This window comes from Castor canadensis, chromosome 3 (genome assembly GCF_047511655.1).
Source record: "Castor canadensis chromosome 3, mCasCan1.hap1v2, whole genome shotgun sequence".
Classification (NCBI taxonomy): domain Eukaryota; kingdom Metazoa; phylum Chordata; class Mammalia; order Rodentia; family Castoridae; genus Castor; species Castor canadensis.
The window spans coordinates 45,153,292-45,225,380 of record NC_133388.1 but is presented as its reverse complement, the minus strand read 5'-3'; the positions used below and the strand labels follow the sequence as shown (position 1 = coordinate 45,225,380).

The 72,089-nt window shown below is 37.7% G+C and overlaps 1 protein-coding gene across 2 annotated transcripts; it reads left to right on the top strand.

The window, feature by feature from the left end:
* The first annotated feature begins 20,495 nt into the window (after positions 1-20,495).
* Positions 20,496-57,033, top strand: Ppm1a (protein phosphatase, Mg2+/Mn2+ dependent 1A). Of its 2 annotated transcripts, XM_020187057.2 has the most exons (7): positions 20,496-20,896; positions 21,598-21,666; positions 45,030-45,883; positions 48,137-48,254; positions 52,349-52,457; positions 54,087-54,144; positions 55,076-57,033. In XM_020187057.2, exons 3-7 carry the CDS (start codon positions 45,050-45,052, stop codon positions 55,103-55,105), a joined length of 1,149 nt encoding a protein of 382 aa, XP_020042646.1. In that variant the 5' UTR covers positions 20,496-20,896; positions 21,598-21,666; positions 45,030-45,049; the 3' UTR covers positions 55,106-57,033. The 2 variants fall into 2 exon arrangements, with proteins under 2 accessions (XP_020042646.1, XP_020042644.1); XM_020187055.2 differs by lacking the exon at positions 21,598-21,666.
* The last annotated feature ends 15,056 nt before the right edge of the window (positions 57,034-72,089 follow it).

Here is a 72,089-nt window from a genome sequence, read left to right as displayed (position 1 = left end):
TACATTTCTTGGGTCACCTCTCCCCCCTCACACACACACCTAGGGTCAGAACCTGTTCTACCCTTTTGTTCTATGATTTTGTTGAAGAAAAAACATAAGAGATAAGAAAAACATGGCATTTTTGCCAGTCCGAGATAAAGATAGCTCTACAGAGAGACTCCTAGTGTGACTTTCATGCACATGTGTATTACAACCCAGTTGGTTCATCTCTACCAGACCTCTTCACTGCTTCCTGGTCCCCTTCCCACAGTGACCTCTGTCAGTTTAAGATTACTTTATTCACTCCTCTACTGTGAGCACATCAACCACATTCAAGTTTTAGGTTTCCTTCCCTTTCCCTATTCCTCCTGTACACGTTCTCCCTGACCTATGACCAATAATATTACTGCGTTTGTTTTGGGTCTATAATCCACATATGAGGGAGAACATGCGATTTTTGGTCTTTTGGGCCAGGCTAACCTCACTCAGAATGATGTTCTCCAATTCCATCCATTTACCAGCGAATGATAACATTTCGTTCTTCTTCATGGCTGCATAAAATTCCATTGTGTATAGATACCACATTTTCTTAATCCATTCGTCAGTAGTGGGGCATCTTGGCTGTTTCCATAACTTGGCTATTGTGAATAGTGCTACAATAAACATGGGTGAGCAGGTGCCTCTGGAGTAACCTGGGTTGCATTCCTTTGGGTATATCCCCAAGAGTGGTATTGCTGGATCATATGGCAGGTCTATGTTTAGTTTTTTAAGGAAACTCCATATTGTTTTCCAGAGTAGTTGTGATTGACCTTTAATTTAATTCTGTACTGCCTTCTTTCATGCTAAGTAGGTATTTTTTAGTGCGCCATTTTAATTCCCTTGTCATTTCTTTTACTACATACACTATTTGAGTTATTTTCTTGTAGGTCATCCCAGGGGTTACAATTAGCATCTTAATTTATAACAACTTAACACAGATTAATACCAATTCCCTTTCAGTTGTATACAAATACATTGCTTCTGTGGAGTTCCATTCCCTTCTCTCTCCTCTGTACTATTAAGTCATCCAAATCACACCCTTATTTACACATTGTACACCCATGAACACCCTATTACATTATGCAATTTTCATTCAAATCAGATAGGAGGGGGTAAAAGAGTTGCAAACAAAAAAACACATTTATATGTTTTTAATATTTACTAAGCAGCTATCTTTACTGATGATTTTTATTCCTCCATATGGACTTGTTACTGTCTAGTGTTTCTCTGTTTCAGCCTGAAGGATTCCTTTTAGTATTTCTTGTTCAACAGGTTTTCTAGCAACAAATTCTGTGGGCTTTGTGAATTTTTGCTTGGTTTTTTTGTTTATTTGCTTGTTTGTTTTTGCAATACTGGGGTTTGAACTCAAGGCCACTCCACCAGTCTTTTTTTGTGATGGGTTTTTTGAGATAAGGCCTCATGAACTATTTGTTCAGGCTGGCTTTGAACCACAATCCTCCTGATCTCTGCTTCCTGAGTAGCTAGGATTACAGGCATGAGTCACTGGAGCATGGCTTGTTTTTGTTTTATTTTTGCTGGGTGTGGAACTCTTGGCTGACAGCCTTTTTCTTTCCACACTTTGAATATACTATCCCATTATCTATGGCCTCCAAGTTATCCAATGAGAAGTCAGCTGTTAATTTTTTTTTTTTTTTTTTTTTTTTTTGCGGTACTGAGGCTTGAACTCAGGGCCAACAGTCCTTTTTTTGTGATGAGGGTTTTTTTTCGAGATAGGGTCTCCTGAACTGTTTTGCCTGAGCTGGCTTTGAACCTCGATCCTCCTGATTTCTGCCTCCTGAGTAGCTAGGATTACAAGCGTGAGCCACTGGATTCTTATATGTGAGTTCAAGATTCCTTCTTTGTTTTTTGGCAGTTTGATTAGGTTTTATCGAAGTGTGGATTTGAATTTTTTCTTTCATAGAGTTTTTAATTTTATTAATTGTATACATTAAAGTTTTTCTTCACATTTGGGAAGTTTTAGGCCACTTGTTATCCAAATTTTCTTTCACCCATTTTTCTTATCTTCTATGGAACTTCCATAAGAATCTGTTGGTACAGTTGATGATGTTCTGCACTTCTCTGAGCACATGATCACTTTTCTTTCTTTTTTTAACAGTGCTTGGATTTGAACTCAGGGCTTTGAGCTTGCCAGGCAGGCACTCTACTACTTGAGTCATATCCCCAGCCCTTTTTGCTCTAAGTATTTTTCAAATAGGGTCTTGCATTTATGTCTGGGCCAGCCTGGACCTCGATCTTCCTTTTGATGCTTCCCACATAGCTAGATGACAGGCATATACCACCTTATCCAGATATTGGTGAAATGGAGTCTCATAAACTTTTTGCCCAGGTTGGCCCTGACCCACAATCATTCTGATCTCTGCCTCCTGAGTGGCGAGGATTATAGGTGTTACCCACAGCACCCAGCTCATTTTTCTTCCTTCTGTTCCTTAGATTTGATGTCAGTTGATCTATTTTTGAGCTTCCTGGGTTTGTTTTTTTTTTTTTTAACCTGTTTAACATGCTGTTGAAGACCTCTAGTCAATTTTTCATTTCAGTTATTGAACCTTTATTTATTTATTTGTTTATTTGTGGCATTGGGGTTTGAACTCAGGGTCTCATGCCTGCTAGGTAGGTACTCTACCACTTGAGCCACTCTGCTAGGCTATTTTTGTGTTGGGTATTTTTGAGAGAGGGCTTTGCAAACTATTTTCCTGGGCTGGCATCCAACTGCAGTTCTGATCTCTGCCTCCCAAGTAGCTAGGATTACAGGCATGAGCCATGATCATCCGGCAACTATTGAACCTTTCAATTTCAGGGTTTCTATTCTATCTGGTTCTTTTTTTTTTTTAAACAATTACTGTTTGTTAGTATTCTGTATTTGGTGAGTCATTGTTCTCATATTTTCCTTTAATTATTTAAACATTATTTCTTTTAATTCTTTGAACATATTTAAAATAGATGGTTTAAAGCCTTTGTCAAGTTAAGTCCAATACCTGGGATTCCTCCAGGACAGCATGCATTGACAGTTCTTTGCTTATTTATTTGCTTTTTAATGGTGTTTGGAACATACATTCTCATTTCTTTACTTATATGATAGCTAATTTTATATGTCACTCTGACTAGGTCACAGGGTACCCACATATTTCTTGCTGTGTTTGTGAGGGTGTTTTTGGAAGAGAGTAGCACCTTGAATATGTAGACTGAGTGAAGAATATTGCTTCCTTGATGAAGGTGGGCATCATTCAATCCATTCAGGGTCTGAATAAAACAAAAAGGCAGATGAAGATAAATTTCATATCTGCTTGGCTGCTTGAGCTGGGAATTCTGCCCTCAGAGTGGAACTTACACTATCAGTACTACTGATTCTCAGGCCTGAAGACTCACACTTGAACTGTATTACCATCTTTCCTGAGTTTCCAGCTTACTCAAATCAGATTGTGGAACTTCTCAACCTACATAATAATATGAGCTAATTTCTTAGGATAATATGCACACGTGTCTGTGTGTATGTGTGTGTGTGTGTGTGTGTGTGTCTGTGTGTTCCTCTTTCCAGTAGTTTGTTGTTGCTGCTGTTTATTGTTTTATCTTTAGTAACTTCTCTTAACAAATTCTGTAAAGTCTATATTTTTGTCATGTTTGGCCACTGAAGTGTCTGCTTATTTAGTTTAGTAGTCAGCTAACTATTAGACAGAAATTCCTTACATGACTGGAATAAGTCTCCCCAGGTTTGTCAAGGATCTCTCCACGCACATTGGGGTACCCTCAGCCCCCAATTGACTACCTGTCAATGTAGACCCTGAAAGTTAGCCAAAGGAGACAGCAGGGGACCTTCTCAGGTCCTTCATGAGCATGCATACAGCTCTTGGCTGGCTAAGAGCTTTACACATGCAAATAACCACCAGGAAGGTCAAATAATGACAATTTGGGGAGGGGGAGGATGGGATTTGAAAGAACACCAGCACTGTTCTACCTCCTCCAGTGGTTGTCAGGGTTCAGTTTTACCAATTACAAGCTGTTGGTTTTCATGGCTACCAGGGAGCTGGAAAGGTGTGGAAATAAGGCAGGTTAAAACACCACAAAACTCACTGTTCTTACCAACATTCAATCATTTTTCTTGAATAAGTGCTCCTGCAATAGATGCAAGCCTTTAGCTAATTTCCAGAAATCTAAAAAATAATATTGATTTGGGCAATTTTACCAGTGTTCCCATTGGATTTGTGGAGAAGAGCATTTTTCAGAGGTCTTTAGTCCACATTTTCACTTCTAGCAGCTTCTAAAGCCTGACCTCAAGTGTCCTGTAGTGTCACTTCTACTGTATTCAATGATTAGTAGAGATAAAAGAGTTCACCTCATTTCAAGAGAAATGAACAAAGATTGCAGTTCTTGATAGGGGAATGATGAAATTCTAGAAGAGAACATGGAACCACAAATATTATTGTGACCATTTTGGGAAAAGACAATATGCCACAATCAGCTATCTAACCATAACAATTTATAACTCTCCCACATGTAAAATCCCTGACTTCTTTCTCAAAAACCTCTTAAATCTTTAATATATTTTTATTTTAAATTGATACAAGTAATCATGTACTGTATGACATTTTAATACATACATACAAAGTGTGATCTGACCGGGATAATTGGAATATCTCTCACCTCAGATACTTGTCATTTCTTTGTGAAGAACCTCCCAAATCTCATTCCACTGAAGCATCACAGTCGTGCTTAAGTTCAGAATTTCATCATTTAAATCACATCCAGGTATGAATGAGGTTCCTTGCACCTCAGCTCTCTGAGTATCTTTGAGCCTTTGCTCTAAAGACTTATAAGCTGGAGCCAATAAATCTGCCCCTACTAACCCCAAATACATCACAATAACTGATATAGACATTTCCTCTCAACATAAGATCATGGAAGGCACAAAGTAGTCACTGACCCATAGCAATTCTAAAATCCAACTGGGCACATGTTGCTAATTATTTCATTATGGGTTAGTCCATTTATCTAGGAATGATCTTTGCACAGCTCTTGGCTTCATCCCCTAAGCTCTTGGTTCCACCCTTTGAATTATTTCTTTTTTCAAAATTATTTTGTTTGCAGATTAATAATTTTTTCAGCCTGCTTCCTGCCTACAGAAGTTCACTATCTCTGTCCCTTTTAGTAGAAGCTGATAAAATTCCATTGAAAATGTGCTTATTTTATATCAGTTTATATTCCATTTCATTGAACTAAGCCCTTCCCACCTTGGGGTCCCTGTAAGGATATGAGAAACTCCCTTAAGCACCTTGGAAGCTCTGTTAGTTAATAGAGAGGATCTGTGAGGCATACCATTAAAATCATTAGGGGGGCTTTTGCCTGTTTGAGTCTATGAGGCAGCATCTTAAAGATTTCTGAAGCCTTAACACTTTTTCTTTTTTTAGACTATGCTTTTCCTATAGAACCCTCAATTTGACTTTCTTAATTTTAAGCCTATTTGCTGTCTGGACAGACAGGCAATGAGGAAGTTTTGGTTTTGAATTCTGCAAGTCCTGAGTCTTTGTTATTTGACAGATCTTTCTTTAGCTTATCTCTTCTCTCACATTTCACTCAAACAGAAGCCTTGAGACATATTCAACACTCTGCCTGGAAGTTTTCTTAGCCAGTCATCAAGTTGATAGGGTATTTTGTTCTACTTTACTGCAGGCAACAGTGTTTGTAAACTTTCTGCTGTGACATTGATCTATTTTCCTCCAGGTTCAAGCTCTCTACCACTGAACCACATCCATAGCCCTCCTCACTTTCTTTTAAACCCTCAAGTTATCTTGATTCATGAGTATGACTCACAGAATTGAGTAAAGTGCTACAATTGTGATTTCAGTTAAAGAATCCAAATCAGAAGCAGGCAAAGGGAACAACACATAGGATAAGGTCTGAGAGTGTTGCAAATGTGAAGTATCCATTGTCCTCCCTGTGGATCCCAGCACATTGGAGTGTACCAACATGCAGAGTATTGCTAACCAGGGAAGCTCACCCAACTTCAGTATCCAGAGGTTCATTTCATTAAGGCTTAATTGCATAGACATAATTTATTAAATCATTAGCCATGTGATTCAATTTCCAACTTTCTTTCCCTCCCCAGATGTTGGGCTAATCACACTCAACTAGAAACCTCAACCCATTAATCACATGGTTGACTTGTTTGTTTGTTTGTTTGAGAGATTTTTTGAGACAGTCTTTCTGTGTAGCCCAGGGTGGCCTCAAACTCAAGATCTTCCTGTCTCAGCCTCTTGAGTGCTGAGGTTACAGGAGTATGCCACCATGCCTAGCTACATGGTTGGTCTGTTTGACATGATCAGCCTCTTTTTGCTATACTGGGATTTGAACTCAGGGCCTCACGCTTGCTAGGCAAGATACTCTACCACTTGAGCCATGCCCATAGTCCTTAGTCTCCATCTTGTGTCATCTCATTCTTTTAAACTATTTAGGGGCCTACCTTTATCAGGGAGCCGGAGTACTGCCAAAAATAACAAATAAATAAATAAACAAACAAACAAGTTCTCAGACCACGTTATGACAGATAACAAAGATACCTGGATCACTCAGTAAATTACAATATTTTTAGAGGCAACCTCCTAAGAACTAGCAAGAAAGTCAAATTCTTTATTCCTAAGGTGTAGAGGTTACCTCTCAAGAACCAGGAGAAAAGGCCAGCCAAACTCTCTATTACACGGGCTTCTAACCAGAATACCAGGTCTCTTCATACCACCTGGGCTTCCTCACAATGTGGTAATGCAGTTCCAAGGGTCAATGTTCTGAAAGACAGAAATTGTATTAACTTTGTTGTTTGTGTGTATGGTTCTAGGGATCCATAGAACCCAGGGTCTCATGCATCCTAGGCAAGAGTTTACCACAGATCTATATTCCCAGCTTCTGTATTGCCTTTGTGACCTCATCTTGGAGTTGATGCATCGTCACTTCAATCATATTCTATACATGAGTCAGTTCCAAAGGCTTGCCAAATACCTATGGAAGAAGATACAGGGTCTACTTCTTGGTAAAAGGATGGCAAACTTTGAAAGACAAGAGGTAGAATTAGGAATCAAAGAGTCTTTTTTGAAAAATCAAAATCTAGCATACCTGAAAAGTCTAAGGTCCTCCCAGAGACTTTCAAAATCTTTGACAATTAGGCCTCATATTCTTTCTCCTTCCTGATACCTAATTGTCTCCTCACACACTGCTTCCAATCTGGTTGAGGGGGTCAATCCCTACCCAAAAATTCTGAGGATTGCCTTCCCTGTCCTGGAAATTCCCTTCCCAAGATAAATCTACCCATCCTACAAAGATTGAAATGCCTATGAACCAGCAGACAGAAACCCTAACATAAACAGACCCAAAAAAGCAGAGAAATTGTTGCCTCAAGTAACTGAATACTCCATAGTTTTGGGCATGCCCTCACATGCTCCATCTTCTTCTCTTCCTCCTCATTGCCAGACATACAAAGAGAACAGGGTAACTTTTCTCCATGACTGACAAACAATTCCTGGGATTTACTCTAATTGTTCCACTTAAGTTATGAGCCCAACCTTACACTGGATTCTGGAATCAGAGCAAGGAATTACATTAAAAGAGGAAGGTTTGATTCTCCCCAAAGGAATGTGGATTACTATTACCACAATATGGGAAAAATAGGTGTTCATTTTGAGGATCAGGGTTTTGTCTTTTCTAGCATAGAATGTTGAAGCTGGAAGGGACCATAAAGATGAACTGACCCAATAGCTGTATTTCATGTATGTGGAAACTTGAAGTTCAAAAGATGAAATAAGCCAAGCATGGTGGTGCATGACTATAATCTCAACTATACAAGAGGTGTAGGTAGGAGAATTATGGTTCAAGGCAAGTCCTGAGCAAAACTCAGGACCATATTTGAAAAATAACTGAAGCAAAAAAGGGGTGGGGGTATAGCTCAAGTGGTGGAGCACCTGCCCAGTACCACAAAAGAGAAAAAAGAAAAAGAGATGAAATGAATTTCCTAAGTTACACATAATGGCCTAATATATATAACCTAAAGTAAAATGTGTTCTGACTCCTGAGGTCAGAGACTCCTTATGGCCTGATGTCTTAATAAACACCAAAATTGTATTTTAGACCTCAGCTTTATGCTACTAAAAAAAGACAGTACAAATTTGAGTTAGAAAGAATTCAAATTCTGTCCACTCACTTTCTCCACAATTTGGGCAAATGGCTTAACCTCACTGACCCTACATTTCTCATCTGTAAAATATGGGTAATAGCACCTACCTTCAATACGCATTGATAAGATTAAATTAGATAATGTGGAAATAAAGACCTAGCAAAAAAAAATGGTCAATAAATGGTAGATATTACTTATATCTTTGGCAATGTTTAATAGGGTTTGACACATACCATATTTTTATTGCATACATGGTGTTTGACTAAATTCTTTTCAGAGGTGAGGGGTTACTGTTTACATCATCTAGAACATTTTATAGAGATGTCATTGAAAATTTTTGCCATTAACAGCCTTTGGAATAATATTAAACAGGCAAAAAAAGATCTACCCAAATTAGGTAAGATTGCAAGGACCATTTCCTGGGCTTTTTTTTTTTTTTTTAATTGTCATGCTGGGAGTACATTGTGTATTTACAAAATTTCTTATAATATATCAAATATATCATACTTGAATTCACCTCCTCCATCATTCTCCTTTATCTCCCCCACCCCCCACCATTTCCTGGGTTTTTAAACAATTTTTTGTAACATTGACTTTGGGAATTTAAGTGTAAGACAGCAGAAATTGTATATGTTGTCAATTTTGTTACTGTATTGTAGTTTTTGCTTTTGAATTCTGGCAGACCTGACATGTGATGATGATGTTAGTGATGACAGTCTAAATAGTCTGCCTGTCCTCAAGCCAATGTTTATGGGTACATAACCCAGATATGATACACATGACTCACCAGGCCATATAAATCACTGGTATTTTTTATCAAGCCAAGATTTTTCTTTTGGCATTACATGTTTCAAGTACTGACATTGTTCCTTTTAACCTTTCCATGCTTTTGTTGTGATTGATAACACAAAAGAGTTCTGTGTGTCTTGGACAAAGGTTATACTTTTGCTCTCCTCACAAGGGATATACATATGGTTCTTTTAAAGTTCAGAGGCATATATTTTGTGAAATATTCCTTCCAAGAACTTGGAATTTTCATTAAGTATAATTTAAATAAATGATTTCTCATAGATGATTAGTAATAGCACTGCTATGATATATGAGTCTGATAAGTATGAAACTTGTGATATATTATTTCCATTCCCTTCCATGATTGATGGTGTTTGACATGTGATAGTCCTTACTCAATACTCGGCTTAAATGATAAATTATTCTTTCCACTGGTGAGCACTTGTAATTTATACCACCTAAGGTGTGGGTGAAATTGTTGTCTCTTTTGATTCATCAGTGTCGAGAGATTCTACAGTTGTGCTATCACAGTCATAATAATTTTTATTATGAAATGTTTCTTGGGTGACTATAATATACTAACTACAAGATTAAGCATAAAATTAGTCACAGTCCCTTTCCAAAAGCTTATTCTAGATTTATTTTGAAGACTTACTATATAAATCATTAAATTAAGTGAAGAAAATCCAGTAGTAGTAAGAAGACAGAATATGTGAAGTGTATGCATTTCTTTCAAAAGCTCATGAGTAGGAACAAATCTAAACACCGTTATGGAAAAAGTAGAATTGGTCTCTAGTGTTATTAAGTGTCCACTAAATCCTTTCTCAGTTTCTTTTCATGGATATCACCAATACATGTTATACTTCCTAGGCATTAAAACTTGTCTCTGAAAAGGATCTCAAGACTTTCATCAAGATGTATATATCTGCCTTGAGCTTGCCTGAGACACCATGCCCAGATCTTCACTTCCTACTGGATAGTACAAGGTCTAAATAACCAGCAGAGGACTGGGTATGGTAGTACACACCTGTAGTCACAGCTATATGGAAAGCAAAGGTAGGAAGGTTGTCCAAGACTGGCCAAAAAGCATGACACCATATCCAAAAAAATAACTAAAGCATAAAGGGATGGGTATATGGCTCAAGTGGTAGAGCATCTGCCTAGCAAATAAGAAAGCCCTGAGTTCCAACCTCAATACCACAAAAAAATTAATAAATAAATTGCCACAATATTGTCTTCAGCCTTAAGAGAAATTTATATATACATAATATATATAATTATATATAATTATAATAATATAATTAATTATATATATTATATATAATATATAATTTATATATATATATATATATATATATATATATACACACACACACAGACATATATGGAGAGTAGTGAATGAAAAAAGAGAAAGTAATGAGGTTACTGGGCAATATTTTTTAGGGCAACAGGTATTCTCCTGAAATTGAACTGCTTTAAATGGTCTTCTATCCTTACCTACAATGACCCTGATCTTTTTCACAGGTAATATTTGCTACATTTATCTAAACTTACCTGATGAGTCATTTGCAAAAATATCCAAATATACTTCCTGGAAATGAAAACATGAGTCGCAGTAAAAAGAGCTTTCAAAAAGCCACATTCTTACCACCAAAATGTAATCACTTAAGCTGGAAGCTAATTTTACTTTCTCTTTAATGACAAAGAAAACTTACATGAAGGATTTTTCTGCTTCCACTTTTGCTTTCTATTCTCTATACTCAACAAGACCAAAACACAAATCAGATCATGTCTCCCTGAATAAAAATCTCCAGTATTTATCAAGCACACTGAAAATAAAATCCAAAAACATCCTTACTGCTATCTGCCCCACTATCTCGGTCACATTCTCCATCCCTCAGCATGCCCCCAGACATCCCAGAGTTCTGTCTGTTCTTGGACATGCCAGATTCTCTTCTACCACAGGGCCTTTGATCTGCCTGGAATCCCACCCCAGGTCTTCATCTGACAGCCTCCTGCTGTCATTCAGGCCTGCCCAGCTTCCACCTCCTCTAACAGGCTTACTTTGACCAGCTCATGTAAAGTGACCAGTTGCTTGCTCCCTCTCCCATCTTGCCTGCCCATGGCAAACTTTGCTCTACTTCCTCTACAGTGCGTATCTCTCTCTGCAATGACCTTGTTTGCTTCTATTGAACCCAGGTAAAGTTGAAAACCACCTCTCCTCACCACAATATCTCTAGCATCTGGACCTTTGTCTGGTATAACCCAGGGGCTTAACACATGGTGACTCAAGTTCTAGGTTATAAAATTTTAAATGCTATAGCATTTAGAACATGGAAATGGAGCTGGGTGGGGGAGTCCTTCCTGTGAAGTACTATAAGAAGAGTAATCTAGAGTTTAGATTTAAAACCAAAAACCAGGACTCTTGTCTCCCCTAGACTCTTTCTTTGTTTGCAGTACTGGAGTTTGAACTCAGGGCCTTGTGCTTGCTAGGCAGGCACTTAACCACTTGAGCCATGCCTCCAGCCCTCCCCTGGACTCTTGATAAGTCATACAAACCCTCCCATGTGTCCTCACTAAACTGAAGAACTAGAAGTTACAACACGTCATGGAAAGAATGATTTCAGCCCTATACCTGGCAACTCTAGTAGAAACTTCTAAGTCTATATAAAGCATTGAATGGATGATGTTTACTTATTTACAATGTGTTATTGTTAAAAATATAAGATTATATGCTTAGAAATAAATTATATTTTCTTGAATATTGACACTATTGTGGCAGGGGCAATGTGTGGAATCTCATCTGTTTATTGCAAGGCAGGTGATTATTCCCTGTTCCAGCTAAGGAAACAAAGTTTGAGAGAGGTTAAATAACTTGTCTACAGCCTAGATAGAGCAGAGATGGCCTTTGTTTTTTTTTATTCATATGTGCATACAATGTTTGGGTCATTTCTCCCCCCTTCCCCCACCCCTCCCTTCCCCCACCCCACCCCCCGCCCCCTCACTCTCCTCCCACCCCCTCGCTACCTAGCAGAACTTATCTCTAATTTTGTTGAAGAGAGAGTATAAGCAATAATAGGAAGGAACAAGGGTTTTTGCTAGTTGAGATAAAGATAGCTATACAGGGAGTTGACTGGCATTGATTTCCTGTGCATGTGTGTTAACTTCTAGGTTAATTCTTCTTGATCTAACCTTTTCAGAGATGGCCTTTGAACTCAAATCCATTGCAGTGGTCAAGGTCCTCTTTCACTGCAATATGTTTTGAAATTATTGTTTTGAATGTCTTTAAATATGCTGTACCTCCCACAGTTGCCACCATTCCCTATTACATTTTACTCACTCTGATGTATCATTTATATTACCAGCCTGACTTCTACCATAAAAGCTTAAGTTTTCAGGGTTTATTTTTCAGTGTTGGGAGTTGAACCCAGGGCTTCACCCATGCTAGGCAAGCACTCTATCATTGAGTTACACCTCTAGCCTCTGCATTTTGAGTTTCTGATACTAACCTGAATTTTTATTATTATTTTTCCTCTCTACAAAGAAGTCTCTGCTATGTTTGTATCAGTAGCTGGAGACCTTGAGGCTCTTCATGCACATGAATGGGGGGGAAGGTATCTATGGGTATTCTATTAGCTTTTGTTTTATTGAGGTTTTTTTTTAATGAGTGTATGGATAAGAAAGGAGTGTGATTAGCAGAAGGCAAGAGGAAAAAAAAGTCTTGCTTGTGTGGAGAGAGCCGGAGAAAGGAGTAAGAGACAGCTGAAGGCAAAAGTCTAGGAAAAGTGATGGTAATTTTACATGGAGCTTAAGAAAGATTTTATTCCTCTCTCCTCCCCAAGACATCATTACTAAAGATACCATTGTAGGGCTTGTTCTTTTTTGTTATTGTGTTTGGTTTTTGGTGTGGGTGGGACAATGAACTGTAAAGGAGACAAGTCATTTCAAAAAGGCCCAGTTAGGCTCTGCAACAGAAAAAGCAGGGATATGAGGATCAGATGGTTCCAAATTTGCAAAAGAGCTCTTTTTCTTTGTCTTAGTCTCCTCTTTTGTTTAAAAAAAATGCAATAACTTCTTGGCAAAGTTGTTGTGAGATTAAATAAGATAACAGATATAAAGGGCCTAGGATGGAGCTTGGCACACTCTAGGTTAAGTTCTTTTTCCCTTTCCTTATATTGAACTAAAATTGTCTTCTTTGTAATTTCCATGAATTGAATCTAAATCACATTAAGTGATTCTGTGAACTTTTTCATCAAATGGCATGCTTTGTCTCAATCTTTCAAGAGAAAATGCATATTAATGTTGCTAATTGCGCTCAAGCTTTAAATAATTTTGTTTTTCAATTATTGCTTTACCATCCAATAAATAACACTTTAAGTTGGGCATGGTGGTACATACCTGTATTCCCAGAACTTGGGATCTTGAGTTCAAGGCTACCATGGGCTACACAGTAAGATCCTGTCTCAAAAGACCAAAAAGAGGGGTTGGGGGGAGGACTTTCAGAAGAGAATCAATATAAATATTAAAAGTGAAGCTAATTACTGAACAAGTTCCTCAAATACTTAAGGAATAAGATCAGTACACATCTGACAGTGGACAGTTTTTCAAAGGATGATCTACTCTGGTGATCCACTAATCTTGGTGAGCATTCACCAGATGCCAGGGATTTACTTGGCACATGGATGCTTTTAGCCATGGAAAATCAAATGTGAAAGTAAAAGTGGTTTTAACAGTGTGGGCCACTGGTAAATATAAGTTCCCAAGGTAGGCAATTGCAGGGTTGGCTTAAGGGCTCAATAGTGTGAGAGATTCAGCCTCTTGCTATCATTCCTTTTCTCTACATTACTGTGGGTCTTTGCAAAATGGCCAAGAAATTCCAGGCTCGCACACAGACATAACACTATATGGCTACAGAAGGCATTCTTTTTTTCTCATGTGACTCTTTTTATTATGGAGAAAAACCTTCCTCAGATTCATCTCCCAAAGACTTCTCAGATCCCATTGGCCGGAACTGGGTCACATATCCATGCCCAAAGTCCATACTTCCTACATTTTCACAGCATGATACAAACGCATCATGTTTTTATGACACAGAGGGGCACTTAGACGAGGTTACTTCTGTCTAGATAAGACCATCCCGGGACTTCAGCATCACTGTCTTACTCTAATGTCCCAAGGGCTTAAAGGATCAAGACTTTGTGACATCTATGACCCATTTGATATATACCTGCATATGTTGGCACATAGATTAGCATACAACATTCATCTCATGATGATGTTTCAATCAATGACAGACCACATATCCAATGGTAGTCCCATAAGATCATAATGGAGATGAAAAATTCCTGTCACCTAGTAGCATCACAGCTGTGATAAAATTCTAGCTGTGATGCTCTAGCAGCCATATACAAATATAGTACAGTACATACAATTATGTACAGTACATAATACTTGATAATAAACAATGATATTACTGGTTTATATACTTTTTTATCATTATCCTATCCTATTTATAAAACAAGTTTATTATACAAGTAACAATATGCCTATTACTCTGGAAGTAGCTTCATGCATCTTGTGTTTACCTCATTCCTGGATTGCATCAGGAGTCCATGTCAAGTGTTTAACCTCTACCATCTAGGTTTGTGAAAGTGCATTCTAGGATGTTCACACAATGACAAATTGCCCATGAATGAGTTCTCAAAACATGTTCCATCATTAAGTAACACCTTATTGGACTGTGCTCTAGCTACAAAGGAGAGTGACAGAGCATGTATCCATATACAAATACTAGTGAGAAGAAGATCTGCCAATGAGGAGGTAGTAGGTGGTGGTAGGTGAAAGCAATGGTGTTAACCATATTTTCTAAAGTACCCGATCTATACTGTAAATCACAATACATCCTGGGAGGAAGCACTTTTTGTGGAGGAAGAAACTGAGGCTAATAACTTAAATGACTTTAACTTAAGGTCGCAGAACCGGTAAGGGACACATCTGGCACAGAGGATGCAGATCCAGTGGTGTGCTGACAAATGTTTAACAAGCAGTTCTTCAAATAAAGTTCTGACATGCCTGTTGGTGAACATATTCATGAAGATAAAAGCACAACAACAAAGAAGTGTGTCAGAACTTGTCAATGATATGAGTGACTTCATTGCTGAACTGGATGTCTGTGTGCTGTTCACCAGTTACGAGTACAACATGCCTTTTAAGTTTAATCTGCATAAAACTTTCTCTGTCATTTTCTTAAATTCTGACAATCAACAAAGCAGTAAGTCCAGTTCTGCTCTGTGGTATTTGTTCATTTCCACGGTGTAAATGGAAATTTCAAGCTACCAAAGCGAAGTCACTGAATGTGACATTGGAAAGAAATGTGCAGTAACACATTACAGAGAATCTCCACCATGCAGACACATACACATAAATTACCTGAAGTATAGCTAATAGAGCCAAGTGCCAGTGGCTCACATCTGTAATCCTAGCTACACAGGAGGCAGAAATTAGGAGGATCGCAGTTCGAAGCCAGCCTGGATAAATAGTTCATGAAACACTATCTCAAAAAAACTCATCACAGAAAAAGGCTCACGGAGTGGCTTAAGGTGTAGACCATAGTTCAAACCCCAATACTGCAAAAAAAAAAAAAAAAGAAAGAAAAGTATAGATAATAGGACTGGAGGTGTGGCTGAAGCTGAAGAGTGCCTGCTTTGCAAGTGTGAAGTCCTAAATTCAAACCCCAGTCCCACCAAAAAAAAAATTAAAATTTAGAAGAGATGTTTATATCATGTAGCCTTATTTAAGTGCATTTAATCACAAGTTTGTATAGTTTAATTTTTTAATGATAGCTGGCAAAATTCCTGAAAATTTAACAATCTGCTCTCAGGAGCCCACAGACTAGCTCTTCACAACAGTTCCTGATGCTAAGTTCAATGCTCTTCCCCATCCTCACTCTCCCTGCTGCTTTTTTACTGGTATGTGAAAGCTAGTTGTGGTCAGTACCCAGGAAAAACACCTGAACACCTGTGACCCTGTGTAGTTGCTACCACTTTGACACTGCTTTTTTCTTCTGTAAAGGATGAGAATAACCATCCTTGGCCTGCCTACCCACAACGGTTATTGAGAGGGTTAAACTGGTTGGTCTATGTGATAGTGCTTTGTAAACTGCAGGGCCAGGTACTGATAAAAGGTTTTATTATGATGGCCATTTATTTCATCACTGGTTTTCAACCAGGCCACCATTATTAAGGATGCAAGCATGTTGTGTGGTTTAGCTGTATTATGCCTGGAGTTGATAGTAGACACCAGGGGAGTTATTCTCAAGGAGCCTGCTCCAAATGTTTGCTAGTCTCCCGTAAGAATATTTACTTATAGGACTGGGGATGCAGCTCAGAGAGTGGAAAAGCTCTTGCCCAGGGTACGTAAAAACCCTGGGTTCAACCACCAGCTGTGAAAACAAAAAGAATAGTTACCTACATTAGGAGAAAAACTCTTTTTCAAAGCTTATCATTTACCGTTTTCTGGCTGCTGTTGGATTGTGTAAAGGGACTCCTCCCTAGGATTGGAACATTTCTCAATTTCAATAGTTATTCTTTTTTTGATTTTTCAAAGCTGCTTTGCTTAGGAGGATCAGCTCACCAGGTTATTTTGTGGGGACTTTCTCCCTCTGCTTCAGATGGTTTCCTACCTGCTAATTGGAGTACATGTCCTCAGAGGCTATATTTGCCTTGAGTTTACTGAACTCTCTGAGCTGCACACAGCCCTTTCCTGCCAAGCTCTTGTCTTGGACCCTTGCTGCTGGAAAGCACTCCCCTGATTAAGCTGACTCCTCGTCCATCCTTTAGCTCACATGCTACCTTCTCAAAGAGATCTGCCCTGAACACCTCTGTCATCACCTCCCCTATTTCCCTGTTTGTTGCCTTCACAGGGCTGATCACAATCTGCACTCTTTTGGAGACACCCCTCATTATAAGGTCAGTTCCGTGAGGGCAGGAGATTTTTGGTATCATCACCCTTAGCATACAGCACTGTGCCTGCCACACAGTATCTACCTGTTGAACAGATGAACTTAGCTGACAAGATCCAGTGTTAAAAGGCCATGGCCATGTGCAGTTATCCTAAGATGAAAGCCTACTCTAAAGACACCCAGGACTGGACTGTGGGGCTCCCAGTCTCCCACATTTCTTCAGCAACCAGAAGGAGACACCAGGGTAGTATAAGACTGCTGGCTCCCTCCTGCCCCACCCTAGCAAGACTCTCCCTGTGATGTCACACAGGGCAGGATTCTCTAATCCTTTTCATTCTGTAACAGTCTGTAAACAGCTAAGTTTTTCATAACATGATATGGTGGGGGGGGAGGGAGGGCAAGGACTCAGGGTGGGGGTATACCCCCTCCCTTAGACAAAATTAGTTTAGGGATACTTTCTGCTCACATGTTCAACTCCAGGAGACAACGGGTAGCAGAAGCTGTGTTCTGGACTAAGCTAATGAAAACGAGGAAGAGAAGAATGAAGAAAAGAAAGGCTAAGGGGGTAAAAAGAGAACAGAAGAAAGGAAGAGAGAACAGGAGAAGAAAGAGAAGAGGTGGAGATATGAAGTGTCTGTGGAAGAGAAAAAAACACAAACCAGGTAGTGAAGGAGACAGAGAAAGGAAGAGTTGGACCTGCGTGCTGCTTAGCTTTGTAACTGGTGGGTAGTTCGGGGCTTCAGTGTAGAGTGCAGGGTGATGGCTCGGGGACAGGGAATCTCAAGAGCCCTACTGAGAGATCACTTAAAGTTTCAGAGGCCCAGTAAGGCCATCTTGATAGTGACTCTCCTGGATGCATTTATAATAGTAATTTGGGAACACAGAATGTAAAATCTTCTCTTTAAATCAGGATTGTGGAGGAAAAGGAGGGGGTTATTAAGTAGACTAAACTTTATACTCCTCACAACAGCCCTTGTCCTCACCCCAAGCCTCAATTACTAGGCCATTAGCCCACAGTAAATTCGAAACTTAAAGGCCAATCGTCCAATAATCTCCTTCCTCTGTCTTTACTGAAATACAAAAACAGATTTCCAAAGCAGAATATGATAGTTTTATGATAAACCTATAAAATTCTTGATCTACAACCATAGCCAATATATTCCCTATGGTGTTTCACAAATCTTACTGTGAACCCGAATATGCCTTGGAGCCTTATAGTTCAAAAAAGAGGAAAAATTTAACCTTTTTTGCAACGTTCTTTCCCCCTCTTCTACATATTTAGTCCCTGTGCCTTTTGTATAAGTTTTAAGAAAGGGAATGTCAAAATATCAAGTATATTTAATCAGACAAAATTAAGGAATCTTTACTCTAAATTTTGAAATGTTAATTTTATAGCTCATGAGTTTCCCAATTCATATCCAAATGTCCCTGCAAGCTGTATCTAGAAATAATAGTGGGGTAGGCACAGCTTGAGTGGAGGTCAGTGGTACACTGTACCTTTAAAATCTCTTTAAGTTCATATTTTCTATCTTTTCTGCTACAGTAGAACAGAGATGGAAGGTATGAAGGCCTAAAGGAAGGAAGCTGAAAGACAGGCAAGACCTTCCAATTTTCTGTAGTCCACGCTGCCACTGCTGACCCCACATCTGCTTTCTGAATACAAAAATTTGGTTTTTAAGAGCACTCCAAATGGTGATTGCCACATGGGCTTTTGTATCTCAGAATGTTAATGAGTCCACTAGCGTGCTAATCATGCTGTTACTTGTCTGAAGTATTAAGGATTCCAATATGGTTTCAAGGATCTTTCATTTAATTTTTTTGGGGTGGGGCTGGTGTGTAGAGACCAAATGCATAATTTTATCTTTACTTTGTATACCTGGAAATGATCCATCTTCATCTTACTTTAAGAAATGCTAACACCCCCTCACCCCCCCTTTCACACCCTACCTCCCCCACCCCTGCCAAGAGATTTGGTAGAGTGATTTTGGGGGGTTTCTTGAAGAGTTGGCCTGCCAATGACTGGTGATTACATTTGATATTATGTTAGGATCTGCAAGTGAACAGAATCTTTCCCAGAAAGTCATTAAAAAAAAACTGGAGGTGGCTTTTACAACTTTAAAAGCAGCTAAATAATGTTTGCTGAATGACAAAAAGAAAAATGTAGGCTGTTTTTGATCTAAGAGTTTTAACAACAAAGAGGTTTTAGGAGATACAGTAACAAGGTGTGAATTGCTACAGAAAACTGAGAGAAAACCGAGAGGCTTCCTCACAATTTACCTTTTTTTGTTGTCCAAATTCAATTTAGTTAACATTTTTAGGTGTTCTTTTTAAAGTACTAGCCTCCTACAATGAAGTGTTTGGTTTTTCTTTGTACATGCCAGACATCTTTTAAACTTCTGTTGTTGCAAATATGGTGTAAGGGTTAAGCCACTAACCGAGAAGAGGGGAGGGCACCCCAACCAATCGGAACCTGTGCTGGTGATGTACTGCTTTCCAGCTTTGATTCATTGGCTGCCTAGGGTTTGTCTTTCTATCCCCAGCGTCTGCAAGCAGCGTGGGTCGGGTTTTCTGTGGTCTAGCTAGCTAAACTGGATTTTGGCCTCCTGCACGTGCAGTTTCAATTAACTTCAGCTCATCTCTAGCTCTTAATAGAAGCAGCTGTTACGTTTCTGACTCTCCTCCAGATTTTGAAAAACCCTTGGTTTCATTAACCCCATTGGAGGTCGTGGAAGGCTCCCTGTGACTGAATCACATGACTGTCTAACATGTGCAAATAAATACAATGTGGAATCCCATGAGCTACAGAGGGAAAACCTGCCAGAACATGTGCCCCATGCATGAATCAGTTGCACTCGCTCGTGGGTGGCAGGGTGCGTGTATTTTCCGCTGTTCGGGACGCTCCGTGTGTGGCCACGGACCCCGCATGGGGATAGTGGGGGCACTGGTGGAAGCTGGCGCCGGAGGCATGGGCTCTGAGGGAGGGGGTCTGGTGGCTGCCTGGGGCCAATCGCTCGTCTTTAAGGCAGCGGCCAGTCCGTGACCTAGGCTGCTAGGAGTCTTCCCCTGGAGTAGGGTGTATTTTTGCTGGCAGGTGGAAGAACCGGGCAGGAGGCGCGGAAGCCCTAGGGGTAGCTTGCGAGTCCTGGCTTGGTCAGTGGCCGAGTTTGAAGGGGTTCTCAACCCAAGAAGCTCTAATCAGTCGCACACTTGTCCAGCTTCCGGCGCGGAAGCAAGAAGGCGCCGGTCCAGGCTCCGGATCCGGGATTCGGATGCTCCCACCGGGCTTAGCTTGAGGCGCCGGCCGCGAAGCGGCGAAAAAAGCTGGGTAGGGCAGTGACGTCATCCGCGGCCGCCCCTCCCCCGTCGCCGGTTCTCGCCGCAGTTCCTGCCCTACGACATCCGGGTCTCTCCAGCTGCTTCGCCGCGCCGCAGCTGTAGCGGCCGCGGAGCCGGCGGGGCGGGGCGGGGCGGGGCGGGGCGGGCCAGGGGTGGGGGAGGGGCAGCGCGGCGCCGTCGTGAGCGCGCCTGCGCGGGGGCGCGCTAGAGGCGGCGGCGGCGGCGCTAGGGACGGGAGCGCGCGCGGGAGCTAGAGAGCAGTGGTCTCGGCACCGGCCGGGTCCGCAGCTTGGGGGTGCTCCGACCGCTGCAGCTCCCCAGCGGGTAGTAGGGGAGGGGGGAGGGGGGACGCCTGGCAGGTGGGGCGCGAAAGCGATGAGTCCTCGGCTCTTCCTCCTCCTCCTCCGGGACCCGCTCTCTGCCTCCCGCTCCAACGCCCGGATGATCTGAGCCGCGAGGGCGCCGAGAGCCGGGGGCCCGGACGCAGCCCGGCTCCACCCCTCCTCCTCCGCCCCCTCCCCGGCCGGTCGCCGCCGCGGTGACCCCCCCACTTCGTCACCTCCCCGGCCGCTGTCGCCGCTGCCTCGGCCGACCAGGGACCTGCCTGCCCGCGGCTCCTCCGGGTAAGCGCGGCGCTCGGGCCGAGGGCGGGCGGGCGGCGCGGGCCTGCGCGGCGGCGGCGACGGACAGGCCTAGGGCCTGTAAACAAGCCGGGCGTCTGCCTGGGCGCTCCCGGGAGGAGACGCGACAACTCCACCCCCTGGTCCGGCCTCCTCCCCGGAGCCGGGCGGCGGGCGGCGAGGGGTTAACGCTCCGCGAGGGCGGCGGCGGGAGGCGGGGGCGGAGTGCTGGCGGCGACCCAGCGAGGAGGGGGCGCGACCCTCCGGCGGTCAGTGCCGGGCGGGTGCTGGTGGCGGCGACGCGGGCGCGGGCGCGGGCCGGCTGGGCCCCGAGCCGCGGCGGAACTTTTCCCGAGTGGGGAGCGAGGAGGGGGCGTCGTGGCGGCCGGCGCCGCCCGGGCTGACCCTGGCCCCGGTCCGGGCGGGGGAGACTGGGAGGGAGAAGCGAGGACGCGTGCTTTGAACCCGACTCAGCCTGGAAACCCCATATTTTAGGGAGAATTTGCTCTGGCTTTACAGGGGGCAGGGCTGAGAGTGAGGCTCCTTCCGAACTCGGCAGTGATGCCTCAGTTCATTCATTATTAAGACATCGAACGGGTCCCTGGAAGTACCTTCTATGATTTCTCATCCCTGTGGCCGAGTTGATTGCGTACAAGTTCTTTATGTTGGAGTTTAACTGAGGCGTGGTTCTGTTCTGCTTGTAGATTTTAAGTAAACTTGGCGTCTTGAAAGACAGCTGACTGTGGAGAACCTTCTACTAACCGCAGTTTTAGGTGCGTTTTGAAAATTTGGTGAAGCACCACATGGTACTTAAAAATCCACAAAGGGCATACTTTACTTGTCCAAGAAATCTGTGTGCCTGCCACCTCTCCCCCAAGTTACCTGATAATTGGAATAATGAACCGAATGTATTTTTTAAAAAGTGCTTAGAAGAGTATGGGAGGCAGGTACTGTTTGACGTTATTGAAATTAGGAATTTAATTGTTTTCCCCCTGAGGAAAAAGGCATAATCTTTTCATACTTGCACGTTGGGATTTTAAACACCACCATTTTTTGTATGCAGAGAGAAGGCTTTGAAGAGTCATGGAGTTTATTTAGGAGTTCCAGCAGGGTTTGCTCCAGAACTCCCTTTAACTAGGAACACTACAAAGAGGCCTTCTCAAAATACTGTATTTCTGTAATTCCTTTTTTTTTTTTTTTTTAACAGATGAGAGAACTGAGACTAAGATGGTAAAGCATCTCTTTTCTAATCTTAGATGTTACTTTTATTAATGTTTCCTTTGCCAATAAATAACTTGAAGTACAAAGTAAGGTTTTCTTCCAAATGTTATAGTCCTGGTTTTTTGTTTTGTTTTACATTGCTGGGGATCGAACCCAGGACCTCACACCTGCTAGGCTAGTACTGTGTCACTGAGCTACATTTGTGAACCTTGTGTATATCTTAAACATTCAATCATGTAAGGATGGTTACTTTTAACCTGGAAGTTTGCAGCCATAACACACTATTGAAATTTTAATGAACTGCATTTGGAAATTAAGACATTTTTAGTTGATAGTAAACATTTTTACATCAGTGAATTATGGGAGTATAAATTAAGACAGATAACATTTAAAGTTGATTATGGCTTGTAATATTTTTAAGCATTCTTCCATGGATTGAACCATTTTATGTTTTAATGTGAAAAGCTGAAGCAATGACCATAATTACAGAATAACCTATTGAAAGAAACACTGCATCGAGAGACAAGAATTGTTTAGTCATGGCTGTGCTCCAAAATATCTGTGTCCACGGGCAAGTCCTTTAACCTTTTGAGTCTCAGCTTCCAAATCAGTAAAGCCAAAAAGGTTGTGTTATCACATGCACTCTCCAGTTATTAAGTTTTTGTCAGCCTTGTGTGATTGAATGAATAAATGAATAAATGCTTGTGATATGTGTCAGGCACTTAGAGGTTTCAGAATACTAAAGATGATTTTTCTTTCTGGGTTCTGTTTTATTTAAAGAATTTAAGTTGGTGCTTGTTCTTTAGCAAAGCTGTATGTAGCTCTTACTGGTTTTTCTGCTGGAATTGGGAAGTCTGCAAAAACCTGGGTGAAAGAGAGGATGGAGATTCTAAGGGAGACAAAGTGTGGTTGAGACTCCAGTTTTGAACAAGCCCACGAGCCTTGATAGTTGGGAGAAGGAAATTTAAGTATGCATTTTGAAGGTTTTTCTGTCAGTTCAAGCTGGGTCTTGACGATTTTGTCTTGCTAAAATTTCTGCTTGAAAATTGGTACCTAATATCTCATTTTTTCCCCATAATAATCCTATAGCAGCATCATTTTGTCACATAGTAAATATTCCTGAGCAGTTACTAAGTACCTGTAGTCTGAATTTGATCAGATTACACCTACACTATTTGTTATGATTTTATTTATTCTCTTTGCTAGTAGAATGAATGCATAGCCGATTCTGGTTTAACTATGATTGCTTATTTTATAATTTAAACTAAAGATGGACATGTATCAATTCACAGGGAGCTTGCTATCTCAGCAGTGCTCATCTATGAAAGGTGATGTAAGAATAATTAATTATAAGATGATATTTTGATGTTCACTTAAATGGTTATTGCCTGGGTACAGGACTCTGAGTGGTACTCGTGAATACTTTCTATCCTTAATCAAATAGAAAGAACCTTTTAAGAAAATCAGCCCTAACAAAATTTTGTAAGAGTTATGCAAGAAGAAAAAACAAGGCAAAACAAGTCTTGACCCTGGGAACTATATGGACCTTGGGGAGGGGAGAAGGTAATAAGAGGCAACTAGGTAAAAGCTGCTTTTTTATGCTTGGTCACAATATGTCCTGTCTTCCTTCTCAGATAACAAAAATATTTTAAAATTGACTTACTTCATTTATTATTTTGCTGATGTTAGCCAAGATATATACATTTTCTGGTCTGTGATTATATGAAAGTAGCTTGGGTTACCCTATATTAAAATCAAAAGGTTGATTATAGTTTTTCTTCCTTCACTCTTTCCAGTGCCTAATGTGTTTTCCTATTATATAACAAACAACTTATACTTGCTTCATTATGAGTCTCCAAAACACATTCTTTGATGATTTTGACTTTTACATGTCCTAGCTACATAATTACTACCTAGATAATCACTTAACCTAGCTTTTCTTTTGCTGAGGCAGGTAGGAGGAGCTAGAGAAAGTAAAGGATCTCAAGGGAGGGGAGTTCTATAAACCTTCATCTAAAATGTAATGGACTTCACAATTTTTGTAAGAAACTGAAAAGTACAAATTAATGCATATAAACTGTTGATACTGTGTTTATAATAGAGGTGTTTCAAGTATTCTTTGAGTAAATGTGTAATAAAAGAGGGAGTTTTCATAATCCTTAGTGTATTTTTTTTGGAATCCATTGACCCAAATGTATGTAATATTCACATGTAGGACCTAAATTGAAATTCATTAGATTTTTGTGTGTGTGTGTGGCAGATATGATTGGAAAGTCCTATAAAACTTGAGTAGTCCTAGAAAAAGTAAATAATAAAAATCCTGGTTTATTGGCTGTTTATTTGTGTCAGGCTTTAATTTTTTATCACAGTTCTCTAAAATATATATTGTTACCTTCATTTTACAAATAAACACATAGCAGTCCTTTATCTCTATGGGTTCTCCATCCATGGAGTCAACAAAACTGTACCAAAAATTTTTTTTTAAAACTTTGCATCTGTGCTAAACATGTAGACTTTTCTTGTCATTTCCTAAACTATATAGTATAACTACTACATAGTATTGCCATTATATTAGGTGTTACAAATAATCTAGAGATGACTTAAATTACACAGAAGGGTAAATACAGGATCATGCAACTACGACATCATTTTATATGAAGAACTTGGGAATCCACAGATTTTTGGTACCTATCGGGAGTCCTGGAACCAATCCCTGTGAAGACCAACGGATGACTGTGTAGGTACAGAGAACCTAAGTAGCATACCAGGATTGGATCTAAAGGTATATATATTTTAATATTTCTGAATGGATTTTCCCCAATTATGTGGGACTTCTTGCTCCCAAGAATCAACATTTTAAAGGCTGAATAGTTAACCCTACTGATTTACAGATTTCTAGAATTTAAAATGAGTATAGGTATATATAGTTAAGTCTTCCAGTGCAAAATCCCTTCTAAAACATTGAGAAATTAAGTTCATTTTCTCATTTCCAAAGATTCAGAAATTTGCAAAGTCAAAAATTTTGTTTTAACAACCACTGTTCAGATTGAAGAATGGAATTAAGATTAATTCTCAAATGGTTGATGTCCTAACTGAAGTACCTGGGCAGTTGTTTCTGAGTAGACACAATCAGTACAACCACATCAACGCAGCCCCCATGATTTAGGTGGTAAAACTACTCTCAAAAGTCAGAATTGAGTCAGGATTGTTCTACTTCCTAGTGCGTATCCTTGGGCAAGCTATTTGATTTCGCTAAGCCTTAGTTTTCTTTATCTGTTATGTAGAAATTACTTTCTCTTAAATGTATCTTGAAGATTCAGTGACATAATTACATTGACATTTTCTACCATGAAGAAAGTACCAAGTAAATAGTGGCTGCTATTATTGAGTATGTGAAATCTTGAGATGCTTGGAGGAATAGAGACCTTGAGAAAGTGCCTCTGAATGTAGTTTCAGCAGTAATCCTTGAAGCCAAACTAGGAGACACTGAGTAGAAAAACAGGTTGTAAAGACTATAGGTGTGTAGAGTTTACGTATGACTTGTCTAAAAGTTAAGAGGTAATAGAAGAAAGAGAATGTTGAGCGTGAATAGATTTCTTTGGCTGTCTGAAGTTGGAAGGAAGTTAGGGGTTTGGAGTTAATGATTAGGTGGCAGTACATGGTTAAATTGTGGATAAAGGGTAATAGTAATAAAGCAAAGGTGAATGTTCAGACTAAGATGATCAGTAAGTAGGGAAGAATAAGGGCTGGTAATGTTTTTGTTTGTAGTATTGGGTCTTGACCTCAGAGCCTTATGCATGCTAGGCAGGCACTACCACTTGATCCAGAATCTTTAGAACTATTTGCCTGGGGCTAGATTTGAACCATGATCCTCCTGATCTCTGCCTCCTAAGTAGCTAGGATTACAGACATGAGCCACCAGCACCTGGCTGAGGGTTGGTATTTTATCAAGAGGAGTTACATTTCATGGTTAGAAAGGAGCAAGAAGGTATTACTACAGGAAATGATACGAGAGAGTAAGGAAATGAATTATTCTGATAGCCTCAGTTCTTGGTTTTTGTTTGTTTGTTTCTTGTAGCACTGAGGCTTGAATTCAGGGCTTCACACTTGCTAGGCAAGCCCTCTCCTGCTTGAGCTGATAGACTCAGTTCTGTTTTTCTTTATTTAAATAAAAAAATGAGTGTTCATAAAAGGCATTAAGATTTTATAGGTGGGTTTCTGCGTTATTTAAGGTTGAAAAATTATCTTGGAACAGTTCAAGTCTTCTTACGACAAACCCAAACCAAGATACCAGCACTCCCAACTGATCCGTACCATTAGCATCCTGTACTGCACCCCCAACTTCCCTATAAATCACAATATTCTTCCAAAAATACTGTTGTTGTTTTTTTAAAATACTCTTTCTCTCTATGTGTACTCAGTGACACCCTTTTGCCTCTAGAGTAAAATTCAGATTTCTTGGTTTTGCTTTTGATGCTTTCTATGATTAGATCTCAGGCAAGATCTATCTCAACCAAACTGGTAAATTGCTGTCTCTGGAACATACCTTTATTTTTCTCTCTGTGAGCTTTATTCATGCTAATTTGAAACCTGGAAATCTTTCTTTTCCATCTCCAGTTTTTGGTTTTTTAATCAATGTTTATATCTAATATTTCCTCCTCCAAAAAGTCTTCCCTGAAAAATATTTAGATTTGTATGACTTTAGTCATGTATTTTATTTCTAGATATTTGTGTCTTAATTGTAATTGTGTTCAATTAATCCTGAAAGAAAAAATACAATAACTTTTACCCACAGCCTACCACAGTGCCTTGTGGATGATAGGCATCCAGATATTTGGTAAGTATTAAGCAAAATATTCCTAGCAGTGGGAATCACTACTGTAGGAGGAGGTGGTAGAAGTAGTTAGGAGCTTTCTTTATCAGACATTTTTTACTTTCTCTATGTTTTTGCTTACCCTCGATATTAAGATACTTAATAGAAATAGAAGATTAGGTTGACTGGTTCTGAACCTACAGGATTCACTTTTAATGTCCTATATTTTGGCTTTTAGTGTTATCAAGTCATAATCATATATCTCGTTTCAGAGTATTGTACATTTGGAACTGTTGTCATGAAGTACATATCCTTTTAACTAGAGGAATATTGTGCAATTGTGGGACTAAGACAATGTATTAGTTAAAGAATGGAGATAATTATCAGCTGGTTTAACTTGAACCAAGTTGAGGAGCAATGTATTAATAGTCTGTCTTCTTATAAGCCTCCAAGCTAAACTTTAACGCTTATCAAAATTTTAAACTATTTCTAGTATTTAGAAGATACAAACCAAAATTTCCTTTCCTGGACTTTAAGTGGATAATTTCTTATAATCACCGGAGACTGCTTAGGTCCATGTATTGCAGTATGATACTGATGAGATCAGAATCATGAATTTGATTCTTTGTAGGCCTTCTATGTTTTTCTAACCTTTGTATTAGCTACTAACAATGAACATTTATGTGCTAGGTACGATTGTAAGAAATTTTCCATTATACCTCATTGACTCTTCATAACACTACTGTGAGGTAGAAAATATTATTACTTATATCTTAACAGATGAGGAAATTGACAAAACAGTTATTTGCCCAAAGTTTTAAGCTAGTAACAGAAGCCAAATACATGTCCTTGGACTTTTCAAGTAATTGTATATGTGGGTCATTGCAGTTTTAGTGCTACTGATGAAAATCTGTCGGTAGTTGTGATAGGTCAGAAAATCTTTTTATTTTTTTATTTTTATTTTTTTTTGGCAGTACTGAGGTTTGAACTCAGGGCCTTGCACTTGCTAGGCAAGCACTCTAATACTTCAGCCACATCCCCAGCCCCAGAAAATCTTTGTGTATGAAGGATATGATGACTGTAGTTCCATTGTTTTCAAAGAGTGAGTCTTGTGATGTTGGGGTGTGAGGTGATAGTGTACACTAAGCTTGAAAAGTACATTATCATACGTCATGTCACCTCCCTTTAGAACTTTCCACCAAGGGAAGCTGTATTAAAAAACAGTAAAGGTATGGCTGGAATACAGTTAATTCTGCAAGCCATACACGATTTTGTCTTATGATTTATTTTATTCGTACTCACTCTACTTTGCAATCCACCGTCATAAATTACTTCATTATGATGCACAGATGACAAGTACAGGAATTTCAGGTGCTCAGGGTTCTTCAGCCCACTCTGAGAATGAAAGCACAGGTGGACTCCAGCAGCTGAAGTCCGAAAGATTTTATTTGTAGGAAAGAGAAAGACTGCACGGTGGGGAATACAGAGGGACCCGGAAACCAGTGATCCCATGGGTTGGGTTGGGGATTGGGTTTTTATAGCCTTTTTGAGTATTGCCTGAAGGCAGAAATGTCTCTCAGGTGCAGACAGAAGTTTCCTGAGAAGGAGAGGTGTCTCCTTGATGGCTTACCACCTTTTGGGACCTCCTGCAGTCTGTCCTTCAGTTAGTTTTTTTAATCCCATTGAAATTGTTAGCTTAAGAAGATTGTCTTACCTTTTCCTGGTACTTGGGATTGAATCCATGTTTAGCTTCATGTGTGCTAAACATAACACTGTATTGTTGAGCTGCACACCCATCCCACAAGACACTCTTAAAATACAAGCAGCCTAATTGTGCTTACATTAGAGATTATACTACAGATGGAAATTTTAGTGTTAAATTTATTGAAAATAAATTCCTTGGAAACAGGCTGTGTTTCGCTCATTTTAAATAGGTTCTCAATATATGACTTTAATCTTTGTAGTCTCTGTTCATTTTCTGATGAACACATGCCAGAATATTATTGAATGTGAACCAGAAGTGCATATTTATTTATGTTATTCTTCTGTTTCAAAGAATAACATTACCAACTTTGCAAGTCTTGGATTTTTAGCATTACTTTCTTTTCCTTTAATATGAATGGTAGAAATTTTATCAAATTGGTATCGCATCTATAGAAAATGCAGCTTGCTTGCATTTGTTACCAAATATCAGAAATGAAAATATGATAAAAGATAAGAAAAGCCTACCTGTGCATTGGCCTTTTGTTTTGTTTTTAAATTTATCAGGCTTTAGAAAAACATCTTTGTAGTATGCCATTATGCTTTAGAATGTTAGTAAATAATTTTTTCATTTGTTGTAAAGTAGTAGACTTATTCTTGTGCAGAGTCTGTCAGGCTGTTTGGGATGACACGGGGCTGATCTTAGAAGTGGTAGTTTCTGTTCTGTGGTCAACAAACAGCTTACCCTGTGCTATTACATATCTGTCATCTTCATTTTCTCTGTCTGCAGAAATGCTTCCTGATACTATAAGTGCTGAAACAGCTACTCAGTCATAAGATTAATGGTCTTACACTGGTTTGCTGTAGTTAGTAGACTAAGAGCTCTGTAAGTACAAATGGGACTATTTGTTTTAGACAGGAAATTTCCAAGACTAAGAGATAATGAAATTTGATTTCCTTGCTCCCAGAAATTTAAAAAAGCAACTCATTCTCAAATGTCTAGTAAATAAGCAGGTAAATAAATAGCTTAGGGAAAGACTGTGTGTGGGTTCTAACCTCTAGTCATAACTGCATCTTCCCTTGCCCGTTTATCTCCTCCATTAGACCTCGTGTGGCATTTTTCATTAATGAGAGTATGTGTCTAATGATGTTTAAAATTTTTTTCTAGAGTTCTAAAGTTGCTGATAAAGAGTTATCTGAAAATAAGGTCTTTTGTTTGTTTGTTTTTTCTTCTTGATGCTGGGAATTGAATTCTAGGCGTTGGACACGCTAGACAGGCACTGTAGTGAACTACATTCCCAGTGTGAAAGTCAAGTTTTTGATTAGTAAACTGCAGATTTGCTTTTGGGTCCAGCTCAGGCTGATCTCAAACTCCCGGACTCAAGATATCCTCTCAGCTTCCTGGGAGCTGGGTACAGGGGCATACCACAACACCCATTTCAGTATCTTTATATTAATAATCTGTTATTAATATTTCTGTAGTTATTAAAAACATTCTTTAGAATGAACAAGATGAAAATAGCAAGACACAGTTTGTTGACTGGTCAGCTTCTGTGAGAATACCATTTCCTGATTAAAAAAGAATCACTGGTAACAATGGAGAAGTTAAGAGGATGATTGTCATTCATTTGTTCCACACATTTATCAAGTGTCATTCATTATGTGCTAAATACTGTGGACAAAAAAGGCATGCTCTCTTCTCTCATGGATCTTAAATCTAAAGTGAGAGAGAATTCACAATTCTTGGGTAAGTGCCATAATAAAAAAAAGTACAGGATTGTGAGCTTATTGCTAAGTTAGATCTGTTTCCTGAAACAAAGAGGGCAGGGACTTGAGGAGTCTTGGGCCATGTCATTAGAGGTGAGGCTATTTAAGAATAAGAAGGTATTTTTCCCCCTTATTTATTTGCAGTATTGGGTTTTGAATTCAGGGCCTCGCACTTGCTAGGGAGGTACTCTACTGCATACCCTTATTGGTTTTTTTTGGTAGGCTTGGGGTTTGAACTCAGGGCTTTGTGCTTGCAGAGCAGAGGATCTACCATGTGAGCCACACCTCCATTCCATTTTGCTGTGGTTATTTTGAAGATGGGGGTCTCATGGGCTATTTGCCTGAGCTGGCCTCAAACTTCCATCTCCCCTATTTTAGCCTCCTAAGTAGAATTATAGGCGAGAGCCACCAGTGTCTGGCTCAGCCCTATTTTTTTAAATCTATTAAAGAAAAAGAACTTAAATTTATCACTTAAAATTGTTTTGGTTTTCCCTTTTATTTCAACATCCATATCCCTACATACAAAGCATTTTGTATTACAATTAGTGGACTCAGTGAATGACTCTTTTTGAAGAATGTTAGATTCTATCAACAGAAGTTTGTCAGAGGCAATTGCTGTTGGTCATTATTTACTGGGTACATTTTTCATATGTGTGAAATATTTAAAAGCCCCACCTATTTTGTATGTGAATGAACCATTTCTCATCTTAAGTGTTTAATAACTTATACCTTTTCCTTCTCTCAGCTTAAATATACAAGGTTATCAGCAAATGCTTACAAATGTTTGAGGGCAGGGATGGGGATACAGAGGGGGTGATGGTGAGGACCGTCTGGCCAATGTACAGTGTCAGAATTGTCATAAGAACTCCCCCCGTACAATGAATACATCCTAATAAAAATGGAGAAAAAAGAGAAATACATTAAAAAAAATTTGAGGGGTTTTGTTTGTTTTAAACAAAAGAATAAAGGATGAATTGAAATAGGAAATCAGCTATTTTCTAGGTCAGTCTTGTTCTGAATCCTCAAGTATGCAATGATCAAGAAGTAGCAAACTAGGAATTAAATCCACTTCTGATTTTACAGATAAGTTGTCCAAAACTGGTAAATTTGAATTAGTTAGCAGATGAGGCCAATTGAGATTGTTAATACTAGAACATTCTTAGATGTCATTAAAGATGAAATAGCTCTATGCCATCTACATCTTTTCAGTATTTTGCTTATACCATAATTGCTAGTGAAAATAGGTCAGTGTATAATTTTTATAGTCACTAGAGCCTTGTAACTAAATTTAGCTTAGATATTTCTCAGGCAATTACTCAGTGTTCTTAAAATTATTGCCTTTAAAAATTGTGCAGGCCATGCCTTTGTAAAAATTTGACACAGCTATCTTATGTAATTCAAATCATAACACATGTCTAGAAGACTTTGATACAATAAAAAATCATGAAACATGAAGGTAACATCAAAAGTGGCAAGGCCTCTGTGTAACAGCTACTTTGTGAAACTGAAACTGTTACCATTATCTATACAAACTAACTATGGTTTGAGTACTTACAAATTTTTACCTAATTTAGCGAAGACAATTTTTTATATTTTTGGGTAGAAAAAGTAGTCTTTAACATATGAGTTTTTCTTATTTTGGTTGATTTTAGATTGCTTTTTGGAAATTTTATTTTTAAACTTGTTTTGGGTACATTTAACTAAATAACGGTTCATTTACATTAGAATCATTTGAAGTTTATTTTGTTGAAGAAGGGTAAGTAAATTTTAAAAAGTAAATAATGGGACTACGTGGTGGCTTATGTGGTAAGAGTGCCTGCCTATCAAGTGCAAAGCCCCAAGTTCAAATTCTGGTACTGCCAAAAATTTGATATAGTTATTTTCCATATTAATATATTTCACACTCAATTCTTTTTAGCCTTTTTTATAAAATAAAATATACAGAAAACCATTTAAAGCCATATTCATATTCTTAAGCAACTTTATAAACTACATATCATAAAATTTACCCATTTAAGTCTACAGTTCAGTAGTTTTCAGTATGTGCACAGAATTATGTAACCATTGCCACAGTTGGTTTTGTTTGTTTTAAGACTATGTTACTGTGTTGCTTATGTACTTTGTTGCCAAACTGGTCTGAATTCTTGGGTTCCAGCAATCCTCCTGCCTCAGCTTCATGAGTAGCTGTGACTAATCTATTTTCTGTCTATAGATTTGTCTACTTTGGATAATTCATATAAATGAATACCTGAAAGAATTACGTGCTGTTAGTCCTTACCGTCTTTGTGTTTTCATGTAGGTTTCTCTGTAGTCCCTCAGCTTGTCGTGAGGTTTTTTGTTGTTGCTGTTGGTTTGGTTTTGGTGGTACTCGTGCTTTAGCTCAGGGTTTACAAACTTTCTAGGCAGGCACTCTGCTGCCTGAGCCATCCTACCAGCTCAGCTTGTCCTAAAATGCTACCATAGTGGCCATTTTTCTTCTGCCTTTCAAACTCAAGACTTGAGTTCACCAAAATACATTTCCCTTTGCAGCTGGCTTGCCTGTATTCTGCCATCTTAACTCTCCTACTAAATCCAAGAGTAAGGAAAAATTAAAAACAAAAGGGGAAAATAAAAGAAGATATTGCTCATTTGGGGGAGTGGTTAAGTGGTAAGAACAGGATTAGAAAGGAGTGTTCACATTTCAAGGATATTGAATTGGTGGGCAATAGAATAAAATCTGGAGGCTGTTTGATAGAATAATGCCTAAAGGGAAGAAAGAAAACCCAAAGATGTTGTGTTATGGTGGAAGATACAAAGATAAATGACATTTTCTAAATTTTCAGTTCTTAATTTTGAATTTTAGCCATACATCAGTGAAACACAAAGGATAACTCCCCCTTTTTCTTATGACATTTAGTACCTTTCAGATACTTTGTAGAACTCGGGAATTTTGAAGCTGAACTCTAATCATGTGTTCCCTTTGAATTGTTGCAACACCTTCAGGCTGCAGCCAGTGTGAAGTGGGAAACCCACTTAACCTCAGGATTAGTTTTCAGAGAATTCTACCAGAAGACTAAATGTCACTATCCTCCTGACATTTCTGAGTTAAAGGGGGAGAATCCTGTTCTGGGTGCCACCCTGAAGTTTGTCTGTAGCCAGAAAAATTGAGCTAATTGAGAGATTGTTTGATTTGATAGGTCAAGGGCTTTCTGGTTAGGTCAAAATTGTTCAGTGAAATATTAGAGGTAGTCAGCAAGGGTGCCCCCAAGAGAGTCAGAAACCCATATGCAGTGAAGTCAGTAAAGTCGTATACTAAACATTTGGGGGGGGAAGTTAAGTAGGTTGTATTTTCTTTAGAGCAATTGAGATTTGTTATTTAGCAGGTAAGATGTTACCTGGTTTAAATGAGTGTGTATTAGTAATGGAAATTATAAAATATGTGTATAATCATTATAAAAGATTTCTTCTGTGTAAATCTTCGTAACTTTTATGTAGATGACCTGTATTATAGAAGGAGAAACCTCAGAGTACTTGTTGATCTAACTAGCTAATTTACAGAATTAAGTTTTTTAGATAGAATACGGTACAAAAGCAGTCTGGGAAACTACTTTTAGTCCTTTAGAGAGACATTGGCTCTGTAAACTGCAAATTAATATCTCTTCCAAGAAAACTTGAAGTGTAGGAATATAGGAATTTAAAGGTTGCTATGATTTAAGTATATTTTAGAAAATATGAGGCATCTGAATAGCATTTGTTAATGATTATGCTCTACTGTGTAGAGTAAAGTTCCATTATTTTGCTGTTTACTGATTCTCAATGCAGCAAATGTTGACATTAGCCAGGATTAGCATGATTTTCATGCTGCTACCTTAGCCAGGAAGTTGACATGAACAGAGAGGTTAGTTAATAGGTTCTGGGCTTCAGAGACACTACAATGTACAGGTCTTAATTTTTTTTAGAGCCTACATGTGTGGATTTTTTTAATGTAGCTCACTGTTTCTAAAGGAAAGATACCAGTTTTAGAAAGATAGCAGCTAAAGATACCCTCCTATTTACATGAATTGTATTTTCACTTCTTGGCTAATAGTGGGTGTAATAAATAACCTTGAAGAAGGTAATATGTAAATAATGAATTTGTGTTTAATGGCTGGTGAGATTGCTCATTGTTCCATATACTTGTTAACCACTGTATTATTTTAGTCCTTGTATTGCCTGTTCATGTTATTTGCCCATTTCTTTTACAGTATTCATTTTTGTTGTCTTAGAAGATTCTTACATCTGTTTTAGCAATTTGTGTGTGTGTGTCTGTGTGTCTGTGTGCAGTACTGGAGTTTGAACTCAGGGCTTCATGTTTGCTAGCCAGGCACTCTACCGCTTGAGCCATGCCACCAGTCCTGTTTAAAATCTATTTAGGAATATTAACCTTTATCTCATATTGCAGATGCTTGCCTTTACAGGTTTTTGTTTTGTTTTGTTTCTGGGTTTTTTGTTTGTTTTGTTTTGTTTTGTAGTATTGGGGTTTGAACTCAAGGCTTCATGCTTGCTAGGCAAGTGCTCTACACTTGAGCCATTTTACCAATCCTGCTTTAGGTATTTTCGAATAGGGTTTATAACAGGGCCAGCCTGGACTGTGATCCTCCTTCCTGCCTAGCGGGGATGAGTCTCGTGCCACCTTGCCAAGCATTTTTTTTTTTTAAATTGGTTGAGATAAGGTTGCTCAATCTTTTTAACCAGGGCTGGCCTTGAACCATGATGCTCCTAATCCCAGCTACTTGGGAGACCGAGATCAGGAGGATCACAGTTTGAGGCCAGCCTGGGAAAAATAGTTCATGAGGCACCCCTTCCTCTTCTCCAAAATAAACAGGGCCAAATGTACTGGAGGTATGGCTCAAGCAGTAGAGTACCTGCTTTGCAAGTGCAAAGCCCTGAGGTCAAACCTCAGTCCCACCATGAACCAAAAAGGTTCTGCTGTGATTATATTGAAATTACAAAGCAGTAAAGGGAAGATAACTAAAATATTTAATTTATCTCAGAGATCTCTTACTCCAAAGCCCTCTTCCTAAAAGTCCTTAATATTTCTTAATTTATTGCTGTTTTAATTTGCCAAATGATTATTGTTAGTGCTTTTCTTACATGATTTTCTATACTCAGATAACTTTATTGAACTTCCCCCCCAAGTGATGTGTTTAAGTTTGTTATAACGTAGTCATTAGCTGCAAATAATAATTTGATGTTTTCTCATAATTTTGCATTTTTTAATCTTGAGTGCTCTTTCTACACATTGCTAAATTACAGGAATAAGAGTAAGTATCTTGTTCCTATTCCTTTTCTAGAAGTTGTTTTGATCACAGTGCTTCCCAACCACAATGCTTCCTCTTTGGCTTTAGATATGAAGTATGTTAAAGAATGGATTTTTTGAAGTGCCTTTTAGCATAAGATATCTTGGTTTTTTTCCTTTGGACTTTTAAAAAGATGACATGTTAATAGGCTGCCTAATGTTTGGCTCATAGTTACATCCCTAAAATGAACCCTACTTGGTGGTTTTTAATACACATTTTACCTCTTAAGGTTTTTTGTATCCTCCATGTTAATGAGCATGTTTGGATTATAGCTTTATTTTTTAGTGATGTCTGTAGATTTTGTGTTAGAATTACGGCAAGGCTGAAAAAAAAAGGGAAGATATTTTTCTGTAATCTCTAGATAATCTTAAAGTTATACATTTTCTTTAAGGCTTAAAGATTTTGGTTTTTTGGGCCAAGCACTGTAGCTCATGTCTATAATCCCAGCTACTCGGGAGGCAGAGGTTGAGAAGATGTAGGTTTGAGGCCAGTTTAGGCAAAAAACTAGCAAGCCCCCATCTCAACAAACAAGCTGGCTATGGTATTATTCATCTGTAATCCATCTGAACATCCATCTACTAGGGAGAGGCACATGTAGGAGAATTATGGTTCAAGGCTGTCCTGGAGCCAAAAACACCAGACCGTATTTCAAAAATAACTAAACCAAAAAGGACTGGAGGCATGGGTAAAGTGGTAGAGCATCGGCCTTGTGAGCATAGCCCCTGAGTTCAAACCTCATTACTGCCAGTTTTTCTTTTAATTTGTTTTTGAAATTGTCTTACAGATTATAGGCGAGAGCCACTATGCCTGGCACACTTTCTTTTTAAGAGCTTAATTTTTTTGTTTTAAAAACAATCCAACTCAAAGAAAATGTGTTTTAAAAAAAGTACAAAAAACCCCTCCTGTGCTTAGCTAAATGATTAACATTTTGCCACATTTGTTTTATAAATTTTATTTTTTCCCTCTCTTTTTATTTTTGTGTGTATTTTCTTGACACACATACCTTTTATTTTTTAGTTTTGCTGAACTAGATGCAGACATCATGACCCTTTCCAGTTTTTTCAGGGGATTGATTTCAGAGTTACTGGTTTTTATTCAGCACTTGGAGGGGGGGAATTAGTAACTTGTTTTCCAAGAACTGTCAGTTCATGTTTACAAATTTTTTTTGAAAATATTATAAATGTGTTTTGTTAACACTAAATAAATTTCTGTCTGTAAAGTGTGGGCTAACTAGTAGGTTACCTGTTTTATTAATTTTCTCTTATATAACTTACGTTTTAATCTTTTATGATATTCCTTTAGCTTCTTTGTGTTGTGTGTTGTTGAGTTAAATATTTAGTATATTGATTTTTTTCTTTAGTTTCAAGTTGAATATTTAATTACTAATTAAATATTAGTAATATTAATTACTAATTTTTTCCTTTGTTTTTTTTACAAAATATGAAATTTTCTGAGTAAGGTTTGGTTGTATCTTGTAGAATTTGATAAATATTCTGTTGTTGTGTAAATAAATAAACCAATAGGAAGTGGCTTAGCAGCATGCCTTTAAAGCAATTTCCAGATGTTTGCAATTCTTTTTTCATTATTGTTACTAATGTCTATGTGGTTGCATTAACATCAGAGAATATTTTCTGTATTATTTCATGTTCTTTCCTTTTTTTCTTTGAGCTTCTTGATTAACTTCTTGATTGCATGCCTCTATCTTTAAATAGGTTTTTCAGAAATGGAACTTGTATAATAATACTTTTTTAGTGCTGGTATATTTGATAATGTCTTTGTATTGTCTTCACACATAAATGGCCATTTTGCTGAGTATACAATTCTTGGAATACACCTCGACCAACAACATTTATAGGCATTACTTCATTATTGCCTGACAGCTGATGTTACTAAGCAGTAGTAGTTTGAGGTCAGCCTAATTTTTTTCTTGACATTTTCAGTTTGTCTGAATTATTATATTCTTGAAATTAATTTTTACCTTAACGTTGGTCATTTTCTACTAAATTTATTTTGTAGTTGAACCCTTTAAGACATCAAGTTTCTAATTTCCTTCAGTTTGTTTCTTTTTTTCTTAGGAATTTAATTCTCTTCTATCATTTGATTTTCTTTTTACTATTTGCTAATTAAACTGTTGGATCTGCATTTGTTTGTATCTTGCCCATTCTTCTGTCTCTGTATGCTTATTTGCATACTGGATGATTTTCTCATTTCTGTCTTTACCCTTTGCGAATTGTTTACTATAGGGTCTTCACTCCGCAAATTGCTCCTCATGCCATTTAAAATAGCACTTTTTTTTAATCTCCTAAATTTCTTTTTCTTAGCTTTGTTCTTTTTATTTTCAAGTTTCTTCCTTTGTACACCCAGTTTTCTTTAATTCCTTATGTAAGTGGTTATTTAGTTTTCTTCTGTTCTCTAGGGTAAACCTTTCAGCATGTTCTTGAGTCAATTTTTTTAACTTAATATTTTATTTCAGAATTTGTATGTTTGGGTTCCGTAAATTTTGTTTCTGTATTCTGTTTAAAGGATGATAATTTTCTTTTTAATTTTTCATTTTTATTATTGCATTATTGTTGTATTGGGGGTACTATGTGACGTTTACAAAAGTGCTTATAGTATCTCTAAGTTAAATTCACCCCCTCCATCATTCTCTTAAGGGTGGCACTTTTCTCTTCTGTTTGCCCAAGAATACTGTGAATAAATGGCCATTTGCTCTCAGAATACCTGGGTACCATTCATATCTTTCTCGTGGAATTTAAACTGACAGGCTGAATTATATAGACTATCATTTCTCTATGATATTCACTGTTTTCAAGAAAAATGATAAAGAGCTGATCCTGTTAGCTTGTTACAGATAAGAAACTTTGTCTCCATTGGTTTTTCTCTTGATGCTTTGTCATATTACCACAAATTTCCATTTTCACTATTAGAGTCAGATTTTTCTTTCTCAGTGGGAAGATTTGACTTTTGTGTATTGTATTAGATTCTGCAGCTGAGTTCAACCCCTCCAGAAGTGCTTAAAAAAAAAAAAAAATCTCGTCTGGCTCCCTGCTAAGTGCATGTGATAGCATTTATAGGCTCTGGGTAATCCAGGATTACCTCCCAACTCAAGATTTTTGTTTTAATTTTTTTTTTTTTCTTTTTCATGGGACTGAGGTTTGAATTTAGGACTTCACACTTGCAAAGCAGGTGTCTACCATTTGAGCCACTCCTCCAGTCTATTTTGTTCTGGCTATTTTAGAAATGGGAGTCTCAAATTATTTGCCCAGGCTGTCCTTTAACTGAGATCCTTCCAAATTCAGCCTCCCAAGTAACTAGTATTTCAGGCATGAGCTACTGTGCTTGGTTTAAGATTATTAATTTTGCTGGTGGCGTGGCTCAGGTGGTAGAGTGCTTGTCTAGCAAGCATGAGGCCCTGAGTTCAAACCCCAGTACCACCAAAACAAAAACAAACAAACAAACAAAGATTATTAATTTAATCACATCAGCAGTGACCTCTTTCTGAATTAGATAACCATAGATGTGATTAAAACCTGATAATCTTTGGGAGCCATTATTTTACCTACTACAGGTATCATTTTGGTTTGCTGCTTTGGGATGAAGCAGCCACATTGGTCAAAAATTGAATTAAAGCCTCATAGTTTGCTGCTTGTAAGAATCCACAGGTGGTGTTCTCCTTGCTAAATGAAGCAAATTGGCACACCATAGTGGAAAGGTGGATAAAAGAGCTGGGAGTGGTTTATAACGAATGGTGAGGAATCTGGAGAATGTATGTTGTTCTGGGTTAGAGGGGCTCACAGCATATGTGAAGATCAAATTCAGGCTACTGGCTTGCAGACATAGTTTGTAACTCCCTTTTTATTTCTTACAAGTTGATCTTCTGTAGAAAAATAATCTTGTCTCTTATAATCCCAATCTTGGTATTAAGAATAAGAAGTTTTTAATGGGAATTCATCAGCGTGATATTAAACTAAAGTATTAATTTACTAATGGTGTTTACATAGATATTTAGTGTTCACTTAACTTCACACTTAGAGCTAAGTAACTGATAGGTTAATAAGGTTACTTAGTTATCAGTGAGGGAAGTTAGACATTGAGGTGAAGGAATTGTTGAATGTCACATTAAATAGACATAACTTTTTAATCCTATGAAAAAGTATTTCCATTTTTCTGTCATTTCAGATGTGCTTTATTAATGTGTCAAATTTTCAGTATGTTAAAGGAGTGTCTCCCTAGTATTGAATCAGATAATTGGGCAGTTTGCCTTAGGTTCTTTTTATTTTATGATTTTGTTTTTCTGGATGTAGTTTTAAGAACTCAGATTATTTCCAATTTATTTTGTAAAGATTAAACTTAAAAAATCATATAGACATGAATTTGGATTAAAAACATAGTCTAAGCAGGGGGGAGAAATGGCACAAAAATGTATGCATGTATGAATAAATGAATAAATTTTAAAAAATCAAAAAAGAAAAAACATAGCCTAAGTTTTTGGGGGTTTTTTTCCTTCGTGCTAGTACTAGATTTTGAACTCAGGGTCTTAAGCTTGCTAAGCAGATGTTCTACCACTTGAACCATCCCCCAGCCCTTAAGGGTTTTGTTTTTGTGTTTTAATAGTGCATATAGGAATATACTTTGTGTCTTTGTCTTAAAAGTTCCCCTCCACACACACATGTGACTAACAGTTTGGGTGAGTATATTACTCTAGGTTCATGAACTTAGACTGTTTATTCTCTGCTTGTCTTTTAGGATTCAGTTTTGTAGTTGAAATGGCTAATACCAATTTGATACTCCTTCCTTTGAGGATTATTCATGTTTTCTGTCAAGAATTTTACATTATAGTATTTTTATTTGTTCCTTGAATCTCTGTAGTTGTGCACTACCTGGAATGGGTTTTTAGCAGTTAATCTAGTGAGCTTTTTAAGTTGGAAAACACTTCAGCTCAGAAAACGTTATTTCTTTGGTCATGCCTTCTGTTTTCTGATTCAGAAAGGCTTGTTTTTATATGCATTTTTATTCTCTTATTAAGGTTTATTTGTATTTGATTTTTGTTTATTTAGTTTTTTAAAGAGTCTCCTGCTTTATTTTATTTATTTTCAGATTATTGTTCTGGGCTTACATTGATCTCCCATCCCCCAACATGCCAACATGCCTTGCTCAGCAAATATTTATTGATGGTCTACAGTGTGCTTTGTGCTAGGGGAATTGATTTAGGGAATTCGCAGGAAGCTCTCCTAAAGAACCAATGCTCAAGTTGAGATCAGAAGAAATGAGTAGAAATTAACTAGATTTCAAGAGAGGAGGGAATAGCTTTTTACATGGAGGTAGCGTTAGTCTATGTATTTGGAGTAAGGAAACACGATGAGCACTAGGTGCTATAAGAAAGCCCATGTGGTTAGAGAATGTGAGGGAGAGGAATATGAAGCAAGATGAGGCTAGAAAAGAGAGGTAGAGGTCTGACCACTCAGGGTCTTCATATGAGTCATATTTTTTTCTCCCTCCCTCCCTCCCCCAACAGTTGAAAGCCATTTAAAAGCTGTAAGTACAGAAGTGATGTGGTAGAACTTATATTTCATAGGATTTACTTAGGCTATAGTTTGGAGAATTAATTGGGTGGTGTCGACATGCATATGAAGAGACAACGTAGAAAGCTGATATTCTGCAGTGAGAATAATGGTAGCTTGGAGACTGGGGTATGATAGAAAAAAAGATTTAAGGATATTCAAAAAGTATGATCCATGGGACTTGATGGTGTGGTAAAGAGAGGTATCAAAAAGATATCCTTGGTTTCTGTTCACTTTGTTGAATGATAATACCCTTCACTGGTTAAAAAGCCACAGACAAGTTAGGTGCTGGTGGCTCACACTTTCTAATACTAGGTACTTTGGAGGTTGAGACAAACAGGATCATGGTTCCAGACTAGCCCTGTCCAAAAAAAAGCTTACAAGGAAGACTTTACAAGACCTCCATGGAAGAAGCTGTCAGCTCTGGGGTGGCGGGACCATAAAATAGGAGGATTGCAGTCCAGGCCAGCTTGGGCAAAAAGCAAAACCCAGTCTCCAGAATAACTACAGCAAAAAGGACTTGAGGTGTAGCTGAAGCAGTAGAGTGCCTGCCTCACAAGTGTGAAGCCCTGAGTTCAAATCCCAGTACTCCCCCCCACCCCCGCAAAAAAAAAGACCCAGCTCCAGAGACATATGAAGGAATGCTTAGGAAAGGAGTGCTTAGGGAGGCAGCATATAGAAGAGGGCCTGTGTGTGAGTCTGCAGTGGAGACAAGGATGGAAAAGCTACAGGTAGGAAAATCAAGAGTGTATAGCATCTTAAAGCTAGTAGGAAGAATGGTTCAGGAGGGATTGTGGTATTGAATGCTGCTATAAGCAGTCAATTAGATGAAGGCTAAAAAATGCCTGTTGGGTTAAGTTAGTTTGGGGAACCTGATTGGGTAGAATGAACAGCGAATATTCTGGAATAGCAATACTATTTTTCAAAAAATTTAACTAAAGGGAAAAGAGGCAGGTGGGTAGCTAGAGGGGAAATTAATCTCATGAAGATGTATTTTTAGTGGGTGACATGGGACACACTTGAGTATCTTTAAAAATCACACCAATTAAAAGAGAGATGTTGATCTAAAGGACAAAAGGATGGTTAATAGTGTAGGTTTCCTGAACAGACATAAGTCATCTGAGATTTATTGAACTCCAAACCTGTTGTAGAGGGGTTTATCGTTGATAAGAGGACAATCTATTATAACAGAAATGTGTGAGGATAGGATCAGTTCTAAAAGAAATCCTTTGAAGTCACTACTCATTTTAATGATTTTTTTTCTGAAATATCCAATCTGATTCAATGTCTCTATTGCAAGTTTTAGTTCAATAATTTTTTTTCATTTCCAGGAACCTAATTTCATATCACTGTCATCTCGATGGGTAGTTTCTACTTTGCAGCTGATGAATACTGTCTACTTTTTTTTTTTAATGGGACTGGGGTTTGAACTCAGGGCTTCATGCTTGCTAGGTTGCTAGGCTGGCACTCTACCACTTGAACCACACCTATCCAGCCTTTCACCTCTTTTTGACTTCTGAGTTAAAATATATATCCTTTTGTTTTTCTCTGCTCATTTTTAGGTCTTATTTAGTCCAAGAACCTAAATTGGCTTTGTCAGAAATTATATTTACTTCACTGTTTTCCTGCAGTCTCAGACAAATCTTTAGATTTCCTCCTTTTCTCCCTTTTCTTTTTTACTTCCTGCATGCCCCTCCCGCTTTGAGGTCATTTATCTTTGGAAGTTTAGAGATCTGGAGAAGAAATTGTGGACTTGTAGGAAGGGGAAATTATTAATACTGAAAAACGTTTTACTTTTGTTATGTAACAATCTTGCCTACCTCATGTTATCTTTTAAAAGCTCACTGTAAGATTTCCATTCCTTTATTTTACACATATGTAGGATAGCATATGTAGGAGAATTGAAGTTCAAGTGCTGAAACCTAGGTCCTATTCTCAGCCTTACTGGTGAATCAGGTTTATAACTTCAGGCACATCATTTCACTTCCCTGTACTTTCTTAGTTATTAATGGTGTTTTAAAGTCAGATACACTTGAATTAGAGCTCTGATTTCTTTAAACTTATAGTTGGGTAACATTAGCTAAATTCTTTAATCTTGGCTAAGGTTCTTCATCAATAAATTTGAGTTACTACTAGTATTCAACTTAGAGGGTTGTGAGGATATTAAATGAGGTGTAATGCCTGTAAAACACCAGAATGATTTTTAATTCTTCAAAAATGTTGTCTGCTAAAGGTTTCATCCTTATATTGTCGTTCTCCAAAACTCACCTTTGCATTAATGTATAACAGTTGGGCATCAGAAAAATAATATGACAAATACCACCATAAAGGATGAATAATGGATAGTTTTCATTATTTACCGTCCACATTAGTGGAATCTTAATAGAGGGCAGAGGCGTAGACAAGTAGTTTTATTATAACAATCAACCAGTATTCCTGTGTATCAGTTTGTTCGATAGGAGGAAAAAGAAAAAGAAAGGTTGCTGGGAAACAAATGTTATTTTTATTACTTCCTAAGGGGTTTTTCTTCCCTTTTTCTCTTGAGTTTTAATCATTAATCCTCTGGTCTCAGAGCTGCAAACTTGTTGACCTAGGTGCTTTTTCTCACTCTTGTCCCCTAGGACACATCTCTTTACTTCCATTCTCGATTCAGAATTCATTCTCTTTCACATTGCCTTTAGTTCATGACTCATTTGATTAGGTGGACCCCAAGTCTTTATATCCCTAAGCTATTGCTCAAGTAAGGGCCAACCTAAGTCCTATCTGTCTACCTTTTGTTTGAGCCCTTCAAGACCAGGGGGCTAACTGTTAAGTACTAGGAAAGGACTGGATTAGCTGTGTTTCCAGGCTTGTCAGTAAAGCTGTAACTAGTCCCTTTGATCTTTATAATTAATACCTAATGGTCATAGAGCATAATAATAATGATACATGTTATTACCATTAGCTTAATAGATTATCAGGAGATTAGTTTTGTTATATTTACATAATAAGCTTTGTCATTAAAAATAAATGTATAATTGTTTGCAAAATTGAAGTTTGAGACTGGACCATATATAGTAATTCAATAATTTATTGACTTTATCCAAAACTGAAAAATATTGTGGTAGAATTTGAACTAGACTTTAAAGGATAGGTATAGTTTTTCTAAGTAGAGAAGAGAGGCAAAGGTTTCTAGTTAAGGTGACTATCATGAGCAAAGGTTTAAAGAAGGGACAAAAAAAATTGTAGCACTGTGAGTAGATCACTTTTTGCTTTTTCAGAGGACTCACATAGTGAGAATGGAGCTGTATAGTTTAGAATCAAACTGTCAATCCTGAATGTTCAACCAACATGTTTGAAATAGGTTTTTGTGTGTTCTATAAATTTACTTGATTTTTCTTGACCCATATACACACAACTTAGTTCTAAGATTGTACATGTTCAGTGTATCCTTAAATGCTTGATTGATGTCAACCAAATGTTGGTTGATGTCACTGCAATGTCTACCTCAAGTGGTTGTTCCTCAGAGTGGCAGATCCCTTCTTTATTCTGATGACTTAGTTCTCTCTGCCTGTTGTCCATTCTGAGCTGTGCTTAATTGGCCTTGTCAGTCTCCAAATTCCAGGTCGGCAACACATGAGTGTCTGCTTATCACAAGAGTTGTAAGTTCTTATTTAAAGCTTCCCTGGTTTCTCTTTGGCTCTTAACAAAGATTGCTAGATATGCATTTTGTTTGTAAGATAGTTATTGACTTTCCTATTTCTCTTCCTTTGCAGACCTAGAGGATCAAGACATAATGGGAGCATTTTTAGACAAGCCAAAGATGGAAAAGCATAATGCCCAGGGGCAGGGTAATGGGTTGCGATATGGGCTAAGCAGCATGCAAGGTTGGCGAGTTGAAATGGAGGATGCACATACGGCTGTAATCGGTTTACCAAGTGGACTTGAAACATGGTCATTCTTTGCTGTGTATGATGGGCATGCTGGTTCTCAGGTTGCCAAATACTGCTGTGAGCATTTGTTAGATCACATCACCAATAACCAGGATTTTAAAGGTTCTGCAGGAGCACCTTCTGTGGAAAATGTAAAGAATGGAATCAGAACAGGTTTTCTGGAGATTGATGAACACATGAGAGTTATGTCAGAGAAGAAACATGGTGCAGATAGAAGTGGGTCAACAGCTGTGGGTGTCTTAATTTCTCCCCAACATACTTACTTCATTAACTGTGGAGACTCAAGAGGTTTACTTTGTAGGAACAGGAAAGTTCATTTCTTCACCCAAGATCACAAACCAAGTAATCCGCTGGAAAAAGAACGAATTCAGAATGCAGGTGGCTCTGTAATGATTCAGCGTGTGAATGGCTCTCTGGCTGTATCAAGGGCCCTTGGGGATTTTGATTACAAGTGTGTCCATGGAAAAGGTCCTACAGAGCAGCTTGTCTCACCAGAGCCTGAAGTCCATGATATTGAAAGATCTGAAGAAGATGATCAGTTCATTATTCTTGCATGTGATGGTATCTGGGATGTTATGGGAAACGAAGAGCTTTGTGATTTTGTAAGATCCAGACTTGAAGTCACTGATGACCTTGAGAAAGTTTGCAATGAAGTAGTCGACACCTGTTTGTATAAGGTAGCTAGACTTTTTGTTTGTTTTAAAAACAAAACAATTTTATGTTATGGTAATTACTCCTCATTTAATCTCAGAGCCTATGGTTCTCAAAAATAAATTTTGGGCAAAATTGCAGGATACACTTTACCAATTGTGAAAATACGGGAGCATTTTTTAGAAATAAATTATCCAGTTACCATCTGTGCAAGAGTTACAATCTAAACACTTAGTCTTTAACCATGACTGCTTAAACTTTTTAATACTGTTGAAGATACTCAGAGGTTTAAAAAAAAAAAAAAAAAGATCATGTAAGAGTGCATGTTTTAAAAGAAAGGTTGGGGAAGATTTGGCCTCAGTATTTTAAAATGAGAAGCATTTTAGAATTTTAGTATATTTACCATATGATATCTTAGTACGTTTATGGACATACTTTGCGACTATGGTTCATTGAATCTGTAGCACCAGCAAAGGGACTTTAGTGATTATTTGGTATGATGTAATAGAAATAGTCTTGGACATGGAATCAGAACAACTTGGTATGAACTTCAGGTAAGCTCTTTAAACTCTCTATAATATCAATTTCTTTCATTGTAAGGACAGATAGTACCCTGTCTCTTAGGTTTGGGGGGATCAAATGGGATCATGTCCACAGATAAGCTAGCTGAGCCCCTTTATTTTACAGATGAGGAACTGAAGCCAGAGAAGGTTCTGCGGACTTAAGAGTCAAACAGACCTGGGATCAAGATTTACCTCTATTACTTTTGTACTCTTCAGTCTTGAACAAATTGTTCAGCCTCTCTCAGCTATTAATGGAGATAGTATTACCCATACATGCTGGTCCCTTTCCTAGAAGAATTCTAACTGACTTTTACAGCATTATACAACCTTAGTCGCAGCATTAAGACTAGAAAATACAGGTCCTTGCCTTAGGTTCATCTTCACTTTGTTCTGTTTTGTCAGTAATGCTCATTAACTCATTCTTTGATTTAAAAAAGAATGTTGATTTTATAAAACTCTGAGGGTATGTATTTGATTTTCTTTTGACATGAGGTAAAACATCAACATAATAGTCTTGTAGCTTTATATCCACATAGCCAGCTCAACTTAAAATCTTAATTAAAATCTGCTTATACTTAGAAATCAGATTTATTTAACATTCAACACATACATTTTACAACAGCAACAGAGTAACAACTTGTTAGTACGTGTTGTCATTTTCTGAATTTTGGAAAAACTGAACAATGATTTGTGGTGCATATGGTACATATGCTCTTAGTGTGCATGAAAGTAGCATCTGTGTGTTGGGTTTATTCTACAGCACTTGAGAATTGAGTGCTTGTTAGCTAAATAAAAACTTCTTGGACTGGCAGAGTGGCTCAAGTGGTAAGAATACCTGCTTAGCAAGTGTGAGACCCTGAGTTTCAAACCTCAGTGCCATCAAAAAACAAACAAAACTCTTCTTGAAACAATTGTCAGATTCACATTTTAGTAAATTATGACTCTACCTCTTATGCACTGTACTTTAAAAGTTATTCATTACCTTAACATTTGCCACATTTTATGTAATTTTCCTTCAAGATTATCTTTTTAAATTGTGTTATTTGCTATTTAATGATCTACGGTCAGTTTTTTCCATATAGCTTAATTAAATACTTAAATGTAAAAGTTAACTCCAGTTACTAATAGGAAGAAGGGTATAGGGAGGCCATCATCAATTCAAGTGTTTTAATTACAGCAGTTTGAATACTTAGGTGTCTTTGAAAATGAATGTATTTCCTAAATTCAAGCTGGTTTATAAACTTTATGTAGTTTTACTTCTAATTCTGCTTATGAATTAATTGTATTAACCCCACAGTTTGTGTGATTTAAATATAAATTTGGACAAATCCTAGTAGTAAAGAATACCACTAGCACTTTCTATCATGTTATATGGAGTGTGTGTCTGTATACTTGTGTCAGGTATCACTTAAAGTTTAGTAGGGCACCAATAAATATTTAGAAATAGTTTTGCTTCATAGAACTTTTAAAAATAACTATTACTGTGGGATTTAATTTGTAATGTTTCTCTTCTGTCTTTTGGAATGTTGCTTATATTATACATTCAATGCACTATTTGGGGGCAACTGCCCTCACATATATGCATAGTTTTTTCTCCTTAAAAATAACATTTTCACTGGTACAAGTATAATTATAATTGGCATAGCTATAAAGATTCTCAAGACTTTAAAAAGCAAGAAGAAAACAAAAATATTTTCTCAAACTTTTTCTTCCCAGGGAAGTCGAGACAACATGAGTGTGATTTTGATCTGTTTTCCAAATGCACCTAAAGTATCGCCAGAAGCAGTGAAGAAGGAGGCAGAGTTGGACAAGTACCTGGAATGCAGAGTAGAAGGTGGATCATTTAACAAAAAATAAGTAGCTTTATTAAAGAAAAACCTTCAACACAATCAAACGTCTAACATTTTAGCTGTATTGAATTCTTTACATGCTTTTAGCATCTAGTACTTAGTACACAGCGTGGGAAAGGGCATTCTGTTGCAGCTGTTTAGACAACACAGTTGTCCTACCCAGTCATCTTAGAAATAACGAGTGTGGCCTTGTACATTGTGTTCATGATACTTTTGTCTTAAAAGGCTAAAATGTGAGCGTTAAAATTCATGATGACCTCACTGGCATGAGTAATTTTGTGCCAGGAAAAACTGATTTCCGTTTGTTTAATATACCATCTTTCTGTGAAAAGCTATACCTGTTAATGTAAAATCTGTGAAATTTTTTTTTCTTTTAATAACTTGAAGGGCACAACCTGGTTATTAACAACTTTTATCTGCCACAGCTTTTAAATTTTTGTTTTCAACTGTTTTCATGGCTTCTTGCTTAAGCCATAAACAAGAGACTTGAGCAGAAGACATAAGAGTTCTCTCTACCTAGCAGAAATGTAACTACTGAATAAGGTCAAAAAATAAGTTGGGAACTCCAGGAGTATATTTCTCATACTTATGCAAATTACTTTGGAACAGTGAAGTGTTTGTACCTGTCAAGTGTAATGTCTTCAAATATTTAAAAATATTCAATGATCTTTTGTTGGTGGTGGGTTTTTCTTGTGGTGCTAGGAATCAAACCCAGGGCCTCACTCATACTAGGCAAGCACTCTTATCACTGAACTGTATTTCCAGTCCTTAAATGATCTTTCATGCAGCTACTATTTGGTATAAAACATTTAAGTCTCCCCAGAGAATTTCAGTTTACTGAATATATATGATAAGCATGTAGATTATGCAGTTCATTTAAGCAGAAAAGTTTACCATGATTTTGATAGTGTAAGAATGCATTTGGGGTGCCTAATGTCCTGAATGTGCACGGCAAGGACTTCCAATGGCATGTAGCACTGGCCAGCCACACTGTGGCCTCCCACTGTGCCTGCAGCGCTAAACCCCGCATGTCAGCCATGCCTACTCTTATCGGAATCATGGCTCTTGATTTTCATTATTGCTACAGCTATGTGTGCTTTTTACTCCCCTCCCCCACTTGATAGCAGTATGTCTAGTATGTATTTGTACCATTCACTATTTCCCTCATTGGATGTATTATTCAGTGCAGTTTTTTTTCACTTTTATCAAGGGTCTTGCAGTTTTTACATTTTTAAATTAATCATTCCAATATAAATTACTTACAAGTTACTTACATAATACAGAATGCTACAAAGTCATTGACTTAAACTGCTGAATAGTGGAAAAATATGAAAGCACAAGAATAATGTGTATAGGGATATAAGTTGGTATTTAATGCTTTGGCACTTTAACTTGGGTATACATGTTTTCTTATTGGTTTAAAGAAATAATAAGTACTTTAGTACTTTTAATATAAAGTGGGATCCAGTTTTAGAAATGATTTGCTACTTTTCAATGTACACTAATTTTTGGTGGAATTACAAAATAGTCACTTTGCGTAATTTTGTTACAATATTAAGTTTTATATTTCTATCAAACAAGAGTTGCCATCTGGGTAGAATTTACATTAATAGTCAATATTTTTGATATGTTGACGTGTTATATTTGTACCATTCAATTGGAGATTATGTGTCATAAATTAAATACGGTGTTCTTAGATTTGATGATACTACAACTAGAGAATAAAGAACACATTAGTTAAAACTGCTGCTATTTAAAGACATAAGAAAGAATGTAACTGTTCACATTGTAAAAGATGTCATATGTCTTAAGTGAAGAAATGCTGCAGTTTCCAAACAGGCACCAAATACCTTTTGCTTTCTTCAAATACATGCCTCGGCTAAATTGCTATGACCTACTAAACCTCACTTTATTTGCTTTCAATGTTTTTGGTTTCTCTGTCCATCACATAAAAAGGACAAAGCTTTTCAGGTTCTCCTTTCTCATACTGCCTATGCCCTTCTAAATGCTTGAGGTGGGGATGGAGAAAGACTCAGCTCTTTATTTATAACCAGACTGCTATTAAGCTTGTGGCCTTTCTAAGCCAATTTAAGATTATATAGTTATGTGTATATGCTTTAAAAATCTTTGCTACTGACTACCTGAGCTTTAAAGTTGCTAATTTGGAGAAAGCTGATAGAATCCCTCAAATTTGATGAAGGAAGGTGGTGAGGAGCAGAAAGTACTTGTGTATATGCATGTGAAACATGAATAATTCTATACATATATATTCTTTATGAAAGCACTCAGTCTTTTTTAGAATTTAAAATGTCCAAGAAAAATGAATACTTCTTAAGATTCATTTCTTTTTCTTTTTAAAAGCAGACAGAAACAAGACTAGTATAGTATTAATGTTTGAGTAGCTTAAATGGATTGTCCCACATGGAATAGGAGATATTAACTGTCTCTAAAAGGCTTTCATTATTTTTTTAAAGAATTTGTTTTCTGTAATTTTCTGCACAGTTAAAATATCTAATTTATATTTTAACAAAGATGTAAGATACATCAAATACAGATTACTCAAAGTAATGTTATTTTAGACCTGAAACCATCATTGGTTAAATTTTTCATCAGTGTTCATTTCTATTGTATTTAGTTATCTATCCAAATAATTGTATTGGCTTAGTAGAGACTGTATGTTAAGTGTATTACAGTTTTAGATTGTGAAATTGTGTAGTTTAGATAAACATCAAATCCCTTTATTTTTGTATAGCAGCTTTCCAGCATTAGAATCATGTAGAATAAATATACTAGATGTTAAAGATTATACAATAAAGGAACTTGGCAAACCAAATCTGAGATCCTTGCGTTTTGTTCAGATTTAAGACTGGTTTAAAAAAAGAAACAAGACCAAAAAATAGAGAGAGAGAGATGGTAAAATTTGGCCTTTATTCTAAAAGGACAATTCGAACCATTTAAAGATTTTATGGGTGGCAGTGTCTGTCTTTTAATTTGTTCCTTTAATGATAAATTGATATTTTGAGGCTTGATCAAAGCATGAATAATCTTCATACACATTGTTATTTTCAAAGGTATTTACAAATTGAGGACTAGAATGATAATTTCTTTCCCTGGTGATGACCAAAAAAAAAAATTTTTTTTTCTTATAATAAACATTGAAAAATAAAAACTGAACATACCTGATCATATAGCTTACAAGTACCTTTGACATGAATTTGCATGTAGAAGAAGTATGCTAAAACTTCAAGTAAAGATTTCTTAGGGTTCTTTGTAAGGGTCTTCGTTCACAGTTTTTGAATAATGATATGTATCTGCGTGATAGCACTGCAGGTCATCACTATTCCCACTTAATAACTGGCTCTTTGAAATTAATTACTTTAAATGCAGTTGTATGCTTAGCACATCTTTCTGTTTTTTAAAATTTTGCCATGAAATTTATACTTCTATTCAAGGCTTTGCTAAAGTAATCAGTGGAGGAAATGGTGTTACTTATCTATTTATTGTTTAATGATGTTTTATAGAAAATTTGAGCTGAGAGTGATGTTCTAGTGTCTAACCTAATCTGTGCATGCTACTGAAGTATCATTTTCAATATCAGTATTATGTATAAAAATGATTTGGGTTAGTATATAATTAATAAATTCCCCTACACTTAATGGGTGTTTTCCCAATCTTGAAATTTTTTTGCATCTATGCAATGTATTTTTATAGGACAAAGTTAAGATGTATCCAGTCTGAAGAAAGGAGTTGCTCTCCTCAGAAGTAACTAGTTGACATCTTATGAAAGGATATCTTCATTTGTATACACATGTCCCTGATTTTTTAACACTCAATTTAACATGAAGTATTTTTTTCTTTTCCCATTTTTATCTTGGTTGTTTTAATTCTTTGAAGTTAGTCTTTTGTATCTTTTTCTGCATCCTCTGTCTTTAATTTTCAAAGGTCAATCTGATTTTTTTAATGCCAGTTTAGAAAATCTCAGATGTAATAAATGCCATCTTTAAAAACCTAAGTTATCTTTGTTTCAGTTGTTTTAAATTTGGATAACACTTACAAAAAAAGTACTTCTGATTCCCAGAAATCATAAAGAAGCAGGGGGAAGGCGTTCCTGACTTAGTCCATGTGATGCGCACATTAGCGAGTGAGAACATCCCCAGCCTCCCACCAGGGGGTGAATTGGCAAGCAAGTAAGTTACATTCTGCACACTCTTAGACTTTGTCAGTATATGAAAATGTTAAGTATCCATTGATTGAATGTTTATTTAACTAATTTCTAAAGTGATGCAGTTATCTGTTTTCAACATATATAACCTGTGGTTGTCTGTGTTTTTTTTAAGTTATTAGGATGTATGGTGCTTATTTAAATAGATATGAGAACACCATTGTTTGTAACTAATTATACTGAGAATTGTCTTTAGCAGAAGCTTGGATTAATTTCCTCATAGAGAATAGATGAGACAGTAAAATAATTTTTTAAACTCAACTGTATAGTACTATAAAAGTCTTAAGTGTTATTAATTATTAATAGTAGTAGTATAATCTGTAGATAATTTAATACTCCAAAATTTCTTCCATCTGGGCCATGCTCTTCCATTTCTGATTTCTCACTGTTTTTGGTTGTTGATTACTGGTTAGTTGGGTTTTGGTGTCAAAGAAGTTAGGAAGATGCATTTCTTCTCTATTTCCCTTTCCAATTCAGTTTATAGAACTGGACTAAATCGTGGTATATATTAATTTTATATCAGTACATTATTAAATATAAATTGGAGAATTCAAGCAGTTCTCTGATTCAATGCTTAAAATATTTTCAACTTAATTATCCAAATAATTGATCTACAAAGATATATTGTTGACTAATTTCCCTGATTCTCCATTGTATTTTGCAGATGTAGTCGTATTCTTGGTAATCATTTTATAATAGTGATTATAAAAGTTCCTATTTGAAGCTTTTGTTTTTTAAAACTTCTTCCACTTGACCATCTATGATATGACTGTCTAAAAAACTTCAAATCAATTTTAGAAGTAGAGAGGCTATAATTTACAAAGTCTGTTATTACAGATTATGTATGTATATATGTATGTATTTTGCAGTGCTGGGGATTGAGCTTCAGGGTCCTTCACTTTCTTGGCAAGCACTCTACCACTGAGAATAAAAGGAACAGCCCTTGATGTTTTAAGACACAATCTATGAAGCCTAGGCTGGCCTTGAACTCTCAATCTTCCTGCTACAGCTTCCCCAGCACTAGGATTATATGCATGAGCCACCATACCCAGCCAGTTTTTTAAATAAAATAGTTTTCAATAGCTAATCCCTAGACTTTATCATGGAAATGTTGTATTTGACATTTAAATTTTAATAGATCGTCGTCTTTTTTTTTTTTTTTTTTTTTAAGGGATGTTTAAAAAAGCAGAAACAAGATTGGGTATGTGGCCTGATGGCCATGAGTTCAATCCCCAGCATTAATTAAAAAAAAAAAAATTTTAATACAAAGCACATATGAATTATTTTACAGTAGATGTTGAAGTCACTTCTACTTCAAAATTGTGACACAACCCTTTAGTATATCTTAGGTTGATATTTCCATTGCTGACTCACGACTGCATAAGCTAGTTCAAATAGGAGTAGGTCATATAGACTGTTTTGTTTTTGAACCATGACATTTAGTCTTTCATTAACTGAGTTATGAAATGTAACATTTTGGAGTAAACTTATCTCTGCATTATCTTTGAAGTTTTAATGAATTCCTAGCAATGAGTTGTTAAGCATTGTTGTAATTTCTGAAAAATTAATTTTCTGTATTTTTTTAAAAATTTAGGCGGAATGTAATTGAAGCCGTTTACAATAGACTGAATCCTTACAAAAATGATGACACTGTAAGTAGCATTTTAGCTCTCTCTGCTTTCCCTTCCCCTCTTCTCTAAATGTATATCCTTCCTACCTGTTTTTGCAGAGATGTTCACAGTACCCATTCACTTACACACACCCCTGTTTGATTACTCTGAACTCTGCTTGCTCTGATCTCTGCCTGCACCAAAGGTCTAGTGATTGAGGACATAATCATGGTGAGTGGCACCTCTCTCAAAAAAGAAGGTCTCTTTGAATTATTCTGTGGTTTTTTAAAACCTCTACAAATAATCAACTTCAGAAGACCTATCTCCACCAGTTTTGCTTCTTTTTTTTAAGAGTTGGGACTATCTCTACTCAGAATCTTATATTATTCTGCGTTTTGTAAGAAGCTACAACAGTGTCAGAATGTTTGTCTCCACTGAATAGTCTCTATGGTTGGATATATCTATGTCAAGAATCGTGAAGTAGCCAGGTGTCAGTGGCTCAAACCTGTAATCCTAACTACGTGGGAGGTGGAGATCTGGAGGATTACAGTTTGAGGCCAGCTCTGGCAAATAGTTCGAGAGATTCCATCTCCAAAATAACCAGAGCAAAATAGACTGGAGGTGTGGCTCTAGTGGTGGTGCACCTGCTTTGCAAGCAGGAAGCCCTGAGTTCAAACCTCATTCCCACCTAAAGGAAAAAAAAAAATAGATTTTATCAAAGAAAAAGGATTTTTTAGTAGTTACGTGGATTTACTGACCTATTTGGTCCTTACAGTAAAATCTTTCCAAAACAGCATTAGTAATTCTTTGAATGGAAAAGATTAAATATTGATACTCATATACATACATACTTTTAAAAAAATTTATATTCTAGAAGTCAGCTTTTAAAAAAACCTTACTTTTCTTATCCAGAAGGTAGTGTATTTTAGCACCTCTAAGCTTTAATTTAGTTCGTTCTTTTGTTTTTATAAAGGACTCTACATCAACGGATGATATGTGGTAAATCTGCTCACTAGCCATGGAGTTTACCTTCACCTCCAAAGGAGAGTACAGCTCAACTTTGTTGAACCTTTTAACATCCATCCTCAACTTTAAGGAAGGGGATATGACATGTGAGAGTGATGACACCAGAGAGCTTCAGCAGTACAACAGCTAGCCCAGAACTGATTTTTTTTTTTTTTTTTGTAAATTTGAGACTTATGTAAACGTGATTTCAAACCATAATTCATGTTGTAAATCAGACTCCAGCAATTTTTGTTGTATGATTTTGTTTTTTTGTTTTTTTTTTGTAAAGTGTAATTGTCCTTGTAAAAAAATGCTCATATTTAATTATGAACTGCGTTAAAATCACTATCAATGATACAAGAAATGTTTGGCTTGTTGTGTGATGCAACAGATAATATAGCCCTTTTAAGTCATGTTATGTTTGGACTTGGGGTTGGGACAGGGAGAGCAGCAGCCACATCAGCTAGATGCTCAAACATGCACATGATTATGGAAAGTAATTTCAAAATCTTACAAAGCTGAACGTCCAAGGAGTTACGGGAACCTATCTTCATGGTTTTGGCTTGGTTTGTTGATAAAACCATTCCCTTCGTTTAGCTGTCTTTCAGGATTTCTCCTTGTTGCCATGAGTTTTGCAGGCGATACAGTATATTCCTAAGAATATCAATCTTGGGGCTAAAATGCCTTGATTCTTTGCACCTCTTTTACAAGTCCTTACATTTAATTTTTAATTGATAAGCAGCAGCTTCCTACATATAGTAGGAGACTGCCACATTTTTGCTATCATGATTGGCTGGGCCTGCTGCTGTTCCTAGTAAGATACTCTGAATTCATTTTATCAATAAAGCTTGATTTAACAAACAAGACACTTAATCATGTATGTGTAATTCCTCTTTCACCCCGGCCTTTCAAAACACTGTGCCATTGTAAATGAGATGTTTCTCACAGGGAAAGAAGTTAGCCTCTTTTCATTGGAAAATACTATTAGTTCTGTCCCAGATGGAGCTGTTTCCCTTCCATTAGAAAGACTAAAAAAAATTTAAGATCCTTTTATTCCTTAATCTGTTTTTTAAATAAGTTCATTTCAGGCTGCTTTTCACTAAGATGTTCATCAGCTTAAATATGCCTACTGTTTAAATGAAATAATTGTCAAAGTTTGACAATCTAACCCTCAATGGTAGGTATGTGTGTGTTTGTGAGTGTGTGTTTGCCTGTGACTTCTAATTGGCCTGTGTCTTTAGACTCTTAAGTGGTTAAGATGTATTTGTGATTTGAAATATAGCATGTTGATAATATTTAGCTGTTGGCCTTTAAAAATACATTTCAAAGCTTAAGGAATTGTAGATCTACGAGTACCTAACTTAATTTAGGTTTAAATTCCTCTGATTAAGCATGTGAAAGTAAGTTTTACAGTCTGTCACATTGAAAAGACTACTGTTCTGTGCCCTTCTGTATTTTTGTCTCTTTAGGTTGAGTGTATTGTATTTATCACCATGTAATTGAATCAGTAGGCAGATTCCCCACTAGAAAACTATTAAAATGTAAGATTAAAATGCAACATTAAATACAAATTCAAAACTTTGTGTATAAAAACTAGTATGATCCATTTTGTTTTATTTGCTTTTTCCCTAACTTGGAAATATACATATTTGTATATATAGCCTTAAAACTAATGTAAAGTTAGGGGATAGTAGGAAAGTAATGTGAAATGTCTCAGATTTTAGTAGTTACCTACCAGCAAACTCTTTTCATTATCCCTCTTATTTGTGAGGTGATTAAATGTAACTTAATTGTATTTAATTTATATCTTAATACAGCATGAATAAAGAAAAACTGAGGTACTATTTATATTTAAAAATTCATATCAGTTGGAATTACAGAGACAATACCATACTCACAATAAATGCTTAATGTCTAAATCTGTGATAGAGTGTGAAGTATGATAATGTTCCAAATTATGGCTTTGCAGGCAACTAAATGTACATTTAATGAAAACCAGTGCTTCTGGTACAGGTCGATTACTAGCTACACTAGTACTGAAAGCTAAGTCTTTACAACAAGCCAGTTCCTTAATTTTTTTTATTTAGCCTTAAGTTTTCAGTTTTAGAAATTTCAAAACCTTGAACTGGATTGTGGTAGCTTTTGAGATGCAAAGCAAATCATAAGTAAAATGTGTGATGGAAAGCTATATTTCAAACCATAACAGCATGTTGAGAACCTTTTTGAGTATCTTTAAACAAAAAAGAGGAAATTAAAATATTCTTCTGTTTAAAGTATTATTGAAATTAAGCTGGATGTGAGAGGAAGCTGTTTAAGTGTGCTCGAGGAGGGCTAAATCTTTTCCACATGAATCAGCACTCCTATACTAGATGTAATTTTTCGTTATAAAGATCCAGGAAGGAACTACACATGTAACAGCAGTGTGCACATGTTCCTGATTCCTGGGATGATTTTGTGATGGGAAACCAACCATACTTTGAAGAAGCACTTGCACCCCCTCCATTGTGTACTTCATTTTGTATGTCTTAAATTCTTGGCCCTAACCCTTTTTTTTATGCTAATTAACATCTCAGGGCAAATGCCTCAAAAATCTTTGATGTGTGTTCTTTTTTTCTTTTCTTTTTTGGAGGGAAAATGTTCTTGTGTTGGTAATACAATATTCATAGTATACTTTCATGTTAATAGGATGTTCATTTTTGTGTAACAGGCTCTTACTATCTTAACATCAAAGAATTTCACAGTATCTGTTTTCACAGAATATGATCTAATTTTCAGTTTCTTGGGGAATACACTTTTATAGATAACAGAAGCATTCTCTATATTAGCATAAGCTTTAAAAATCAAGGTGGTACTTATATTCAGCTTTAGAACTGCCCTTGAACATAATTTTAGTTATAGCACATTAATTTGCCTCTAGAGAATTATACAGCTGCCCTAGCTTCTTAATTTTTTGTACTAACTTCACAACAATTTGGGGAAAAGCCAGGCCTAGGGGCACATGAGGCCAGTTCTGGGAGGTTGAGGCGAGAGGATCTCAAATTCAAGGCCAGTCTGGGTTACAAAGTGAGACCCTGTCTCAAAAAAATAAAGGAATTTGGATTAAAGAATAAATAAGCCATATAATTCAAATCATCTAAATTGCAGTACTGTTTTAATGATTGTCTGTTCGAAACACTTATTAATCCAGCTAACTCAGCCTTTCCACAAAGTATGTTGAGTGTTATCTACAAAACACTGTTCTAGGTTAAATATCTGGGACTATAAAGAGATGAAATGGGTTTTTGCCCTCAGGAAGTTTACTTTTGGGCAGAATTTATAATCTAGTGTGTATTCATGTTATAACTGGATCACTCATCAAAAAAAAAAAAGTTACATATTGCCCACTTACTACTATCTGCTGGGTAACCCTTCTGAACAGGGGGCCCCTGCCCTAAAGAGCTCACTAGCACTTCCTTTTTTCATCTGAAAATTCTCCCCAAAGTTGAAGATTTGCTCAGCATAATGGTAAAATTACCAGGCTTAAGTGTGTTCAGAATACTTGATTGTAAAGAACAGCCTTTAATTCCTGCTGACAGCAGCAAATTGGAGAAATAAGTGATGGATTTCTTAGAATTCTCCAACCCAGGGGATACAGGTGGGGTTTGATTTTAGGACATTGTACATACATACATACATACACAGCTAAATTGAGCTATGTTTTTTAAGTAAAAGTGTTCTCTATATAGCACAGTGTTGGTGTTAATGTCAAATTTTCACCAAATGATTGCCATGTGTTTGATGATTTTAAAATAACTTCAAGTGCCCATCTTTACTGGACAAATTCATATGGTAATTCAACATGTGATTTATAAAAGAACTGATGAAATTGGGTACTGGTTTTCTTTTGGGTTTTAATTTTGAACTACATGGTATCCTTTTGGCTCAAACTTTGCTGTTTTTACAGTATTATATTAGAATCTGCTATTAGAAAAGGTATGTAAATGTTTCTCATTTGAGTTTTTTCTTTGAAGGGACCTGCAAGATTTTCATATACTTTTGCGTACAGCTAATGGGATGACCACTTTTTAACTGACTAGTCTTCTAGTTAGTTTTTCTTTTAGGCATTAGAAAGTGTTTATAGGTTAAAATTTTAGCAACCTAATTTTACTTAATATTCAATAATGTGCCATGTGTTTTGGTTTGTATTTGTTTTAAATTATATATTTAGAATATGCTTGAAATATTTACGAACACATTGTCTAAATGTACAATATTGTATTTCATTTATCAAAAGTGTTAATTATGACATAGAATGCTCTACAGCAATAATAGGGGGCATTCATTCCACTTTATTGTCAAAGGAGCATTTTCCATCTATTCCCCTCGACATAGATTCTTTCCATTTTACCTGATTCAGATGTTGAACTGGTGACCTCTGTTCTCACTGTTTTCCTGTTTATAGACAGCGGGTAGGAGCATCCATTAGAAAAACCTCAGATGGTGTTGAAATTGCAGTTGGCATGAGATAGGGAAAAGGGTTGTTTAAGTTTATACAACAACAAAGTGACATTTTTTTCTCTCCCTTATTCTGCATGAAATACGAACCCAAAAAAGAACTTGGCCATACCCAGCACAATTGTGAATATGCATCCTCACAGCTAAAAATAAAGATATGTTTGCTTTCCTTAAAAACAAAAGTCCCCCTGTCTTCTACATCCCTCTTGATGTTATCTCCCTTTTTTCAGTTTGAAACAGGCCAGTTCCATCTTCTTGAGTAAGTGTATTACTTCATCAAGGCCCGTCAATACTTTGTTAAACAGGGCTGGACATAAGAAAACTTGGGATATGGAGCTGTACAAAATGCTAGGGGAAAAGGCAGTTGAGGATCACCCTTAATTCCTTTTAAAGCCATCAAAAGGTCTTCTTTGGATCTGGCTATAAATGTTAAAGAACTACTGAGTCATGCAAGCTAACAAGAACCAACTTTTGCTGCTCAGATAATTTGATTTTTTCAAGCAATATAGTGATAAAAGTTACTGATTTTTTTTAAATATATCTTTTATTCATATGTGCATACAATGTTTGGGTCATTTCTCCCCCTGCCCTTCCCCACTCACTTCCAGGCAGAAACTGTTTTGCCCTTATCTCTAATTTTGTTGAAGAGAGTATAAACAATAATAAGGACGAAGTGTTTTTGCTAGTTGAGATAAGGATAGCTATACAGGGAGATTCCTCGCATTGCTTTCATGTACACATGTGTTACATTCTAAGTTAATTCTTCTCAAACTAACCTTTTCTCTAGTTCCTGGTCCCCTTCTCCTATTGGCCTCTGTTGCTTTAAAGTTTCTGCATTAGTTCCTTTGCATTGAGGACATCAACGGAGAAAAACAAGTGTGGTGTTTATTCACCACAAAAGCAACCCTTCAGTTTTCATTGCCTCGGAACCCAGTTTTCTTCTACTGGCTTCCCATTAAATGTTCAGAAAATTTTGTTTAGCTTTTCCCTCTCCTTTTCCATAGACCTTCTGATCTGGTGAAAGACTGTTTATTGGCACTTGCATTTGTACAGTGCCATCTGAAGTAAGTAGAGCTATGAACAGTTGAGTAGCTATAGAGCAAAATTAGTAACATCCAAATTCGGAGCAGTGAATGGCAGAAGTTCATCTTAGCAGTGGTTCTCAACCTTTTGGGATGTCATGGTCCTTTGAGACTAATGAATCCTGGGAACTCCCAGGAAAATGAATATAACGCATATAACTCTAAAGTTTACAATATTGCAAGTTCATTGCCCCTCATTACCATTCCACATTGCAGCATAGTAGGGCACAGTCCCTTCTCCATCAGATCCCATAACATTATTTCAAGGGCATAAAAATGAGTATTTTAAGGTATTGTTTTACTCTTTAAAAGAGAAGGGGGAGGGCCTAGCTAGAATCTGATATTAAAATACCTTTTTAAAAAATATTTTGGGGAAAAGATTCGTAAAGGTGAAAAAACATGGCACTTAGACTAGTTTTGGAGGATATCTTTCTGATTTGCCACTGTTTGCATTCAACAGAAAAGAGGTAAAATGGAAATTGAATGTCTGGAATGTTTCTGACCCTCGATAGTACAGGTACAATATATTAACAACATCGTATCTGTCAGGTCTCACTCAGGTTTTAAATTGAGTTTCCTGGTATTAGAGTTCATTAAATGTTTTAATTCATTTCAGGTTCTAAGGCATTTAAGTACTTTATACGGAATATTGAAATTGTATCTAACATGGACAACCAACAGCATACGGGATTAGTGAGACTTCTACAAAAATATAATGAAAAATATTAAATTATTGCTCAAATTGTATGTTCTGTTACAGCTTGTTTAATTCCCATTTGTGGGACTTGAAAGAGAAACCATTGTCTTCCTGATTATCCCTTAGCTAATTCAACAGCATATCTGCAGGAAAATAGCTGGTTTTAGTGACACTGTCCCAGTTCTGATTGGTTTCACAATTATTTATTTAGCTTCACTTGTATAATGCTTTGAGTGGGGAGACATGTTAAAAAAAAAAAAGCATGTTGCATTATATATAAATTCATTTTTTAATCTATAAATGTAATACTAATACAACTGCAGAAATATTTTTCTTAAACACAATGTGTAATTAAATTCTCCACTGTAACTCATCCACTTTGCAGTTTGTGATCCAAACTTTTAAAGAAATTCCATAAATGTATATTTTGTATTATGTATCATTTCCTGATCCAAAGAAAACATGTGAAATTAGTTCTAATTTTAAGAATGTACTTTTGTTTTCAAGTCCTTTAAAAAGTCACATTCAGCCTGTGGATGGTTGCAGATTGTACATGAGATAAAAAGTAGAAATAATTTCTAGTTTGCAAAACTGGTGCCACTAAATAAAACAGGCAATTGCATAATATGTGTGTATTTATGATTGATATTGCAAGCAGCATTTTTGTTGTACTGAGAAACCTGAAATTTTTAAATCAGTTATTGGGGGATGTTAAGAGAAGTTTTTTGTTTTGTTTTGTTTTGTTTTTTTCCAACCGAACTTGGTAAATTTGCTGATAAATCTGATACAGCCAGACTCTGGTGCTCATGCCTGTAATCTTAGCTACTTGAGAGGCTGAGATCAGGAAAATCGTGATTTGAGGCCAGCCTGGGCAAAATATTTGCAAGACCCCCCCATCTCCAAATGACCAGAGCAAAATGGACTAGAGGTGTGACTCAAGCTGTAGAACACCTGCTTTGAGAGAGCAAAGTCCTAAATTCAAACACAAGTCCCACCAAAAAAAAAAAAAAAAGCTGGCAGAACGTCTGCCTAGCAAGCAAGAAGCCCTGAATTTAAACCCTCAGTGCCAAAAAAAAAAAAAAAAAACCCTGATACTTTACAGTTTGAACTAGACTTATCTCTTAATAATTTTTGGAGGATTACTGTTAGCCAAAAGTTTGGGGCTGTCAAGAAAGCATTCCAGAAATGAAGTCAGAAGTTTTTCCTCTTAGACAAGAACATACCCCTGTCTGACTTCTACTACATTAAATACTCCCTTGAGCTGAGACTGGGAACTGCAAGTGTCCTGGGAAAGGATTTCCTCACCTAGTATCCATGGCGCAGTGCCTGCTTTTGTAGTAGTATTTTAAATAGGTGTGTGACAGATGCCGAAGGGAGATGCTGGCTTCCTCTGCTACTTCAGTAATCGGCTTTATATCTGTCCTGTGTTCACCCATGTCTGAAAGTGACTGACAGCCTCCATAATGAGAAAGAAGAATTGAAGTGACAAAAGTGAAATTCTACAAGCTACAAGAGCTCATTTTGTTTATCGTAAAATGTGCAATAAAATCAATAATCAGGCATCATAGCCAAATGTAGTAAGTCTTACAACTTAGAACTAAGCAAGGTTGAGGCTAGTAAAGATACCGGATTTATGCAACTGATCCCTCTTTCAAAGTTTATTGTGCAGTTTATGGAGTGTTTTGGGTGTTTTTGTTTTTGGAGTTTTCATTACTGAAAAACTAACACTGAAGCATTCTTCTCTTTTTCCTTTCTGTCCCTTAATAGCTCAGATTGAACTTCCTGTCAAATCAAATTTTATTCTAATTGAAAAGTATATTCTTTGGTTCACTACACTAGAAAACTTGATTTGCATGCCCTCTCCAGAACATCGCCACAAAATCAACCCCTTAACCAGACACTAGTAAAGGATTTTACTTTTCTGGTTGTCTGTTGTCTGGATGAGATTCATACTTCTTTGCTTTGATAACCTGTATATAGGGTGGTTTAGAGTATCATAAGGGCTTTTTATAAGCTGTGTTTCATATTAGTATTTTATTGTCGCTAAATAGTTGATTAGCTAAACACGCCCCACATATATCACTTTCTGCTGAGTCGAGGTATAGGCTTGGTTCTTCCAGACCCAAGTACTTTGTCTACAGCTTTCCTCATAGCAACACACGAAAGTCTTTTCCCAAAAATTAATTCACCAGCAAATTGGTTCACCAGCAAAATTTCTAGTATTAATCTACAAAAGTGGCAGTTTTATACTTCAATTTGATAGTTTATGAAATGAGGTTTGTTTTTGTTTTTGCAGTATTTGAATTTGCACTGCTCCACCAGCCCATTTTTGTGATGGGTTTTTCTAAATAGGGTCTGGCGAACTATTTGCCTAGGCTGGCTTTGAACCTCCATCCTCCTGATCTGTGCCTCCTGAGTAGCTAGGATTCTAGGCGGGAGCCACTAGTGCCTGACTGAAATTAGTTCTTAACTCATCAGATTGCAAATCAGTATTAGGTACTTCTCACTATACTTTGTGTCTCCTTACAACGTGATGGCAGGTCTACAAAGAAGCTATGTATTTGAACGAATTTGCAAACATGAAGTCCTATAACAGCGCCAAATTTATCCCAAGTTCTCTAGCACTAGGCCACCATGCTGCTTGGACATGAGTGTGAGAAATGTTCACAGCAGGATTATAATAAAGAGAAAGATGGTAAAATAATTTTAGTAATTTTGAATTGCATCATTGAGGTGAAAGTTCTAAAAGAATGTTGGCACCTGTGGATCCAACTCTGTGATGAAGAATTCTGTGAAAATAATTGGGGATTTTTTTTGGCTGTACTAAGGCTTGAACTCAAGGCACTATATTTGCTAGGCAAATGCTCTGCCACTTGAGCCATACCCCCCAGTCCTTTTGCCTTTTGCTTTTCGTTTTTCAGGTTGGGTCTCACACTTTTGCCCAAGCCAGCCTCCAACAGTGATCTTCCGCCCTCTACCTGCTGAGTAGCTAAGATTGCCTGGCAAAATAACTGTTCTTTAATAAGAGAAATCTTTGGTTTTCGGTTGTTTTTGGTTTTGGTAGGACTGGGGTTTGAACCCAGAGCTTCGCACTGGCAAAGAACGTGCTCTACTTTGAGCCACACCTGCAGTCCATTTTGCTGTTTTGGAGTTGGGGTTATTTTGGAGATAGGGTCTCACAAACTATTTTCCAAGGCTGGCCTCGAACCACAATACTCCCGGATCTCAGCCTCCCAAATTGCTAGGATTATAGGCATGAGCTACCTGCTCCTGGCTAAGTGCAGTCTTTGTTAAAGGCGACTGAGGGCTTTAACTTTGTTCTAGGTGTCAAATTGACTTAGGGTTGTGACGGTTATGTAGCCCTTCTTAAGAAAAACTTTTGTGTTATATCTTGCTGTTCGTGTTTGTCTTCGTAATAACGGACTAAAATTGTATCGAATTTAAAAATCAAAGGGTTTGCTAGAACAGTTTGTGACTATTCCAGAATAGAGAGGCTCCTATGTGTGTATTGAAACCACTCAGGGGTTGTTTCTCTTACTAATTCTCAGTGTAGCCATCTGGAATGTATAATTGATTCTATATAATGAGGAAAATATTTTTACAAAGATTCCTAGTTTATCATAATAGCACAATTCTCAGTTATTTCAGCCATTCACTGTAATTTTTAACTAGTTACAAAACTTGAAAAAGTTTTTTAATCAAAAGTTTCTGTAACATTCCTAACAAAGTGCCAAAATTTTCTGGTGACCAAATACAGGCACATAGGAAGTGACTTTTTGAACTTGTCATTAGACAAAGCAAGTAAATATGCATGTGAGTAACATAAGTTTGGCTTATAGCTGTCCTCCTTGACGTATTTCATCGCAGAAGCTTCTTGCTGCAATGAAGCTGCTTTTGTGCCAAGATCACAGAAAGGAGTTTGTTTAGCATTTGCTTTTTCTGTCTGAAATCAGAAAACTTGCTTTGTCGTCCGTCCCCTCCCCACCCCCCACCACCTTTGGTTTTGTTTTAATATATAGGTTCCCAGAATATATTCTGCTTTAGGGCTTCTGTAAGTACTTTTTTTGTTTTTAAGTCTGAAATCAAATTCTACATAGTTGCATATCAGAAGGGTTTCTTTACCATGTGTTCTCTGCTTTTTGTAACATTGTATAGACTGGACTGTTAAACATGGTTTTAAGTCTATTACATATGCACACATAAATATCGGGGTGCCAAGTGAATTGCGCAGTGACTGTCAGTAATGTTACTGTTTCACCTTGACCTTCACAGTATTGGTAGAGGCTTCATCCCAGGAGGAGCAGGGTTGCAAGAAGGAAGCTTCCTTAGAGGGCAGGTCTCCATAACTTGAGATAAGGAAGGATGCAATTTTTGAAGAGCACATGGATGGTTCTACAGATCTGTTTCAACTGTTTTGGTATTTTCATTTCCTGGACTGAATGTAAAACTTTTTTTTCCAAAAATCTTTTGTTCAGATATAAAAAAATGTGACAATTTCATGTGAAAAAAATGATTATACTTTTTAATCTCAATCTACAATTCTCTTAGACTTTAACTCGAAGTCTTTTAATGAACTTGGCACTTTTTTACTTGGCTAGGAAGGGAGAAGCAAAGGAAATGAGGAAAAAAGAGAAGCACCAAGGGCTGTGTTAGGAGTGAAAAACAAGGGCACGTGCTCTTTTAAAGTTAACAAAAACCTGTTTTTCTGAAATTAATTTAGGCACCATCAATATGTTTATGTTTTATAGCCGTCACTGTTGTGTCATGGGTTGGTACATTATAGTCATCTCTTTTCTCCTCCATTATGGTTTTACAAGGGCAAGGAATGGTGCAACTTCAATTGTCAACTGTCACTTGCAGGTTTCTTTAGGAAAGCAATTGAAATGAGGTTCAAAGGCAAGGATTATCAGTTCCCCAACCTCCTGCAGCAGGGGTCCCCCACACCTGCTAGCCAGTCAGAACAATCTCAAGCTTGTAAAATCCTGCAGTGAAGTTAGTGCGGAAGACCCACCCTGAAAGTTACCCCTAACCTCCTCCCCAGTGATCCCTGGGGAGGTTCAAGCCTGTGTTGGATTACAACAACATGAAGTGGTTTCTGTGATCACTGCTTTAGGCACACCCGTCTGGCTGTCCCCAATACAGGCCTGTGTCACTCAAACTCTTGAGGTCTTACAGATACTGGCTTTTGCTGATTGTTACAGTCCCTAATCATGGCCAAGGGATCATCCCATGTGATGACTAAGACTGCATTTGTGTGTCTGCAGAAAATAAAGTTGGGCTATGCGTGTATCAGGCACAGGTCTCAGACTGAATAGGCTCACATTGTAAATGCTCATAGTTATGAGGGAGGGTTTGTGCTCTGCGTCAGGGAAGGAGACATGGCCACCAGCAAGGTTAGATGTGCCTAAGTTGGAAGAGCTCCCATGCAGAGGAAGCAGAAGAAGCAGAAGCCAGGGGGGGTCTTGCCAGGAATCTTCTACACTCAGACCCCTCAGGGGTTGGAGACAGAGGCTTAGATAAAGATGCATCCCTAGGAAAATGCCAGCATTTTATGTCCTTTGCTTCTTTTACTGGGATTTGAACTCAGGGCCTGGGGCTTGCTAGGTGGGCACTTACTTGAGCCACGCCCCCAACCATTTTTACTTTAGTTATTTTTCAGGTAGGGTCTCACATTACTGCCCAGGGCTGGCCTCAGACCTGATCCTACCTCCATGTCCATGTAGCTGAGACCACCAGCACCTGTAAAACCATGCCCAGCTTATTTGTTGAGATGGGGAATCTAGCTAACTTTTTGTCCAGCCTGGCTTCTGGCTTTGGACTGTGGTCCTTCCCATCTCCACCTCCCAAGCAGAAGGGATTATAGCAGTGAGCCACCGCACTGGGCCTTACTCCTTTTCTTCTTTCAAAAGAACTTCCCCTAAGTTTGTAGATGCCCAGTTATGAATAGACATGGCTATCTGAACAGCATTACCTCAAACCCAGTGGTGTTTTTAATACACAGAGAAGTCTTCTTCCCATCACACACCAACCAGTACAGTGCTGCCCCAAACCTGCTAGTCTTTAGTTTTGGCTGACTGCCCAGTCAGGGACATTCACCATTATTTGCCCAGCTGAGTGGGATGTTCTGGAGCTCCTGGAAGAGCTTGGCACTGGTTCTGGCAGAGCTATGAATCTGCAGTGGGAAGTTCATGACCTTAGCCGAGCACCTTGGCACTGGGTGCTGTGCCAAGTCGTGATCTGACTTGAACTGTGCACTTTGAGCCAAGTGGGTGGGGGCAGAGAGCCTGAGACCACGTGATGTGCTGTTGAGTTTCCTGTGTGCTTGCACTGGTGCTGCAGGTGACAGCCACCCCACCATCCAAGTCTGAGCCATGACACAATGTGCAGAAGGCACCATCACAGCCTAAAGGGCTCACTATTTGATGCTGTCATTTTCTCATTCTCTGACTTTTTATCATTTTCATATTCTTATAAAAATCACCTCCAGTTTATCAGCAACTTACTCTGATGTGACTGTCTTAAGATGTGCAATTACTAAAGTTTTTTGAGCTACGCCTAAAGCTATTATCATGCAAGCCCACCACTGAGTTTCGAGACTAGTCATCGGGGTGGGGACAACATGGGTAAAATGAGGATGTCACCTTGAAGAATATAATTCTTTTGACTAGAATTCTCTGAATATAAAGCCATGGTGTGGATTCTGCTCACTCACTGGGTGTTTATTTTATTTTATCTTCCTGCCACTCCAGCTGTCCTACCCAGTATTGCCGGGGAGAATTATTAACCAATATCAAATAAATAAATCCGTCACCTCTAATCCTGAGTGTGCCACAGGGCAAGCTGCCGTCGGAAGCCTCACCTGCCCTTCCGAGTCACTGTCTGTGAGGCTTGGTGGGCAGGTCAGCTTAGACACCCTGCTGTCATTCCTGCCACCCCCGGTGGACCTGCACACTCATCACTCATTTCTGACCTGGGACCACCAAAGAGAATTTTCTGTTTGCCACACAGCCTGTATTTGAAGTATGCTACCTTAAACTTCCAAGTTTGGTGAAAGTTTTTCCAATTGTTCTCTTGTGCTGCAAGGGAAAGACCAAAAGCCTATATAAGTGGAATGGATTATTGTATAAATTGATGGACATCACTCGTTAAAGCATGCTAGATTTACCTCCCACTATAATTTAAAATGTACAAAAACGTTCTCGAAGCTGGAAACAACCACTTTTTTCCAAACATCTTTGATTGACACTATCCAAGTTGACTTCTCAAGGAAGATCTCACCAACTTATTTTTTGGCATCTTTTTTTTATTGTGGCAAAATATGCATAACAAAACGTTCTGTTTTGGCCATTTTTAAGTGCACAATTCAGTGGCATTTAATACCATAACAATGTTGTGTAACCATCACCACCTATAGAGAGCTTTCCTCATCCCAGACAAGCTCCACCTGCTAAGCTATAACTTCCCCATCACCACTCCTCAGAATTTAGTGACTTCATTCTGTTTCTGCCCCTAGGAATTTGCTCCCAACTAGTCCATGTAAGTGAAGCCTGTACCATCTGTCCTTTCATGTCTGGCTTATTCCACTTGACATAAAGCAGTTTCCACAGGCAAGCCGAATATTGAACTTGGCCAAGACAGTGATCTGGTGATTCTTGACTTGATACTGTAATCCCAGCTGCTCAGGAGGCAGAGATCAGGAGGATCAGAGGCCAACCCAGTAAATATTTCACAAGACCCTATCTCGAAAAAAACCCATCGCAAAAAAGGACTGGTGGAGTGGCTCAAGTGGTAAGCGTCTCCCTAGCAAGCTTAAAATCCAAGTTCAAAAAAAAAAAAAAAAGTGCAATGAATTCCCAGTACCATTTACCATTATTTACATTTTTGCCCCATTTGTTTTTTTTTTTTTTCTCTCTATCACCCTTCCCCTACCTTCTCTCTCCCCCCACTCACAAATTTTCTGAATCATTTGAGAAGTTGGAAATGTGTTTTTATCCCTAAATGCTTTATGGGATATTTCCCGAGAACCAATCTCCTTTCTTACACAATCACAGTATAATTATTACAATCAGAAAATATAACATTTATACAATACTGTCACCTCATTCACCGTCCATAGTCACATTTCACCTCATCTATTACCTCAAAATGTCTGTCTCAGCTGCTTTTTCCCACTTAGGAAGATTCCACCCAGGATCATGAAATATCATCCAGTCATCTCGAGCCTATTCTAGACCATTCCCCCACCTGCCTTTGTCTTTAGTGATTTGCCACATTGGAGGAGCAGACGCCAGGTGTTCTGACCGCGTCCCTCTGCTGGGGTTTCTCCAGTCCAGGGTGTTCTCATCAGCTTCAGACTGCGCGCTGGCAGGGACACAGAGCTGATGTCATGGCAGCTGAGTGTCTCACACCAGGAGGCATACCTCGTCAATTTGTCTCATCAACAGTGACGTTATCTTTGCTCACTCGGCCAAGGACGCCTGCTGGTTTTCCCCACTGTGAAGACATTGGCTTTCCCTTTGCAGTTAATACATCCTGGGGAGATTACAGGGCACTGCTTCACAGCCTGGTTCTCATTACACCCCACCCACCCACCTTAGCAGCAGTTGAACTTCTCACTCCATTTCCTCCCATAGTCTGCTGTAAAAAGGGCTCTCCCTTTTCTCCTCAACTTTCAGCCTTTTCAAAATTAATAAAAGTCAATTAATAAAAAAAACTAACATATTCTCACCCCACTCCTGACTTGGGGAACTTCAACCCATGATTCGTTCCCTCTCTAGTCCTGACTCCTGCTTCACCTATTCTGAGTGACCCTGTCTTGGCCTCGAATATGGACCAAGTGCCCTGGAGAGCACGGTGGATGCTGATAGTCCCCTATCCAAACATTTTTTCTCAAAAAGAACAGAGCACCCATTTTCCTTCCTCTCCTTCTAAGTTTTTTAATCCCCTCATTTCCTTTCTCTCTAGGATTCCTATGTGTTGCTACTTGATGGTCCAAGATCTAGAGAAACTTTTATTTATTTGTTTGTTTGTTTAGCAGTACTGGAGTTTGAACTCAGGGCTTCACTCTACCCTTTGAGCCACACCTCCAAGCCCTTCTTGTGATGGTTATTTTTGAGTTAGGGTCTCACTTTATGCCTAGGCAGGCTTGGAGTGTGACCCTCCTATTTGTCCTTCCTTGCATAGCTGAATGACAGGTGCACGCCACTGTGCCTGTCCACTGGTTGAGATGGGATCTAGTCAATTTTTTGTTGTCTGGGCTGGCCTTGAACTGCAATCCTCCCAATTTCAGCCTCCCAAGTAGCAAAGTAGCTAGGATTACAGGTACGAGCCACTGTACCCAGACTTCTTGAGAATCTTTGTTCCATACATTTTTTGTATCCTTAGTTGCTTTGTGTGGAAGGATAAATCTGATCCCTAACATTCTATCTTGCTTGGAATCAGAAGACCCTGTTTTTTGTTGTTGTTGTTGTTTGTTTGTTTTTTTGACAATCCCATACTTTAAATCCTAGGGTATATGGGACTGACAGGGATTACTGAAGGGTACTGTTTAGGAGACACCAAGCTATGACGAGGAACATTTAGGAACCGCTGTGCCTTCCAAGAAGCATTTATATAAAATATATCCTCCCATTGGGTTCAATTCCCAGTGCCAGAAAAAAAAAAAAAATCTTACCAGAAACTCAGTGGCATTTCATTTCTTCTGACTATATCCAGGATGGATGTCTTCAAATCCACAATTTGGAAAGGGAAGTTTTGTACAGGTTGGTCATATTAGCTGAACCCAAAACCTATTTTCTAGAATATGGTGATCGTTGTTGATTTCCACGTCACATTTGCTGACAGTGCCTACCATGTCAACATGTTTGCATCTTTTGTGGATATGCATGGATATGCAAATTCATCACGTATACTTAACTCTTCATTAACTGAGAACAAATAAATAATGGTGAGAATAGAAAAAGACAATGTACTTTAGGAAAAGAATTAAAATTAGTAGAAGTCAACAAAAAGCATCCATTAATAACAGGCACCCACAAGCTGACTTACTGCAACCTAAGACTGCGCCACCTGGTCCAAGTAAAGATGGAACGTATGCAAATTAGGCTTGATGTTTCAACCCACAGCCCCTCTGAAGAACAAGGTGGAGACCCATAATGTGGACATAGTGGACAAGGATTTTATTCCGCAGTTGGTGATGAGGAACGTGAAGGTGGTGAGGAAGGAGGACGGGGAGAAGGAAGGTTCAGCCAGTGGAGGACAGCTGGTCTTGCCCTGGATCTCAAAACAATGGGCTCAGCAAAGAATTAGCAGGTTGGCTGTTTTTCATTTTGGTGTATGTTCTCAAACTATTCAAAATATTTACACATTTGGATGATGGCAATATAAGAGTCAACATGTTTCTAAATACTGTGTGCAATTTTAGCTAGACAAATAAGTCCTCAGGTTACATCATTCAAGGATATAATGGCTCCAGCCTCTTACACATAGCTACCCATTGCTATTTGCTTTTAAGATTTCACCACACTTGCCAGGTGCAGTGGTACATGCCAATAATTCCAGCACTTGGGCAGCTGAGGCAGGAGGATCTGAAATATGAGGCCAGTCTGGGATACAAGTGAGAATCTGTCTTAAAAAATAAAAAGATTCCACCGCAGTTGTGATCCAACTTGTTTCTACTTTATATGACACACTAGCTAAGGGACTCTACA

Coding starts and splice junctions, on each gene's coding strand:
- Ppm1a (XM_020187055.2), top strand. CDS start 45,050: ATGGGAGCATTTTTAGACAAGCCAAAGATGGAAAAGCATAATGCCCAG. Junction 48,255..52,348: donor CCTGGAATGCAGAGTAGAAG/GTGGATCATTTA, acceptor TCTGATTCCCAG/AAATCATAAAGAAGCAGGGG. Junction 54,145..55,075: donor CTTACAAAAATGATGACACT/GTAAGTAGCATT, acceptor GTTTTTATAAAG/GACTCTACATCAACGGATGA.